Raw genomic sequence first — 60,011 nt, forward strand, 5'->3', positions numbered from 1 at the left:
AGAACTACTCAGGAGCAATGTTATCTCTAATTTTTCATGTGTCTGAGCGAACACACAAACTCCCTGAGCCGTCCCTTGGATCACTGTGAGCAACAGCAGACGTGTGCACTGTGGTCACGCCGGCATCGAATCCATCCAAGTTACATGGTTTATTAAAATAATCAAATTACAGCATTTACATTTATGTTAGACTACTTTTAATTAACTTCTTTAGCCCACTTACAATGAAAATTTAAAAAATCTTGTTCATGACCTGTGTAGGATGTTAACACTATTGGAAGTAAAAATAACTTGAACTCCAACCTTGAAAACAACTTTCTTTCTTTTTTAAATAAAGCTCTGACTTGTATTATGAGTATGAGTCTGTGGTCTTGGAGAGAGTCCTTTAACTCTCTCTCTGTAAAATACAGTAAATAATGACCAATGTTGGGTAATTAATTATATAGTTACTTCTTCAAAAAAGTAACTGAGTTATGCAAACAAAGTTTTTTGCAGCTGTTTACCTAAAAATGCAGCCAAGGCGTTTTTATTAAATAAACATTTCAAACTATTTACAGAACAATCAGCTGTTCTGCATCAAATCTGATGCCACACAAATTATTTGTCCACTCCAAAAAATAATTTCTGTCCACTATGAGATGAAGGAGAACAACAGCCTGATACCTGCAGGCCTGACGTATCACTGCTGTAACACCTGTAACACTCAGCAGTTGCGTCATTGTTCTGACACACACAACAACACTATTGACTACACTACACACTAACTACACACTAACTACACAAGATTTGCGCTAAACATCGCAAATCTCTCACATCTCAAAACACAGCTGTCACTCCTAAAACTTCCCCCCTTCCTAAACAACTAAAGGCAATGTTGCCATATCAGTTTTTGATTGGTCGACATGGTACATTTTTCCACCAATAGGAAAGGGTGGGGGTTTTTTGTTTTTGTTTTTGCTCACAGGCTTTCGAGCGTTTTCCTTATAAAACGCAGTTTTTACCGTTTTTCCTGCAGTAAATATAAACATAAATATATTCAGGAAGAAAACCAAACATTGCACATATTTTTATCACAACTCTGGTTTTATGTGGCCGATCAACACAATTAAAAAACTGGTATGAAGTCCACACAAGCGTTTAAGACTTGGGCGCATGCGCACGCAGCGACCGGCAGTGCGTGAGAGCTTGGCATCCTAAGTTTTTAAGTTTTTATTATTCCTTTTCGGTTTTATTTGTTGCCGTGTGTTTTGGTTGAAAGAAGTGACAGTTTCTTACAAAGTGACACACGCTCCACAACAGTGAGAACGTCATGGATTCTTTCTTCTTCATTTTGGTTGGATTTCTATTGTGCTGGCTTGTTTCCAATGAGGTGGGCGAGGCCGTGAGTCAGCTGAGGATTGTTTACTCCCGCGACGAACTGTTACAACTTAACTTACCGTATGATGGTAAGGACCTCACCTCATGTATACCGGATTTTATACATAAAGACTCTAACAGAACGAGTGAGAAGAGGAAGAGGAAAAGAGGGAGACGTGGAGGTGTTAAATTGCGTATGAGGAGACAACAGGTCAGTCGGTTTCCCCTGCCGTCTGTTATCCTTGGAAATGTTCAGTCTCTTAGGAACAAACTGGATGAACTCCAGGGAAACGTCAGGTTCCAGAAAGACTTCAGGGACAGCTGTGTAATGGCTTTTTCCGAGACATGGCTGACGGAGCTGGATCAGGACGCCGATTTTTCAATCGACGGTTTTGGAGCTCCCTTCCGCCGGGATCGAGATGCACGGGTAACAGGGAAATCTCAAGGAGGGGGAGTATGCTTGTATGTGAACAAACGTTACTGTAGCGCTGTGACTGTTAGAGAATGTATTTGTACACCAGATGTTGAACTTTTATCCGTGTCACTGCACCCTTTTTATCTCCCTCGTGAGTTTCCACAACTTTTTATAACCGTAGTTTACATTCACCTGAAGGCTCACCCCGCCTCCACTTGCAGCATCATTTCAGATGTAGTGCAGAAGCTGCAGGCGCTTTCTCCTGATGCACCAAACTCTATAATGGGGGACTTTAACCATGTCTCCCTTAAATCAACTTTGGGCAATCTGTATCAATATGTATCCTGTCCTACCAGACGGGATAAAATGTTGGACCTCTGTTACGGATCGGTGAAGAATGCTTATAAATCCCTCCCGCTTCCTCCTCTGGGATCTTCTGACCATAACTGTGTGTATCTTCTGCCCATCTATAAAACTGTCTTAAAACGAGAGAAGACAAAGACTAAGGATGTTGACATATGGTCAGAAGAATCTGTGCTTACCTTGCAGGAATGTTTTAAGTGTACAGATTGGGAAGTTTTTATTCAGTCTTGTGGAGATGATCTCGACGCTTTGGTGGATGTTACTAGCTCTTATGCAGTATTTTGTAAAGACATGATTATACCCCGTAAGCGCGTTAAAATTTACGCTAACAATAAGCCATGGGTCACTAAAAGTGTCAAATCCTGTTTAAGGAAAAAGAGACAGGCCTTTAAAGAGGGGGCTGTTACCGATTTTCAGACAGCCACCAAGGAAATGAAAATCGAGATCTTGAAAGCAAAACAGAGCTACAAAAACCTTCTTGAAAGCAAATTTGCTGCAAAAAATTTGGGGTCTGCCTGGACTTGTATGAAAACCATAGCAGGGTTTCAAAATCCCCAGAGCAGCAGTCAGGTCATTTTAGATGGTTTTAATTCAGACAGAGATTTTGCAAATGCTTTAAACATGTTTTCTGCTCGTTTTAGTTCTTCTGATTTTAGCGAGGATATTTTGGAACTGAAACAGAAACTGAGAGATACTCAGCACTTTATCATTGAACTCAGCGATGTTAAAAAGGCCTTTCATACAGTCAATGTGAACAAGAGCCAGGGTCCTGATAATATTAGTGGCCGCCTAATTAAATCTTGTGCTGATGAACTCAGTCCTATATTTCAGGTTATTTTTAACAAATCCTTGCAAACACAACATGTGCCCTCTCTTTGGAAAGAAGCAGTCGTGGTTCCTGTCCCTAAATCTAGTCGTCCAAAAATTCTAAACGACTTCAGGCCTGTTGCCTCACTTCAGTTGTCATGAAAGTCTTTGAAAAAATCATCAGAAATGTGATTATGAAAGAGACTGAAGGTCAGCTGGATCCAATGCAGTTTGCATACAGGCCCAACAGAGGAGTGGAGGACGCACTTTTGACTTTACTAAATCTAATTCTTAAACATGTAGAGAGTAAAGGGACTTTTGCAAGACTTCTTTTCATTGATTTTTCTTCGGCTTTTAATACAATACAGCCCCATATTTTAATTAAAAGACTTTTAGAACAGTTTGAAATCAGGAAAAACCTGGTGGGCTGGATTTTAGATTTTCTAACTGACAGGTCACAAAGAGTGAGAATAAATGGGGTTCTGTCTGACCCAGTGTTCTCCTCCACAGGTTCTCCTCAAGGGTGCGTCCTATCGCCCTTATTATTCACTCTCTATACAAACATGTGTCAGGGCAGACATGAAAACAGGGTCATTATTAAATATGCAGATGACTCTGTTATTGTCAGCTTACTGAAAGAGGGTGAAATTAACCACGGTCCAGTCATTGATGACTTTGTTCAGTGGTGGGAGGAGTCTTATCTCCAGCTGAACATATCTAAAACAAAAGACATGGTTGTTGATTTTAGGAAACAACAAAATGGGCAAGCAGTCACTTTAATTAAAGGTCAGAAAATAGAGCAAGTACAATCATATAAATATCTTGGGACCATAATCAATGAAAAACTGAACTTTGATCAAAATTGCAAATCAGTTTGTAAAAAGGGTCACCAGCACCTTTATTGCCTTAGGAAACTTGTTCATTTCCACATTGACCAAAAAATTTTAACTTTGTTTTATCGTTCTTTTATTGAGTCTGTTTTATCCTTTTGTTTGGTGGCATGGTTTGGTCAGACCTCTGTCACAGAGAAAAACTCTCTAAATCAGATAGTGAGATGGTCCAGTCGTCTGATAGGTGAGCCACAGTCTTGTTTAGCCTCCCTGTACTCTAAGCAGGTACAGAGGATGGCTTTATCAATCCTTAATAATGGTTCCCATCCTCTAAGGGGTGAATTTCAGCTTCTTCCCTCAGGACGGAGGTTTCTATTTCCGAGATGCAGGACAAAGCGTTATAAAAATAGCTTTGTCCCCGTTGCTGTCACTGAATTAAATAAGAACTGTTTTTGATTCGAAATATTAAAGTATGTGTCACAGTGAGTTTTATATATTTACTAGGTATGTGTGTTTTTAAAGGGATGTCAAATGCTGTCATTTTTCTGTAAAGCAAATTTACCTTGCCTTTAGGTATAAATAAAGTTACCTTACCTTACCTTACCTTACCTACCTTACACCAGTGGTGGAGCGGGGTGGCTTTCTGGGCTTAAGCCGGTGTTGTCTTTTCAGAAGCCCGGGGTTTTTTGGTGTGTAATTTTTTTCATAGTTAGATTCCTGGCTGACAACTGTATAAAACAAAAAACTACACACAATATTCGAAGCACATAGTGCACACTGTGGGAATTTACGACTGTGCGTAAATCCCCCCTAATATTGGTATGATCCGAACTCAGGCACTAAGCGGGGCGGGGCAGCTGCAGCCTGCGAGTGCGCTGTTGGGGAGCTAGGCAGACAGAAGAGAACTGAAGTTTGACCAGGTACCAAAGCAAATCATTCATACTGTACAAATAATGTAAATATGACGGTGTATCAAGAAAGACTGATGTCAAACGGATCACTTGACCCATATTACGTTACTTTCTCTTCAATGATATAACAAATGGTGAAATGAAAAGCCGAACAACAACAATGCTGTTTTTTTAGAGAGTCTTAGCTTACATGTGTGTTTATTTCATATTTTCAGTTGTTTCCCTCCACGGCTAAATAAATCGGCTTCAGTAATGCACTGATATACAAGAATGGACATAAGGAGCTTCTTTCAAAGAAAAAACTCTGGTAGTATTTCATATATTATGGTTTGTATGTTGTTCAGTATATTTCTATGCAAAACAAGAGGAATTTCAATACACAGCAGTATATTCACAGTTTAAACCAGATATTTACACTTTATGGAAAACACAAGAACATTTTTTACTGTACAACATCAATTTAAAGTAAACCTGTTTTGTTTTGGATAAATAAATATTGAAATATCTTTTGAATTAGTTAAATGTCAGAATAAAGAGAGACAGAGCTGTCTATTTTTTATCACTTTCATCAAATTTAGGAGCACATGTACACTAAGTTTATTGTTAATTAATAAGAAACTGCAGAAGATTCCATTCTGAGCTGAAGAAGCTTCTGATAGGTTAGTAGAGTCCATGTGAGTAAACTGGTGGCACAGCTGTGGATGCATATAAGGCAAAACACAGAGCCTGTTTCTGTGACATGGGAAAATCAAGAGATGTCAACCAAAACACCAGGAACAGAACTGTGGAGCTCCATAAGTGTGGCTCAATTTGAATACAATTTGGTGCCATTTACAATTAAGAAATACAGATAGTTTCTCTCTTTACTCTTAAAGTTAACAAATATGTTTTTTATATTTATCAATCTAAAAAGATAAACATTTAGTCTGATTTGATGTTACAATTAAAAAAGTGTTTGTGTTTTGATCTGAAGAGTACATAAATATGTGGTTTCAACTGTATATTTGATGATTGTCAGCACAAAGAGGGAGAGAGAGGAACAGAGGGGGAGAGAGAGGGAGATGGAGAATGAGGACAGAACAGAGATGAACAAGAGCAGGTGAGACACACATGTTAGTCAAATGGTTGTTTACCAAAAGTATCACCGTATCATAGGTCCTCATGTATCTCGTACCTAGTGTTTCTTTTTAGGTTTGTTATTTTTCAAGTTGTATATTTATCAAGTTATGCAGGCTTGTTTGCACAACAAGGATAAATAATTATATAAACTTTTCTCAATCTAAATATTGTACTTTGGTAGAATTAAAAGATAAGTGTAGTGCAGGTCTATGATGATTTTTAGTGCTACTATCATCTAGTTCTGATTCTGGTTCTGTCTTGGTTAAATCCTCAGTACTCCTGATTTTGAACTGTTGTAGTCCTGTTTTAATTCCGGATCAGTTCTGGGTCTGGTTGAATTGGGGTTTAGTCCTCGTGTCTTGATACAGCCCGACTTTGTTCTGCCTTGATGCATATGTGATATATATTTTTCCCTATATGAAGTCATTCTTTTTTGAACAAAACTCAAAACAGAGCCAATTAATCTTTCAGTCATTTGTAACCCCCCCCCTCCCCCCCCCCCCCCAAAAAAAAATAAATAAATAAAAATCCCACATGCATACTACCCTTTAGGGCTAAGCCCCGGGTGTTTCAAATGTCTGGCTCCGCCTCTGGTCCACACTTTTTCCATCAATTGTTCCGCCTGTCCTGCTCACATCTCCAGTGGTTGTACACGTTGTCATTAACGTGGCTTCACTCCACATCAGCCACGCCGCTTTGCTCGCTAAAACACCGGTGTCGGCACATAAGGACGCTGTCATAGCCTGTCAACGACGTGGATTAGCTGCGTATATACGAATGTGAATCGCATCATTGGCTGGACTATGGGATAAGGTGGCATCGTTCTAATCCCATACGGGAGCAGCCAGTCACTGACTAATACTGCAAAACAGAATTGTTAAAGTTTTAATTTCAATTCAGGTTAGATTTTTTTTGTGCGCAACGCAAATTTTCTGTGCGCAGAGACGTGCCAGCAGTGCGCAATTGCGCACGTGCGCAGCTTAGAGGGAACATTGCTCAGGAGGAACTGATGATCAATGATCTCAAGTCAGCTGGGACCATAGTCACCAAGAAAATGGTAACGCCGTGAAGGACTGAAATCGTGCAGTGCCTACAAGGTACCCCTGCTCAAGAAAGTACATTTACAGAAATGTTTGAAGTTTACCACTGTACATCCCAATGATTCACCATGTTTGGAGGAGGAAGAATGCTCCCTGTGACTCTAAGAACACCATCCCCACCGTCAAACATGGAGGTGGAAACATTATGCTTTGGGAATGTCAAGGGGACAGGACAACTGTACTGAATCAAAGGGAAGATGGATGGGGGCATGTATCTCCTTCCCTCAGCCAGGGCATTGAAAATGGGTCGTGGGTGGGTATTCCAGCATGACAATGATCCAAAACACATAGCCAAGGGAACAAAGGATTGGCTCAAGAAGAAACACATTAAGATCTCGGAGTGGCCTAGTCAGTTTCCACATTAATGACTTGGAGAGGATATGCAAGGAGGAGTTGGACAAAATTGGAGGATTTGCCACCAAGTACTAAAGCATGATTTGCAAATACTTATTTCATCCATGAAAATGAGAATTAATTTATCATTTTTATGAAATGCATTTTTCTGGATTTTTTGGTTATTGCTCTGACTCATCCTTTGATCCCTGGAGTCCCCGTTTCCCCATCATCTGTTGTATATATCACTTTGGTATTATCACTGTAAATGAGATGAGATGAGAGATGAGATAGCCTTTATTTGTCAGTTGCAGGTCTTTTGCCCACAACCGAGATGACAGACCTTGCCGACCGTACATACAATACAAACATCACATTGGGGAGACAGGTCAGGCCAGGTAGCGAGGAAAAAAAACATTGAAATGTGCAACACAAAAGGATAATCAAATCAAATCAAATCAAATCACTTTTATTGTCACATCACATGTGCAGGTACATTGGTACAGCACATGTGAGTGAAATTCTTGTGTGCGAGCTTCACAAGCAACAGAGTTGTGCAAAATACAATAATGTAAACAAGCAAAATACAAGAATGGCTACATCTGAAACTAATAAATATATGTACAATATATAATAGTATATGCATTTCTGGATGTGTATACTAAATATTTTTCTACGTGTGTGTGTGTGTGTGTACACATATTTTACAAATTAAATAGAGTAAACAATAAATAAAATATATAAAATAAAATATACAGAGTGAGACATGTGCAAAACAGTGGCATTACTGTACAGTATGGAGTGCATAATGTTAAAGTTCCAGTAGTGGAGGTGAGGTGTCTATGACGTGTTCAGCAGTCTGATGGCCTGGTGGAAGAAGCTGTCTCTCAGTCTGCTGGTACGGGACCGGATGCTGCAGAACCTCCTTCCTGATGGAAGCAGTCTGAACAGTTTATGGCTGGGGTGACTGGAGTCCTTGATGATCCTCCCCGCTTTCCTCAGGCACTGCTTCCTGTAGATGTCTTGGAGGGAGGGAAGCTCACCTCCAATTATCCGTTCAGAGCACCGCACTACTCGCTGGAGAGCTTTGCAGTTGTAGGCGGTGCTGTTGCCATACCAGGTGGTGATGCATCCAGTGAGGATGCTCTCAATGGCACAGTGATAGAAGGTCCTGAGGATGCGGGGGCTCATGCCGAATCTTTTCAGTCTCCTGAGAAAGAAGAGGCACTGCTGCGCCTTCTTCACTGTTTTGTTTGTGTGTACTGACCACGTAAGATCCTCAGCCAGATGTACTCCAAGGAACCGGAAGCTGCTCACTCTCTCCACAGCAGCGCCGTTGATGGTGATGGGGGTGTGTACTTCTCTGCACCTCCGGAAGTCCGCTATCAACTCCTTTGTCTTTGCGACGTTGAGGGTGAGATGGTTGTCTTGACACCAGTGGGTCAGGGCGCTGACCTCCTCCCTGTAAGCCGTCTCATCACCGTTGGTGATAAGACCCACCACTGTAGTGTCGTCCGCAAACTTCACAATGATGTTGGAGCTGTTAGTGGCTGTGCAGTCGTAGGTGTAGAGTGAGTACAGGAGAGGGCTCAGTACACACCCCTGTGGAGCACCAGTGTTCAGTGTGATGGGGGATGAGGTGATGCTGCCCAGTCTGACCACTTGGCGTCTGTCAGACAGGAAGCTAAGGATCCAGCTGCAGAGGGAGCTGCTCAGTCCTAGATCCTGCAGTTTCCTGTCCAGCTTCGAGGGAACGATGGTATTGAATGCTGAGCTGTAATCTACAAACAGCATTCTCACATACATGTCTCGCTTCTCCAGGTGTGACAGGGCAGTGTGTAGTGTCAGGGCTATGGCATCATCAGTGGACCTGTTGTGGCGGTATGCAAACTGTAGAGGGTCCAGTGAGTCGGGTAGTGCAGAGCAGATGAAGTCCCTGACCAGCTTCTCGAAGCATTTGCTTACGATGGGGGTCAGGGCTACAGGTCGCCAGTCGTTCAATGAGGAGATGGTGGAGGATTTGGGTACAGCAATGCACAGGTATCAACACACCATAACACAATAAACACAGACAAGCAACATGGGAAAGAGTTCCAGTGTGTACATCTGATCTGGGACCGCTACAATCTTTCGACTGCGCCTCCAGCTGACCCGATGTCCACATCATGGGGGAGGTAAGCGTTGGAGGTGGCGTTGGATCCGGGGTAGAGAGGGTGATGCGTCAGTGAGTGCTTATCAGTATCAGTATATGTATGTGTGTGTGTGTCCATAGTTCAGCTGAGACAGTGTCCTTCGCCCTGCCAGGCTAAGTAAACAGTCTTCCAGCCAACCCAGGTGGCCTTGTAGGGAATGGGAAGGAACAGACTCAACACAGTCGTTATCAGGGAGTTGTTGTTCAGCTCCAGCCTTGAGCTGGCGCCGAAGGGGTAGCCGGGTTATGATGGTAATTGAGAATTTCAAGCTGTTTTTTAACACTCCGACACTGGTCTCTCAGTCTCCCGTTAATAGCTGCGAGCTTCTCCGTGATGTTATTAGCCGTCGATTCTGTGGTCTTGTCACTCTTTTTTGCTCACATAGCAGATTCTGAGACCTCACGACCGCAGCCAACTGATCCGAGGTGTAATCCAGCTCCGCCCAGAGATGTTGTTCTGAGTTGATTCTTTCCTGATGTAATCCAACATACATACGCTCAAAGGTGTTATTCTGAGCATTCACTGCAGTCGTAAGCGCCTCCAAGCTCTTAACCATGCTGCACTCAGTGAGCCCTTTCTGAGAAGCCGCACCTGTCGTTCCAATCCCAGCGGGCAGCCTTGTGGGGGTTTGAACAGCCGGTTCCGCTCTCTTAATTCTCCGATAAGCCAGGGCCAAGCCAGCTCCGATCAGCAAGAACCCTGTTATCATGGTTCCGAATAGGTAGATATCTTCAGCGTCCTCGATCGACAGTCCCGCCAGGCACACGATCCTCTGCCACCCGTCCATCGTGTATCCAGCAGGGAAAGTCCCTCCAGGGCACTCGGGTTCTCCCGAGCCCAGACTTCTCGTTAAAGGGTGTCAATAGCATTCAGAGACCAGTTGATCAAATCCATAATTCTCTTTTAGGTTTTAGACACAGACTGTGAGAGAGTGTTCCAGGGAAAGTAATACAAAAAAGACACGAGACTAGACAAGGACATAAGAACTAGCAGGAAAGATAAGGGAGAGGAGAAAAGTGCGTCCACCTCCTCTGAGAGCTAAAGTAAAATAATAAAATAAACTCACTACACCTACCATTACCCTGAGGTTCAGCAAAGGACACATGAATCGTTGCGACCAGTTTTGTTTAGAATCCACCTCTCCACTTCACACCCCCTTCACTCTCTCCAGACTCACCTGACCTTATATCTGTTCCTCCTGTATGTCATGATCTGGGTCTGGATCTGGATCTCTTCCTTCACATAGACTGTATGACTGTGCGATAGATCTGCTCTGGGCGCTCCCATACCCTCTAGACACCTGCATAGTTTACCCAAACCTGAACGTGAATGCATGGAGAACTACATTAAGGATTCATTAGCTGCTAGCATAATTCAACTCTCTTTCTCTCCACTTAGTGCTGAGTTTTTGTGGGGGGGGGGGGGGGGTTGTTGTGGAGAAGGATAAAACTCTGCATCCATCTGTTGATTTCCAGGTCTCAGCACAATCACTGCAGAAAATAAATATCCACTGCCTTTGCTGATGTCTGCTTTTCAGCTTTTGCAGAGTCCCATCTTCAGAAAACTTGACCGCTATCTCAACCTGACCTCTACCATCAATTTATTATGGATATGTCTCCGACTCAGGCCTGGGGGGGTGTTCTTTCTCAACAACAGGACAGTACTGCGCATTCCTGTGCTTTCTATTCTTGTCACTTCTCCCCAGCTGAACACAACTATGATGTGGAGGATCATGAGTTACTGGCCATAGAGGAATGGAGGCATTGGTTGTAAGGAGCTGAGCATCCCTTTATTGTATGGACTGACCATAAGATCCTGACTTACCTCCAGTCGGACAAGTGGCTCAACGCTCGTCAAGCCAGGAAATTAAATTCTTCACACAATTTAATTTCACAATAACTTACAGGACTGTGTCCTGGGATGTCAAACCGGATGCTCTCTCCCAGCAATTCACCACCTCTGATAATCTCTCAGATGAGTCAACAGTCCAGCTTCAGTCGACTGTCCACTAAGTTCAACAAGCCGAACCCAATCCTGGAAATGGTCCATCTAGTTGGCTATCTATGTTCCGTCCTCCACTCATTCCAAGGTAATTCATCATGCACACATCGCCAAATTCTCTTGTCACTCTGGAATCAACCAAACCATAACATTCATCCAGCACCTGTTCTGGTGGCCTATACTAATCAAGGATGTCTGTGAAAATGTGTTAGCATGCTCTATATTCGATTTTGTCACTGGACTTATTGGTTCACCTAGGCTGCACATTTTGTTGCTCTGCCTAAACTCCCTTCATGCCTAGAGACCGCCAAACTCCTTACCAATCATTTATTCCAGCTTCATGGCATACTGTTGGACATCGTTGTTGACCGGGACCCCAGTTCACCTCACACGTGTAGGCTGTGTCCTGCTCGGCCGTGGGTGCTACGGCTAGTGTATCTTCCAGGTTTCATTCCCAGACCAATGGCCAGGCAGAGCAGCCCAACCAAGAACTGATGACTGCCCTTCACTGCATCGTCGCTACTAATCAAACACTTGGAGCTCTCAGCTGTCCTGAATTGAATATGCTCACAACATTATGACCTCTTCTGCTACTTGGCTATCTCCATTTGAATCATCTCTTGGCTATCAACCTCATCTCTTCCTATCCCTCGAAGGTGAGCTCTCTGTTCCATCTGTTAAACGTCATCTCCGCAGGTGCCACCGTGTCTGGAGGGCCATCCAGGCTGCTCTGCTCTGCACAAAGGAAGAGAATAAATGGTGGACTGCAACTAAGTCCCTGATCCTGTACAGTCCTGATCAGCAAGTTTGGCTTTCTACTCGTGTTATTGCCCAAAGATTTTCTCCTTTATTGGCCCTTTTGTTATTGACTCTATTATTAGGTCCCGCTCTGCCCATCTTAAATTACCCCAAAACATTACAAATCCATAATGTCTTCCATGTGTCTCAGCTGAAACCTGTCAGCTCCAGTCCTTTTTCTGTGTGTACAGACCTTCCTTGGATTTCCCTCCCTGGAGTGTTTGGTGAACCTCCCTGAGCTGAGTGAATGTGGAGTGTTCAAAGTGTCTTGGATATTTGGCGCTCCCTCCTCCCTGGATCCCTGGAGGCCCAATTTCCCATCACCATTTGTAAATATCACATTGGAGGGAGTGCCAAATATCCACAATACAAGACACTCCACATTCATTCAGCTCAGGCAGGTTCACCAAACACTCCAGGGAGGGAAATCCAAGGAAGGTGTGTACACACAGAAAAAGGACTGGAGATGACAGGTTTCAGCTGAGACACATGGAAGACATTATGGACTTTGATGTTTTGGGGTAATTTGAGACGGGGAGAGCCTGTCAGAGACACAGCCCTGTGTCCTCACATACTGTGGGGGCTCAGTGAGGTAGTCCAGTATCCACTGGGACAGGTGGTGGTCCACTCCTGACAGCTTCAGCTTGTCCCTCAGAAGTCCAGGCTGGATGGTGTTAAAAGCACTGGCAAAATCAGAGAACATGATTCTCGGAGTATGTCCAGGCTTCCCCAGGTGGGTCAGAGCTTGGTGCAGGAGGCACCTAGCTCACAAAGCCAGGCTGGTTGGTGAACTGCAGCGGATCCAACGAAGACCTCACCGTGGGGTGGAGATGTTTGAGGACCAGCCTCACGAGGGTCTTTATCAGATGCAAGGTCAGTGCTGACCTAAGCTATCAGTGTCATCCCCGTGAGGAACAGGGCTCTTCCAACACAGTGGAACTGAAACAGTCCCTCAGAAAGTCTTCAGTCTTCAGACCATCAAATGCTTGCCCTTGTCCAGCAGCCAGAGAGTGAACTTCAACAGGTAACCAAAGAAGTGATGAGCAGTCAGGCTTGTAACCTCCATTCCTACCTGTTCATGTTTCTAAAGTAGAATCACTGCAGTCATCACTTTAAAGATTCATTCTGCTGGTTTTCATCTTTGCTTTGTGTCGTTGGCTTTGTGTTCATATATAAACACTGAAAGAAAGACTGTATGTTTGTTCTCATTACATTAGGGCTTAGATGTTGTGCAGAGCTGCAGCCTAAGATTTATATTGTTAACTGAAAGCCATGAGACAATGAGTTTCAGGCCATTTTACGGAATGGTAAATGGTAAATGGCCTGTATTTGTATAGCACTTTACTAGTCCCTAAGGACCCCAAAGCGCTTTACACTACATTCAGTCATTCACCCATTCACACACACATTCACACACTGGTGATGGCAGCTACATTGCAGCCACAGCTGCCCTGGGGCGCACTGACAGAGGCGAGGCTGCCGGACACTGGCGCCACCGGGCCCTCTGAATAACTTTCTTGAGTGAGTAATTAAGTAATGTACTGTAATGTAATTGTAGTAACTCCATGGCAGACCGGTCCACAATTCAATGCTTTTCAGCATACTTTTATTGACTCGCTTCTATACACGGTTGTCGTTCCTGCACAGCTGCAGCTTTTCAGCCACCAGCCGAACTTACAAACACCAACAACAACCACATTTAACAGTCACAGACTTTTACGCCGGTGAGGCGTGATTGCGGATTGCAGGTGCATCCGCCTTCCCTGCAGTGAAGGCCACCCAAGTGGCGAGCAGCGGCGACGCAGCACTCACGACGTCCATCTTCGGCTGCGCACGCCTAGTCCTCCACCTCTGGCTGGGCCGGTGGTGGGCCTGGCTGTTGCTCAACGGCCCTCCTCTGGGGAGCAGGAACGGATGCCGACCCCTACCGGGCACCAGCCACTCCCACCCGAGGAGTGAGGATGGGTGCGCCACAATAATGTATTTCTGGGTTAAAAGGAAAACATGAATACCCCATCTAATCAAAAAAGTAAACATTTCCAAATGTGAGAGGGTTTCTGTTAAGTGTGTGCCATCAGTATTGTGCAAACACTATTTAGTTTGCACTAAAAACTTCTCATAGTCTCATTCTCACAGTTTTATTTGAGAACACAACATCTGTCCGTACCAATAGAATACATTCCTCAGAGCTATGTTCATTAAATCTTCAAAGCAATGCTCATACCATGTATTATTAAAAGATCAAAACATAATGAAAAACGCTGAAGAATAACCAACATGAATGAATTTACTCCATGACTGACTCCAGCATTTTCCCAGGTGTCTTAACTTGTTATTTGGCTTGAGACTGTCCTCTGCCAATATCAGGAACAACCACAAACCACAAGCTTTTTTTTAATTTAGTCACATAATTGTTCTATTTATCACTCGTACTCGAATGGTTCTGTCATTACAAGCCCGTGTGGGCAAAGAAGTGGGTACTTTAATTTATGTGGAACATTCTTGAATATGTCGTTTTGGCAACAATCCTGCAGTCACAAGTTACAGACAATACGAAAGAACTGGCTCTTATATGTTTAAGGTACATTCCTCTGCCATAATGAGGAAAATTGTCCAGATATAATTAATGTGGGGTCGGGGGGGGGGGGGGGCTGTAAGGCTAATGCCCTTGGGTAAGGTCCCATGTTGTTCAGATGGCATGCAAGTACCTTGAATTACCACCGTATACAAGTGCAGACCATTACTGGAACTGTGTAATGCAATCCCTGGATTTTAATTGCATCTCCAGTTAAAACACAAACTGCCTTATTTTGTTACTACATGTTGCTAAGAGTGGCATATTGGCAGAGATATAAAATTTGGTTGATTTTTAAAAACTTTTATTTCAGAAACCAGGCTGTAGGCGGTCAGTAATCACTGTCATTCCACGGTACGTCTAAGACTGTGTTTATGCCACGTAAACCATAATTAAGGCTGGGCAAAAAAACAACAAAGATTAGGAGATCTTTGTGGTCATGGTTAAAAACCAAGTCTGAAGTGTTTTTGACAAAACTCTTGTGTGCGAAAAAGTCACTGCACACCCATTTAATAGCACTTACTGATCCAAGCCATCATCCAACAGGACAACAAGTACACATTGTCTGCTGGAGTGTGACACGATGCAAATCCTTCTTTACTCTTTTGCAGGAAAATTGCAATACAGATCCATCTTTCACAAACATGTGCAGTGTTCCTAGTTTCACACAGTGTTGACTGCTTCTTACACTGGCATGGAGCAATGCCCCTTACCCAACTTCATGTTCTTCAGAATTAGTGAAATTCTTTACGACACAGTATGAACGGTGCTAAGTTCTATTGACGGGTAACACAAAGGTTTTTTGACTACTCTTGACTGATGCCTAAATACATATACGGCAAATACTGGCACTTCTTTGGGATAATTTTATATGCATACTATATAACATTAATGTTACCCTGTCTAGGAATCATCGGCATGTACAAACCATGCACAGTTTTAATATTTTATCTTTATTTATTACAGAGACATAAATACAGCAGATTTAATATGAATGCTAAAGCTCTCTGAAGTTATGCTGCATAGCCCTGTATGTCAGTTACTCAAATGCAGGATAATATTTATAATAGTGCTGACCTCGCTGTGCAATACAATAAACATGGTGTGCTGACTTTATCAGAACAGATACAACAGCTAGTTGCAACAGTTTATTATCCCTGTGTAACGGAGCCTCTGATCAGACATGTTAATTAGGTATCAAGTTTATTTTAAATATCTTTAAATAATCCTGATGTTCATCAGAATGTTTCAAACATGAAGCAAAGAAGTCTTCCATTTGTCCGAGTTCATCTGCGTTTTAGTTATTTTAACATCCGTCCTGCACAGGTGGTCAGCTGTTTACTCCGTGGTGCAGTCATTTACCTTTTAACATCCACCAGACTGCCAGTTAACCACGTAGTGGTAGAGTTAGTTAGTCGACATTTAGCCACGGGGTAAAAAAGCATAGTTTTAGAAAGTGAAACATCTTAACTTTGAAATCAACTCTCTTATATGCACTTTGGCTTTAGAGATCTTCTATTAGATTTCCATGTGCTATGCCAGAGAGGTAAATATAACAGAGTAGATGTGAATCTAACCTTGCCAGTACTCCCCAAAAGATTACTGCCAGTATGATGGATGTTAAGAGGTTAAGAAAAACAGACGAAAAAGAAGTGGCACCTTAAATTTACTTTGTGGTACAAACTTTTGTACTTTTCTAAATTTTTCAATACAGAGACTTGCTGGCTAGAATAATCAGATATATCTATATACAACATCTTATCACACACTTTTACTATCGTATTTGGTTTGTATGAAAAATAACTTATAGCCTTTATATATTGGAACACATTTCACACACACACGACCGTGGAATGGATTCAGCTTATAAAACAGACTGCTAACTTTTGTTTTCAGTTCTGTTACCTCCAAAAATCTCAGACGTGCTTTACAATAAAGAACATCCTTAATGTAATGATACAAAGAAAAAAAAAAGATATCCTGACTCTTTCAGTAACTGTGACAAACTGAATTTGTAAAAAAAGAAAGTAATGCTGACTTCCTGGCTTTGATGTTGTGCCAATGTTGCCATGGAGTTTCAGTGATGTCCCTGGAGCAGAGGCGTCCACATTGTGTGTGAGCAACCAAATGTCTTATAGTCCGCACAAATCAGCCACTAGCTTCAGTTGTGTCAGAGTAATGGAAACCATCATGCACACCTGCTGAACAGACACAGGCAGCAAGTTCTGAAAGATGAGCAGAGGTTGGCAGGAGAGAAGAGGGGCGGAGATTCTGTTAGTGGAACGTGGAATTGCTGGCTTTTAGATTTGTGCAAGCACCTTTGGTGTTACACATCCTTCAGTCTGATGACAAGACACTACAAGATATCCACCTACAGAAACGCAGACATACACGCTATGTCTTAGAATGTGTAACCACTTTTCAGTTCATAGGCCTGCCGCTTTTAATGCACTTATTTCACAGCAGGGCCACTCCGCTGAGTTGCTGTCCTCTCGTCTGTTTTTGGCAATGCTGTGTGTGGTCTCGTCTGACTGTGGAAAAACAACACACATCTTAAAGTCAAATTCAAAGAGGATCATTTCTGAAATACTGAAAATAATTACAATCATTATTATTGTTTATATGTCACCCTATTAGAGCACTTCGCTCTCGCACTGCAGGCTTACTTGTTGTTCCTAGAGTATTTAAAAGTAGAATGGGAGGCAGAGCCTTCAGTTTTCAGGCCCCTCTCTTGAATTATATATCTGTTAGTTGAATAAGTTTAATTAGGTAACCGTAAGGTTGAACTCCTTTGCACTGGAAAAGAACGATGTCATGATCCTGGATCTCTGACCCCGTGTTTCAGTTTGAGTCTTTGTTTGGTTGCAGTTTAATTTTTCACTTTGTGTATTTACTTTATATTTATGCCCAGTAAGAGGTTTTGGCTGTTTTGCACTCCCAGTCTAGTGTTCAGGTTTTTCAGCTCTCCACTTCCGTCATGTCCCCTGAGCTCCTTGTGCTGTAAAGTTAGAGGTGTAAATTTGATGCATCCCCAGGATGCTCACTAAATACAGGAGGCTAAATCATTCATCCGCTGATAGACTGGCCACCTATAACAACTGCAGTAGGCTTCAGACCCCTTGTGATGCTAAGTTGGACAAGAACAGAAAAGGATGGATGGAAATATCTGTCACCGAATGTGAACAAAGCTGATGATTCAATGCTGTCTTCCAAGTATATCATGTGTTACTTCCTCTTTATGCTGTCTCTGTTCCGGCATGCTAGAACCATCTGGATGCTGTGGTGAAGTTATTTATGGCACAGCAGAAGAGGATGAAAATTGTGCTGTTAGGTAGGTTATTGCACTACAGCAACATTTTGGGAAATGTAAGACATTTTAAGACCTTTTAATTTTTTTTTAAAGAAATAGAATAATACTGGCATACAACACATTCATTTGTTTTATTTCGTATCACACCTCTACCTGATCTTGCAGAAGCTGATGCAGTCCACGTCGCTGTATTGTGAGCACGCGCAGCGCTGAGCCTCCACCCCTATCCTCACCCGCTCGGTCCTAGTGGAGCGTCTTAAACGCAGGGAACCCTGGTAACTGGACATACCAAATGGTACTGTGTGCCTAAAAGAAGAAAAGCAGACACAATGCACTTACTGACCACAGAACTATGAGTTTTACAGCTGGAAGCATACATCAGTGTTACAGTTTCCACAAGTACACTTTACTGGGTGATATGAATTTTGTCATCACCTGCCCCCTGTTGTGACTGCAGAGACACTACACTACAAAGCACCAACATGCACCCTGAAGGATGGAACAAAAGAGAACAGCTACTCTGTGGCTTCCCCAGCTGCCTGTGTGCATGTCCACAAGCAAGCATAATCCTGGCCTTGGGATGTTTATTCTCTGACTCTGCATCAAAGGGGTGCAGCTTACACTCTGTTGTGGTTATATGAGGGTAAAGGTACTCTGTGGTGGTTCTAATTTTTGTCTTCCAACTCTGTGATAAAAAATGGGGGCAGAATATATAAAACACCTTTCGGAACAATTCAACCCAGCACATCACGACCACAACACGACACTGCTGCCTAAAAATATCCCTGTTATTCACTTCTTAACATCAAGCAGGTGAGCCATCTAAGTTGAGGATTCAGTTAATATCTGTTCCTTTTCATGAAATTTTCACCTGATTAGTTTAGACCAGGGGTCTGCAACCTTTAACACCCAAAGAGCCATTTGGACCCGGTTTCCACGCAAAGGAAAACACTGGGAGCCACAAATACTTTTTGAAATTGACATGAGGTTGTTGTCTGATTTGCTGAGCCAGAGGATGGATGTCAGAGAAATGAAAGAAGTAAAGTGTAGTGACCCTCTTTTTTTTTTTTAGGATGAAAGATAACACTATATTGTTTTTTTACCTTTATTCTTTGTTTGAACAACTACAGTTTGCTGCTTATGAAATCCATGAAGTGCTACAGAGAAAATTACATTTTATTTATGTAATTAACACATTTTGAACTCTTAAAGAAATATAACAAAAGGAAAGCTGAACTAAAACGATCCAGCAAACAAAAACTGTTATATCGCCTTTGGGCTTTTGGAGCCTTGACCTGACTTTACAAAAATAATTGGAAAAAAAAAAGCTGCACCCATGCGTGCAGCCACGTGTGAAAAGTGGTCAATAAAGAGATGCTAAAAAGCGTGTTCATGCAAACATCGTCAGGTCTGTTTACAATGGGACTTCTGCTCCTGAACCTCTGCGCACAGCGTCTGCAGGTCGGGGCTGTACGAAGCCAGTTTCATCTTTACGCAGGACTGTAAGCTGTCGTCTGTGAGGCGTGAGCGCTGTTTGTTTTTAACATAGTTCACGGTGGAGAACAGCTGCTGACATAATGTGGATCCATAATTGGCCTACCTGGGGTTGAAAGTCTCGATAAATGCGCGGCGTTTCGGCGGGTACACCAGCTTCCGCGAGTGTGACGCTTATTTTGATCGATGAAAAAATAATAGAATATAATTTTATTTTTATATTTCAAGATCACAATAATCTTCCAATTTAGAACTACAAGGTAAAAAAGAACTAAACACAAATAAAATACACTTCAGCTAAATACTTCTAATTTATTTTTCCAAACCACGCAGAGCCGCAAAATAAAGACTAAAGAGCCGCATGCTGCCGACCCCTGGTTTAGACCAAACAGACAGTAATGTGAAAACGTATAGGACTTCATTTGAATTGTAACATTTTCTAGTTTCTGGAAATGCTTTTTGAGCATATGTATAAAACAAAAGGCAACACCACGCTAGCTTTTTGGGGTTTTTTTTAATCATCCATGGCTATGACTCCAACCTCAGTCCCAAACGTAGCTCCAAACTCTGTCTGTTTTTGGAGAAAAGCAAAAAGGAGAGAAACATAACGACTTTTTCCTGGACTTGAAATGAAACAATAAAGATGCACTAACATCTCAGTTTCTACAAAAATGATATATCAGCAAGTACAGAAACTTTTGCACAGTTTCTCTGTTTTCATGGACAAATTAATGTAAATGGAAACAGAGATCTTCATGCAAGTTTTGGCTTCAGTCTGGAACAAATGGACACTGCCAGATGCTTAGTTTCTGTTTTCATGATGTTTTGTCAGGCTTTAACTGCAAATGCCCTCAACTGCTGCTTTTTCAGGCGTTTTTCTATATATATATATATATATATATTATATCAAAAATCTAATAGATGGCAGCAAAAGTAAAAGCTATAACTTTTAATGCATTTTTAAATGATTTGAACCCAAATTCCATGTTAGTTTTCTCTTTTGTGGGCATTTTTTATACATTTAGGATGACAGCCAGAGATACTTAGTTTTTAATTCCTTGAGCTTGAAGTTATATTTTATGTTTTTGAACTTTCACATAAAAAAACATTCAAAAGTCAAATAGTACGATGTCCTACGAGTCCAAAATAAAAAATTCATATTTTTACTAATCCCTAATAAAAACTGAAAAACAGATCATACCTTTGAAAAATGAGCGCACTAGTGATTAGCCATCAGTGCCAAAGAATGGAGGCAGTGCTAATCCAAAGATGGAAGGAGATTAATTCTTTCTGATATCAGGCAAATTTATTGCAGTTTTTTGTTAATATATGTTTTGTTTTTCTTTGTTAACCGTAGCCAGACAAAAATGGACTGGTCAAACGAACAGGCCCATATAAAATGCTGATATAATAGATGTGAGGCAGCTACACTGCTATGCTGCTGTGGTTTGGGTCCATGAAACACCTCAGAGGAAAGGCTCATTGCAAATCCAAAGTTTTTGTGACTGATCACCGTTATCCTACAACGACTCCATCTAAATGTCGTGAAGGCTCACTGAATCAAAAACAAGCTCAACTTTGTACACTTTCTAATCAGAGTCAGTTAATCTTAACTTTAATCACTTTCAGCTGCTTTGGTATTAATAAAATTAACAGGTGCACTAGAGGGGGAACAATGAGACGATTACAAACAGACTTCATTAGGGCAGCCTGAGGACCCGGCGTCCTCTAGTGGAGCCCGATCGGCATTTGCTTTAGAAGACCAGAGTTTGATGGTCCACTACTGGTGCCCTGTGCTTTTTATAGTAAAGTTCCAGAGATATAAAGTCATTGAGGAATAAGGGTATCTTGGCAGCACCCTAATAACATGGTTTTTTTTCATGTTTTAAATTTATCATCTATCAATCAATCGTTCACTTTCTTTTCTTTTCCAAATAAGTTGACTAACGTAACAAATTTTTTCACTGAGATTTTAACTTCGCAACAGGCAACCAGGTTTCTAGGTGTGGAGTCAGTGTTAGAATGCACATGATAAAAAAGCATTTCACATTTCACAAACTATGGTCTCCTACAGGCTTTTTCGCCCATCGCTTCCAGTGTTACAACCCTAAACTGATGTCCTCCATCTGGTGGATGGCCAAACTAGTCACCAAATCCCCTCTCTTTCTTCCCCTGATATGTCAAACACAGATCTCCATAATTAAGTTTGTCTATCAGTACTACAACAAAAAATGACAAAAACCAGACCAGTTAGAACCACGCTGTACATGTAAACTCATCATGTTGACCTTGCTGTCCAGTCTTGTTGGAGTCTCCCTAAATAGCTGTAAACTGCTATAAAGTGTGAGCTGGAAAAAACAGATCACTTCACAGTGAACATGTTGTTTCCTTTGAACTTCAGAAGCGGGTCTCTTGAACAATATAAGCTGTGGTGCTGCGGGAGGGGCGTCACGCTGACCACGAACCTCCTCTTCTCTACTCTTACAAACAGAAACAGCATGTGGGTGATCCTTTCTCTTACAAAATGTTTCATCTACTGACTTCCGAAAGGAGAGACGGTCTGTCCACACAGAACTCAGTCAGTATCTTCACATGCATCTGCATCAGGGTTTTAAATCAGAGTCAGTGTAGAAGACATTATCCATACCTCTGTATGAGTTTAATGATATGGCTTTGTCACATGTCTGGGTACAGATCTTTGTCATTGTAAGCTTTCTTTTATTAAACATATACAGTATTATTTATTGCGATGGCTGTGACTCGGGTGTTGCAGAAGGTCGATGCACCGATCCTCTGCTCCTCCAGTCGACCTGTCGAGGCGGAGAATGCTGAACCCAGAGTTGCCCTCAATGTAACCATCAGAGTGCGAGAGTCATATGACTGTGTGTGTAACTGGGTGAATGATATTTTTAATTGAAAATGCTTTGAGTGTTGAACTTGAGCAGGAATGCTACCTGTCAGTGAAATTTCTGAAATTCTCTGAGCTGCCTGTCTGGCACCAACTACACTGAAAGTTACTTAAATGACCATTCTTCCCCAGTGTGATAATTAGTTTCATAGGTCATCTTCACATGCAAGCGTGCGTCTCCATAGTTATCTAGAGGTCCAAAAATGAGCCCTGAGGGTAAAATCAGGTAAACTCTACCTGGAGAGAGAAGTGCAGTCTGACTGATTGTTACTCTAGTTCTGAGTATTTAACCTTTTTGCATCCACCAGATTACTGGTGACCCATCGTGAGTATAAGGTTGTGGTAAGGTAAAGCCAGGCCTGTCCTGCAGGTTTTATGTGTCCTTGATCCAACACAGCAGATTTAAATGGCTAAATTAGCTCCTCAACATGTCTTGAAGTTCTCCAGAGGCCCAGTTGTTACAGATTTGGTGGTATTGCAAAAAACAGCTTTTTCGGGTGACTGAGTTTTCATAAAGTCAGCCACATACATAAACAAGCTTGTATGTATGATTATGTAGAGTAATGAACTCAGCCTGAAAGTGCCCCCACATGATGAGACCTCATACATTTAGGAAAATAGCTGTTCCACATAGCTGATTTCTATCATTAACCCTCTGAGGTCAAAGTCATCTTCACCGATGACCCTAACCGCGTACGATCACAACATTTCTTGTTTGTTTAAATTGTTCCAAGTTCTGGAAATTGTGGGATGAAAGAAATAGCCGGCTAATTAATCTACTGACCTTCCAGTTGGTAGATGACCCACTTTATCTCCTGAGCCACAGCTGCCTTAAGGGAAAAAAAACACTATCCAAACCTGCCTGGCCCTTTGTTTGTTTTTCTAGCATGTTAGCAGTGTAGCATCCACAGTTTTATGATGTTATGTTCAAATTTTGTGTGATGGTAGATAACAATAACATTTCGAGTGGATTTAATTTTGGTGAAAATCAGGTCAAGGATAAAACCAAGTGTGAAAATCTGTCAAAACTTTACTTTACCTGCAATTTTTTATGGACAGTCTTCAAAATTTACAACAATATACTAGACCTTTGAGGCTATGCGTACCAAGGTTGGCTAAGCATTTGACCTTGATCTTTATTGTTAGCGCCCGAGGTCACTTTTCAAATGAAAGTGCCTGGAGATACCTGTACAACAAACTTTTTATTTTCTCAATATGATGGCGTCACGGTGACACCATAACAGGCTGAAGTCATCATATTTTGAGATACAAACAGGCTGACATCAGGATGTTGTAATAAAAACACAAGTATAGCCCTTACCCTGCTGAATTGTGCTCTCTTGTTAAATCATGAGTTAACTTTCCAAAAAACGTAATTAATTAAAGTTCAGTTTCACTAGTCACACTCAGGGTGGATTACTGACAGACCTGTTGAATCAAGAAATAACCTAAATAAAACCTGTCTGACAAAGTGAAGTAGGCTTAAAGATCTGAAAAAGCAACACATCGTACCATGAAACAACCTCAAGAACCAAAAACAAACTGTCATCACTGACATCTAATCAGTCTGGAAAGGGTGAAACACAGTGAGAAACACTATCCACTAATGGAGAAAACGTGGAACAGTGGTAAACCTTCCCAGGAGTGGCCAGCAGACCAAAATGACTCCAAGAGTGTACTGATGACTCATTCAGGAGGTCACAAAAGAACTGAGAAGTAATCTAAAGAACTGCAGGCCTCACTTGCCTCAGTTAAGGTCACAGTTAATGATTCAACAATGAGAAAGAAACTGGGCAAAAATGGCATCCAAGAGTTCCAAGGCAAAACCCACTGCTGTCCAAAAAGAAACAAAGGCTCATCTCACATTTGCCAACAAACATACCGATAGTCCCCAAGACTTAATATTCTGTGGACTGACAAGAGAAAAGTTGAACTTTTTGGAATGTGTGTGTCCAGTCACGCATTTCATAAAAACAACATCATACCAACAGTCAAACATCGCAGCGATAGTGTGATGATAGGACATAGACTACCTGCCACAAATGAAAACATCCTGAAAGAGAATGTCGAGCCATCAGTTTACGCCCTGCAGCACAAGTCGCACTTGGGTTGTGTAGCAGGACAGTGACCCTAAACACAACAGCAGGTCCACCTCTGATTGACTCAATAAAAACAAAATGAACGTTTTGGAGTGGTTAAAGTTAAAGCCTGGACTTAAATCAAACTGACATATTGTGACATGACCTTAAAACATGGCATTCGAGCTGAGGTGGCTGGGTTAAAATTCCTCTGTAGAAATGTAAAAGACCCACAGCCAGTTATTGCAGTTCTTTCAGTTCTACTTTAGGTAAACCCTCTACAAAGTGTATATCTTTATAAACTAGTTTTCTGATACAGTACAGGAAAAAATGTTGAAACATTTACATGAAAAAGGATGAGCATCCATGCTTAAGACTGATGTTAGTTTATATTCTGAACATCCATAAATCTGGAGTGCAATGTTAAAAACATAACTGTGATTTATTTAAGCGAGCCCCAACAACTTCACCCCCTATAAACACATTAATTACACCTAAACCTTTAAAGTCACCAGATAATCTTACACTTCTGACAGCATGCATACCTCACACTTGTTTGATCTTTGCCTTTCAACTTGGGATGGAGGTCGGTCTTACCATGCATCATACACATTTTCACATTAGTAGTAACAAAAATGATACATGACTGAGACAGACAGAGGCACGCACCAAAATCTAACTCTGTTATTACAGTTAACAAGATGGTGGCATAAAACCTTAGGAAACTAATTTTAGTCCAATCACTTATGTTCACCTTTTCAACATGTGAAATTTCACCCAAAACATAAAATACTGTTTGCAGACTACTGCCAAGTGATATGTTAAAAGTAAACCCCAATGCCTGATGTCTAAGGATGACCCTTGACCTCCTCAATGATATCCCCATTTACGGCTGAGTTCATTTTTATGTTTAGCGAGTAGGGCTGCCACGATTAGTCGACTAGTCACGATTACGTCGACTATCAAAATCGTCGACGACTAATTCAATAGTCGACGCGTCGTTTGAAGCTTTGTAACATCACAAAAGACGCAGGAATAAGTAGCAGGATTTAAGAGTGTAATAACGGACTGAAACAGAAGATGGCAGCACTGCATGTACAAGGATGCCAGCTGCCGTTAAACCCCGAAGAAGAAGTAGCTCTGTCCCAGAATTCATAGCACAGCCCTGCTCAGTTTCCAACAATGGCGGCTGCCAATATTAAAACTAACTAGCTGCTAGTTAGTTTTAATATTACTCTTATTATTCTTTCTGGGTCACAAAATAAACGTTTAACATATTTTCAGGTGAGACTGTAACTGTGTAAATCTCAAATATCTGCTCAGTTTATCAAGACACCACATATTTTCAAAAGCGCTCCGATGTTTTCAGAGACGTCTGTTACCCACTAGCTCGATAGCTAGCCGGGGGCTAGGCTCACTAGAGCCGTGAGAACACCGGACTCCCACCAGATCATTTTCAAACCCACCGCCGTCTTTCGCTACTCAGGTTAAACATATATAAGTCACTTAGATAACTTAAAAATTTTATTGTTTGGCTTTTTTCAGTATTTTATTTGTTCCTGAGTAAATCGTCTGAGTTTATTAAACTCCACCGAAACAATCTGCAAATTTCATTAAAATTTAATAAACTACCATCTTGTCTTTATTTTTAGTTAGCACAGACCTTAAACACTTAAAGCTGTAAGCTAATGATAGTTATATAAGAGCAGATGCTGCTGGTGCAATAAGCTGTACGTTTTACGTCCAATGGATGATCTGATTAGTCGACTAATCGCAAAAATAATCGGTGACTAGTTGACTATCAAAATAATCGTTTGTGGCAGCCCTAGTAGCGAGCAAGTTAACCGTTGATATTTTGCAAATTAAGTGTCACACATGCATGCATTTTGGCCTTGCAGTTCTTCTGTCATAAACATATTAATTTGGGTAGATCAGACAGTTGAAATTTCATAACATGAGTGAATGTTATCGTAACCCTACCCGTAATCTATGCATCTAGTCTAGCCTACTTTCCTCTGACCCAAGACAGGTTGCTTGTGACTGGAAGGAGACAATGGAAATGTTGATTTGAGACTATGTTGATTTATACTTAAATAGAAAACAAATTGAACAGTAACAGATGCTGTACATGTATGTAGAACCAAACCTACCCAATAATACAAAATGCAACAGTTTTGTAATCGAGAAACTTGGATACTTGGAGTATTATATTTTTTGTCAAATCCCTTCAGAACAAAAACCACAGTTTCAACAGTTTGGCCTGTTCGTCCACACCTGGTCACATTTCTGGCTGCACCACTGCTTAAAAATTGGGAGCTCTGAACCTGCTGTGCCAGTATTGATTAATATCTGCAATACATGTGAAGAGGAAAGACATCTTGATTCACTCCACATGGCACAATGCCCAGGTACCAAAGGAAGAAAGCCGACACACAGAGGCTTCATCTGTAAGGTGTTACTGCAGAGAAAAGGAGCTTCTTTGATCTCATCGCAGATGTTCGCTATTGATCACATGTACTTCTGCATGTGGTTACAGGACACAGTTGCTGCTCTGCACTGAAACCAGGCTGACAGCTTTTACTCTGCTGCTGATGGCCACACTTCAAGCAAAAATCTGAGAACTGATAGTAGATGGATGACCAGATACCATTCCCCTCCTGGCTCTAACCATCACCCCACTACACACATTCTCATAACACATTACGTCTGGGTACTGCTAAACTTGCCCTGAGGCCTGTTGTTTGAAATCAGTAAAGGCAGCTAAATCTACATACTACTCTGCAGATAGGCATTAGTTAATGTCTTCTGTTGCAGGTGAATTAGCTTTTGCTTTGTCTCTCACTTATCAGTGATGAAAAGGTTCAAAGCGAGTTCAGCTGTGGAAAGAAAAGCGCAATATTTAGAGATTTCAAATTGAAGACTGTTAAGCTAATATAAAGGAACAAGAATGCCGAATGAGTGAAAAACAGACGAAGGAAAACAATAGTCTCGGCTAGTCAAACCTATGTGATTGGTGTTGGACAACCCATTTCTTCTGTTTTAAGATTCAACTTTAGAGTAAATTTCCAAAGGGTTCTTTCTATCTCACATTCCAAGGCTACCTATAAACAATCCAAACATCCAAGATGGCCAAAAGGTGGGCACAGCCCTCCCCTGCTGCCTGCAAGAAATCCTCAGTGGAATTAAAATACCAGAGGGCTCAGGGTCTAGACCTTTACGGATTATATGGAATCGCTACACTTCACAAAGACACAGGAAATACTGACATATGAGAAAAAGCCCGTAGCAATGGGCCAGACACCCCATACTCCCGCATATATATATATATATATATTAAAATAAATATGTGGTCATTTTGAATTTTATGCTATCAACATGTTTCGAAATAGGTGGGGCAATAAATTACTGGAAAAACCGTCACCATTGGGGGGAAAAAGTACTCTATAGAACATCTCATAAAGCAAAGGCATAATAAAATCCCAGAGAGATTCCTTGTTTTCTAAGTAAATATGGGGAGGGGTCCATCGTACTGTTAAAGTCTGTTCTAAACAGAATTTAGGAATTTCATGATCTATGGCTACTCAAGAAAAATGTTCACAAAGAACAAAACAGAAAACTTAATGGGAATGAGACAGCAACCAGCCAGTCTGATTGGTCAGTGAATTGTCAGAGTTATACAAATGGAAGTTAAAACTCTTCCATCCAAAGAGAAAATATACTGTAACCAAGATCTGAGGACAATGCTGTTGTCTCTGGTATTAAGCTCTTTTAAATGCACTGAGGTGAAGTGCAAACTTTGCCTGGCAGCTGACCAATCAAAATTTTCAATTTCATCAAATCGAAAGAGGATAAGAACCATCAATCTTGTTAGCAGTGCACATTTCTTCGCCAGCATCCATGATATTATGACACCAAATCACAACAACAGTTGCATCAAGGCACTTTATATTGTTAGCTAGACCCTACAATAATGCATATAGAGAGAAAACGAACAATCACATGACCCCAATTGGCAACAATGTTTCAGTTTTTCACAAATACACAAACTATTCACCCAGCAGAACTTATCTATTGGACCTTCCTTGCATTCACTAAAGTCATTGCCAACGCTGCTCAGATCCAAAGTATTTACACTATCTTCATCCTGCTCTCTTCCTTCCACTTTTTTACTTTGCTTGATAAACACAATTTAAAACTGTTCTATAAGATACTTTCCAAAAAAATAATTCCTGCGTAGTTGACATCAAAAGGTTTGTGGGCATTTTGCACAAATTACAGGGAGGAAGGTCATGAAGTACAAGCGTTTCCCAGCATGCCTCTCTGCCTGCAAAGTTTTTCAGAAAATGTGCTTAATTTAATCAGTAAAATGTGAAATGGCTGAGTAAATATTTGCAGTTGAAATTTAATTCATAAGGAAAATGTATACTGCATTCAAGCAATGTTTGGCTTTGGTTCACAAGATAAAATCTTATGTGTCCAAATTGTGTGAAGCATCCAGTATAATGTAGACGGGGAGGGGCCCACTTTGAAAGACATTTTCACGGGGTGCCTGCTACCTTCTGGGCCCGGCTATCTCACCACATGTTTTCCAACAGCATTGCTAATATGAAAAAAAACAAGGCCAGCTAACCTGGCCTGCGAAAACATTCAGCCAATTAAGAAGCAAAACACGAGACAAAGGAGGCCTTGAACTGTTGAGCCGCTGAAACCCTATATCAAGAAGAAATGTTCGACTTTTAAAACTACAGCACCCGGCCTCCCCAGATCACAAAGACTCTGAAAATGTAGCTAAAGTAAGAAGTGATGCAGATCAAATGATCAAAGAAATCTAATTTCTACGTTTCAACATCTGATTTCTTGTCTCTGTATTATTTGTGTACAGTGCACACTAAGAAACATGATGCCCAACACATTAGTAACCTATAGTAACCTAATAAGACATTAGCTACACACATCACTTGCTTAAAAACTGGTGCAAACTGAGAATGCCTGGAGAAGGACACTTACTCCGGTGTGTTGATCCAGATGATATCCAAGTGGCAGTAATACACACACTCCTTGTCTTTGTAAGTGTAACATGTGCACCTCTTGGATCGCCTCCTGGCTAATGGTGGCTCGCAGTCAGAACACGGCTCAACGTGGGAAGCAACAGTGGCGAGATCCTCCACCCCGCCAGGCAGACGTGCGCTCTGCTCGAATGCTTTCACCTCCTTCCTCTGGCTCACATCTTTCTTAAATGAAGAACCTGCAAGATTACAGCATATGAGAGCTTCCTCTCATAGTCTTAACCTGAAACAGCGTTTGGTAAAGCATGGAAAAGCTCTTTATAGATGCATGTATATTACATTTCTGCTTGAAAAGGTTACAAAAGATCCAGATTCTAGAGTAGTTAAAAAAAAAATCAAGCATAAATAGTTACATATTTTAGTTTCATAACAGTAATTGGTCAATTCTGTTGAGAGTAGAGTTTGTCTCAGAGAGAAAATATATGTATATATATATTTAAAGTCCCAGTCGGAGTCTTTGATGGAACTTTAAATAGTGAATTTCTTGTTTTAGTGATTCAAAACAATAAAAATACCGAACGCGTTGGAGTCACAAAACACCGACGAGTTTTCAAAAGATCTAAGACATAACTTGTGCTCACTTTTAGTGGGATTTTTTTGGTGTTTTAAAAAGGTTAAAACTGTATAGATATCATGACGTCAATTGCAATGTTATAATAATCATCGGTATAATCTTATACCGATGATTTCAGTCTAATTGCATGTTTTGATCTATCTGTTGTGACCTGTCAGTCACTGCTGCACAATAACGCACACCAGCTGGTCTGTGTGATCATTGCTTCATTAAAACACAAACACAACAAGGACCGACCACTACTCACCGTTGGTCAAAGATGCTGTCACCACGATTAGAAACAAAACTCCCACATCAAGCGATGATGATGCGTTAGCCATCACACGTCAAACATTAGAAATGAATAATCAACTTAAAAAAAAACAAACGAAAAAGTCGAAATGTGAGAACAGGTGAATGAAAACGTCCGAAATTCTCGAGTATCTTATCTCAGTGAAGCGAGTCAAAGATGTCCTCATAGAGCATCATGTGTCTGATACAACTCTGCACCGCTGCGCTTCCACACTCCGTTTGCCTTTTACAGCCACTGGGGTTCGTTATGAGCTGACACCGCTGTGACAAGTGAGCATGGATATCCCGCCAGCTTCCTGAGACACTTTTCAAAATAAAAGACCGTGCTGAACGCTGCTGAAATCAAAGGCGCGTTACACCCATGTTTGTGCGCCAACAGCACAAACATGACACAGAGACCCAGTTTAGTGACTCCAAATAGTGGCCTAGCACACAGATATCAAGCAGAGCGACAAGGTTGAGCAGTTTAAGTGGCAAAGTTAGAGAGACAAGGTGGAGAATAGTGGGTGGAGAAGGGATGTTGAAGTTGGAGCTGTCAGGTAGGAGGACAAGAAGAAAACCTCAGAGGAGGTTCATGGATGCAGTGAAGGAGGATATGCAGAGGGTTGGTGTGCCAGAGGAGGACGCTGGGGATAGGGCTTATCCTCTTAGTGCAAGAGGCGGGATACACTCTGGACAGTGATGCAGTGATGCTAATCTGATGCAGGGCTTATATATCTGTGTAAATTTCTTAATTATAATTAAGAAATCATATGTGTATTTTGTATTGTTGTTTGTGTTGCTTTTATGCTTTTATGTTGAAAGTAAGTATTATTCTACCTGTAGTTCTGGTTTGCCAATTTGACAGGGCTGTGCCTGCAGAACACCAGCAGCTGGGTGTTTTATGTGATGCATGAGGGCAGAGGTCAGGATCTCTAAAAGGATGCACTCCCTCACAGGGTTCTCTCAGCCATGAGCTTCAGGCAGCTGCAGTGCATCAGTATATCATACCTTTGTATTCTACAAGTGAAGCAACTAAGAAAATATAAACAAACTAAGATGGTAAAAAAACGAACTATGATACAATACAGAGGGTTGGTATGATAGAAATGGATGCTAGGGTGAGATGGAGGCAAATGATCTGCTGTTTCAACCCCTAAAGGGAGCAACGGAAAGAAGATGTGGTTAGTAGGTTTGAATTGTTACAAGCATGATTACTGGCTTTTTTCATTACAACCTCACTCTCATGTCTCACCCACTAAGTAAAATCATTATCCTTCCTTGTACTACCCTACTACACGTCAGTCACGTATCCTCTGCTCACATTGGTAATCTCAGGTGCTGAATGTGATTGACCTTTTATGGTCTCTGGTTACCACATCACCTTGAATCACTTCCTCTGTGGATGTTTTGTAAGTGATGTCAGCAAAACTTAATTTTCAGTATGTGCCATTAAATACTCTCAGTGAGTCTTCCTACTCAGTCAGATCCTGCCTATAAGCACAGGATGATGAATGATATGGTTAATGAATAATTTGACAGTTATTCCCATTTGTTAAGGGTGTGAAGCAGTAGTCAGGACTTAGTCACTGTGAGGAATGATAGAATTGCAGTGAAGTCTGTTATTGTTGTGACATCTCACTACAATTCAGGAGGTCAATGTGGGTCTTACATAACTTTAATGTTTCTGGTGCTTTCATGAGACACGTTACCATCAATCTGTCAAGTTTTAATCTTTGATTTCTGTTGATCATGTCTTGATGCATTCTCAATCATCCAGGTAAGTAAACTTCCTGTTAAATCCAGAATTGAATTCAAAATCCTGCTCCTCATATACAAGGTCTTAAATAATCAGGCCCCATCTGATCTTAATGACCTTGTAGTACCATATCACCCTATTAGAGCACTTCGCTCTCGCTCTGCAGGCCTACTTGTTGTTCCTAGAGTATTTAAAAGTAGAATGGGAGGCAGAGCCTTCAGTTTTCAGGCCCCTCTTCTGTGGAACCAGCTTCCAGTTTGGATTCAGGAGACAGACACTATCTCTACTTTCAAGATTAGGCTTCAAACTTTCCTTTTTGCTAAAGCTTATAGTTAGGGCTGGACCAGGTGACCCTGAATCCTCCCTTAGTTATGCTGCAATAGACGTAGGCTGCCGGGGGATTCCCATGATGCATTGAGTTTTTCCTTTCCAGTCACCTTTCTCACTCACTATGTATTAACAGACCTCTCTGCATTGAATCATATCTGTTATTAACCTCTGTCTCTCTTCCACAGCATGTCTTCCTCCTGTCTTCCTTCTCTCACCCCAACCAATCACAGCAGATGGCCCCGCCCCTCCCTGAGCCTGGTTCTGCCGGAGGTTTCTTCCTGTTAAAAGGGAGTTTTTCCTTCCCACTGTCGCCAAAGTGCTGCTCATAGGGGGTCATATGATTGTTGGGTTTTTCTCTGTATGTATTATTGTAGGGTCTACCTTACAATATAAAGCGCCTTAAGGCAACTGTTGTCGTGATTTGTTACTGGAAGTAACAAGAAAAAACAAATTTTAAGTGAATACTGTATATCCAGAATATCACTCTGAAACATGTATTTCTCTAGACATTGTGCTTTATTTAGAAAAAAGACATTTTTTATTATCATCAAACACTTTTTTCAGGAACTTTTGATTAAAATGTGTCCTCTTTGCAGATTCACAGCAAACACTTGATTATACAGTGTTTGTGCTTCTCTCCCTTCCCCTTCTTCCACCAACAGCCCACATCCCCCTACACCCACAAAGCGAAAACAAACGCAAAAACTCCAGGAATGAAGGTAAAACAGTTTAGGAGGTTGGCCCAAGGGTAAAACAAAGCAGAAGGACAGTTTGGGTGGCCAATTACGAAGTGGTGCAAAGCCAAGCAATAGCTGAGGGGGCCGGCCCGAGGCCAGAGCAAAACTGAGGAACAGTTCAGGGCTACACTGGAGACTTTGGTAACACGGGACATGTTGGCTCAGGCTTCACAGACCGCACTGGACCTTGTGGATTGGACACTCTCTCATAACTCTAGCAAGACACAGGAACCAAATGTGTGACTCACAGATGGGCTTGAAGTTAAACGCAACAAACTAAACATTAACTAAGAAGTACACGAAGAGCATGAAACAATAAAAACAGAAACACACAAATCAGGTAAACAGGCACACCAACAAAAAGCAAAGGAGAGACAAAACTTTAAATACACTGAGGACTAATAAGGGGGTTGAGACACAGCTGGGAAAAACAAGGTACAGACGAATCAATGGAAATAAGATGAAGGAAGTCAAACTGAAAACAGATACAAGAGACAAAGGCCTCCTAAAACAAAACAGTAAGTCACATAACATGGAAATAACTTACATAGAGTAACAATTATGAGAAAGAAAAGGTTTTCACAATAAAATAAACACAAGGAATCAACATAACTACAGCACAAACAAAAAACCCATTTCTAAAATATCAACAAGTCGAATCCTTATGGAAATAAACAGAACATCGTAGATAGTGGCTTTGCCTCTTGGTGTCGTTCAGCCACATAACAAAGCTGGTTAGGTTTAGAAAGATCAGAGTCTGGGATCAGTTGGAAGACCTGTGATGAGATAGTTAGAAAAAAGAAAAAAACACTGATTCATTTGGGCCTTTCATCACCCTAAACTCCTCACTCGACTCTCTCCTGACTGTATAGACATAAAACTTACCTTATACTTTCCCCTTTGTGTAAAGGGGAAAGTATAAGGTCTTTTACAGCACCTCCACAGTGCTGTAAAAGACTGTAGAGGTGCACTGCAGGTTATTGCAAACACTTGAGTAGAGTTGTTGCTGCAAAGGCTCGCCAAACAGTTATTAGGTTTTAGGAGGCGATCGCTTTTTCACACAGGACCATGTAGGTTTGGATATTTTGCCTCTTAATAAGAAGCATGGCATGACACAGCTTGCACACTGGCATTATTTTCACCTTGCACAGCCCTCTGTGTTGGTATCTGTATAGGCTCTCTAATGGACAAATATGCTAATTTGAAATAAACTAAGCACAAATACTGTGTGGGGAAGTTTATCAGTTATGTCTGTGGACAGATTTTTATCAGCAACATAACAACACAAGGTCACCAAACTTTCAACATTCAGATGAGATCAAAAAGCAGCTTAAGTTTGAAGAAAGGTCTGTCTGTAGACAGATCGCAGAGAGAACCCATATGGAAAAGATAAATATAAATCTTATAAAGTTTGTATCTGTCTTGTGTGAAACTTGTATGAAAAGCATATAAGAGTGAAAACAGATATAAGATCCCCTGAAAAATTATATAATGAAACTTGTATGTTTTGGATACTTCCTAAAACAATATATGAAAGTAATGAGAAAGTGGCCACTTTCATGAGTAAATCATATAAGTTTTTACTATTTCTTTTCCATATGAGAAGACACTGAACAATCATCATTACGGTCAACGTGAAATAAATGTTGGATCAGTGTTAACAAACTGATGAAACCTGGGACTGGTTAATAACCAAGAGTGCAAAAGTGATTAACGTTAGAGTTCATGTTGATTGACAACATCTTTGTCCTAAAATAGTTTCAGCTATCGTTTGCTATCTGTCATGCTCCCTGTGCCTCCCCGGCCAGCCCAGTGTGGCCACAAGTGTTTGTTGTTTTACTCTCTGTCTGCTCCCCTCGCCTTGCTCTCTCTCTCCTACCTGTCTGCCTGGGCGGAGCTCTGATTGGGCTCCCGCCCTTGGCCCATGCACCTGCAGCTGATGTCCGGTGATTTGCAGCTCTTCTTAAGGCAGGGGCTCTGAGCTACTCGTCGCTGGAATATTGAGTAACTCTCGTTAGCGTTGCCTGGCTTCATTGCGATTCTGTTGTTCCCGTGCTTGCCTTTGACTTACCCTCGTCTGTGTAAATAGGTTTACCTGGATCAGCCCTTTTGTGACCCCTGGACCCCGTGAGTGTGAGTGGGCTGCTTGTGTGGAGATTGTTTGGACAAGGAGCGGAGCAAGTGCGAAGAAGTGTGTTTCCCCAGCCTATTGATCCCCGGGACCCTGGTGTTTCCCCCCCTTCACGTGTACATAGCGCACCAGTGTGATTAATAAAGTATTGTTGAACCGTGCTTTCTCAGTCTGCGCCTGAGTCCGTTCCACCACCGTGACACCATCTGGGTTTATTTTTTTATCAGCACAACAATGTAAACACAGTGTCAGCACAACTATGCCAAGTTCAAAGATGAGTTACAGATCAGTGTGGTGGTGACAATGAGTTCTTAGTCCACACCCTTGGAGTGTGACCCAAATACTTTTATGGAAGATAGCTTCAAGTAAAAATGATGTTATCACAATGTTCATTTACATTTTTAACAAATTAAAATTAAAACACAAGTACCTGCAGGTGGTGAGACTAACATGTTATTTTAACTGTATAAAAGCGCACAAAAAGGACAATTACACAGTTATCTACGGTGTTGTTTTGTTTACAAGTTCATTTTTAAGCATTACAGCTGTCATCAGTTTGCAGTTATTATGAAACCCATAAATCAATACAAAATTTAATGTTAATATCAGTAATCAACCTACGCAGATGATGATTTAGTTTAATTAGACTCAACCCTTCTGTTGTTCTGTTTTTTATTTACAGACCTGCTGACAGAAGCTGTCATAACCGTAATCTGTGCCAAACATCACATGATTAGCGTCCAAGTCTGGAAACATCTGTGTGTCAGTATAAGGTCACACTCACAGCGCCACGTAGTGACTTGGCGATACACATTTGATGTACATGACATTTCATTTGACATATAAGTACTGTGTCTTCTTTGACGCAGCCTAGAGGAAGTAATAAGGAACTATTATACTATATATACTATACAGGGAGTGCAGAATTATTAGGCAAGTTGTATTTTTGAGGAATAGTTTTATTATTGAACAACAACAATGTTCTCAATGAACCCAAAAACCTCATTAATATCAAAGCTGAATGTTTTTGGAAGTAGTTTTTAGTTTGTTTTTAGTTGTAGCTATTTTAGGGGGAAATCTGTGTGTGCAGGTGACTATTACTGTGCATAATTATTAGGCAACTTAACAAAAAACAAATATATACCCATTTCAATGATTTATTTTTTCCAGTGAAACCAATATAACATCTCCACATTCACAAATAAACATTTCTGACATTCAAAAACAAAACAAAAACAAATCAGCGACCAATATAGCCACCTTTCTTTGCAAGGACACTCAAAAGCCTGCCATCCATGGATTCTGTCAGTGTTTTGATCTGTTCACCATCAACATTGCGTGCAGCAGCAACCACAGCCTCCCAGACACTGTTCAGAGAGGTGTACTGTTTTCCCTCCTTGTAAATCTCACATTTGATGATGGACCACAGGTTCTCAATGGGGTTCAGATCAGGTGAACAAGGAGGCCATGTCATTAGTTTTTCTTCTTTTATACCCTTTCTTGCCAGCCACGCTGTGGAGTACTTGGACGCGTGTGATGGAGCATTGTCCTGCATGAAAATCATGTTTTTCTTGAAGGATGCAGACTTCTTCCTGTACCACTGCTTGAAGAAGGTGTCTTCCAGAAACTGGCAGTAGGACTGGGAGTTGAGCTTGACTCCATCCTCGACCCGAAAAGGCCCCACAAGCTCATCTTTGATGATACCAGCCCAAACCAGTACTCCACCTCCACCATGCTGGCGTCTGAGTGGGACTGGAGCTCTCTGCCCTTTACCAATCCAGCCACGGGCCCATCCATCTGGCCCATCAAGACTCACTCTCATTTCATCAGTCCATAAAACCTTAGAAAAACCAGTCTTGAGATATTTCTTGGCCCAGTCTTGACGTTTCAGCTTGTGTGTCTTGTTCAGTGGTGGTCGTCTTTCAGCCTTTCTTACCTTGGCCATGTCTCTGAGTATTGCACACCTTGTGCTTTTGGGCACTCCAGTGATGTTGCAGCTCTGAAATATGGCCAAACTGGTGGCAAGTGGCATCTTGGCAGCTGCACGCTTGACTTTTCTCAGTTCATGGGCAGTTATTTTGCGCCTTGGTTTTTCCACACGCTTCTTGCGACCCTGTTGACTATTTTGAATGAAACGCTTGATTGTTCGATGATCACGCTTCAGAAGCTTTGCAATTTTGAGACTGCTGCATCCCTCTGCAAGATATCTCACTATTTTTGACTTTTCTGAGCCTGTCAAGTCCTTCTTTTGACCCATTTTGCCAAAGGAAAGGACGTTGCCTAATAATTATGCACACCTGATATAGGGTGTTGATGTCATTAGACCACACCCCTTCTCATTACAGAGATGCACATCACCTAATATGCTTAATTGGTAGTAGGCTTTCGAGCCTATTCAGCTTGGAGTAAGACAACATGCATGAAGAGGATGATGTGGACAAAATACTCATTTGCCTAATAATTCTGCACTCCCTGTATATGTCCAACAGTCTGATTAGTCCCTCAGCTGCAGCATGCAGCACATCTCAACGGATTGAAAGGTGCAAGGCCCCTATAATTACTGCTCGTATTTTTAATTGCTATTATTATTATTGCTGCAGTATGAAATGTCACATTTCAAAAGCAGCAATGTTAATGCATGATTAGCACACCTTCCAGATGTGTAGCCAGTCTATTATTTTAGTTAAAGACACTCTGATGAACAAGCTAAACAATTTTTTAAAATTATTAATTGAAATGTATCATATTTATTTATTGTTTATTTGTACAGTTTAACTGTCAACAGCCATCTTAACAGTTAGCTAAATTGTTTTTCAATCTTCCACTGCAGAAGTTCCCATTTCTTATTGTACTCAAAGAAATTCAAAGTAGAGATCTGAGAATGCCCTTCTGGTTAAGGTGTTGAATGATGTCGTAGATAAGCAGGAACGTCCATGGTAGACTTCAGGACTCAACTGACAAGCAGCAGCTCTAACAAATGATTTATGGTGAGATTGTGATGGTGTGTGACAACTCACATTAGTGAGGAGCTGAAAACGACTGATTGTGGTTCAGTGTAATATTCACTGTGTCTTTGTTGACTGTAACTAAACAATAACTAAAAATTAAGAAATAATTCACGAGGTTAACTTTCTCACCTCATGCACCCTGAGATCATACTGCTTTAAGCAAGCTTCAGCTTCTGTTAATGTTTTGTTAGAATATGTTTCATGCTCGTTGCCCTGCTTCTTACACAGGTTTACTTGTGCAGCTCCATCGGTAAAGTGTCCTATGTGCTATCTGTGCCGTTACTGGATCAGCATTAGTGTTGAAATGGCTGGTGCCGATTGTGCATTAAAAAAGAAGCCTGACCAATCTTTCATAATGAACAAAATAGCTGCATGACTGAGGGACGGGGAAGATGCAAAAAGCACAACACAGCATCTTTAAATCAGTTCGTCTTTGGATGGTGGATCAGTTTTGAATCACAGTTTTTGTTTAATTTGCTACCATGCTGTTTCACATTTTCTGACTGCGATAGTTGCCAAGAACCGAAGTGTTTACAGCTGTCTGCAACACTTGAATTATAGGACAATCATGATTTATTGGGAAAAAATAAAAGTGAGTGACATTACATTATTACCTCTGGAACTAGAAGTTTCCAAGAAAGAAGACTGCTGATATGCTGGATGCATAAACTAGCAACTGTTAACATGAATTAACAAGCTAATACATGAAGATTTAATTTGATAATAATGTGCTAACACGTGTGTCTGAGTGTGACAGTTATATGCTCGATATAATTACAAAGAAAAAAATGACTGGCCTGATGCAGCTCAGGCTAGAGAGAGCACGCAGTGAAAACAGGAGAAGTATTTGGGGTAAAGTTTCATTTACTTTTTTCAAATAATTGAAATCATCAAACAATATGCAAATAATTGGAGATGAAACAAGAATATAAAATTAGAAAATGAAAACACATTGAGAAATCTGCTTGAAACACGAACAAGGATAGCTTTCCTTTGTGTCAAACCAAACAGGAAACACAACTGAACACAATGTTCCCTCCGTCAGGTGCAAAAGGGGGTTTTTATTATTAACGGGCTGACGAGTGACAAGCGAGTCAGCGTGCAGCCGAGTGCAGATTTATCTACAAAAATGTTACACACATGCACACTTCCTGTCCCAGGTGCCTTATTGTAGATGCTGATTCATTACAAAACCCAGACTAGGAAAAGGGTCACGGCCCTGCAGCCAGTGTCTGTTTTACCTGGGTGAGCTGATTGACAGCAGAGATCAACTTAATAGATACTTGGCAGCATGTGTACATGATTCACACAAGCAGGTGTTGTCTGGGAAAGTTACAAAGTGCAATTTATCAGAGAGAGTCATTGTGGGGAGGTAGACACTAATTATGGCAAAGTTTGTTTGTGTGTCTGTGTATATGTGCATGTGTGAGAGAGCAGAATGGAAGTCGCACAACATTTCTCAGAGGCAGAAGAAAACTCAGTGGCTGGGTTAAGCAAACTGAGTGATAGTTGAGAACTTTCAACTATCGAGTGGCATTAGCAATGACAGCGCTAGGTTCGACTGTACTGGTACAGTGTACCCCCGAGAGGCAGACAAAATGGTTTTGGTCATTTTAATTAGCTTTGGTGTTTTGGTGTACTTAAGCCTGGGTTTGAAGTCTTGCAACTTAATAAATGATTAATGTTGTTTGCAAAAGCATGTTTAGTTATTAATGTATCCACCTACAGCAACTTCTTGTATCAGAAAATGTCTTGTTATTGCTACTAATTTGTCTTTCTGTAAAAAACATCACGTGCACAACAATGATGTAACAATTGTCATAATTGTCACACAATGGTGCAGTGGTTAACAATGTTGCCTCACAACAAGAAGGTCCTGGATTAAATCCACTGGCCAGCTGGTGCCTTTCTATGTGGAGTTTGCTTTCATGGTTACTCTGGCTTCCTCTGACAGGCCAAAGACGTGCATCTTAGGTTAACTGGTAATTCTGAATTGGCTGTAGGTGTGGATGTGAATGCTGGTCTCTGTGTGTTATTCCTGTGATAGCCTGATGACCTTTCCACGGATTACCCTACCTCTTGGCCTATCACAACTCACACAGACTCCAGTTTCCCACCATCAGGAACCAGATAAGTGGTTAAGAAAATGCAAGGTTGTGTATTGGCAGTTCCAAATACTATGGAAATATTTTTGCACTTTAAACAGGTCAGACTTTCACTGAGCTTGAAAAAATGTTCCAGCAGCTATGACAGAGCTCAGGAGCTCAAACTGAGGGCAGATGCTACAAAAGAGCTGATTTAACTGTAAAAAGTGTTTCTAATAGCTCACCTGTCTGAGGTGAGGAAAATAATTGTCATACGAGTGAACATGAGTGCAATGGACACTTTGGGGATTCCTATGTGGAGGGTTTGAAGCTGAGGCAACAAAACACATTAAGGACCAATTCATGCAAGTCTAATGAATAACCTCTTATAGTATGACCTGCACCTCAGGTTTGTTTGAGTGCTGGAAAAGCCAGAAGCTCAGAGTTCACTCTCTGTGCAAAAAGAAAGCCTTACTGTGAAGAAGAGAGTTTGAAGCTTCGTCTTGTTTGTTGCGTTTGAACACTCCCCTACTTTTATATCAACTGTAAGATTTCCAAGCAAGCCTGGAGGCCTGTTAATGGCATTGCAGGCTTGCAAGCATGTCGCTACATGTGTTCTGCTGTTGGCAGAGTGGGAAAGAGGAGGAAGAACTCCAGTTATTCTAGACTGTCAGTGTTTTCACATGAATCAACGATGACTATCTCAGTTGTTACTCTGTATTAATAAAGTGACAACAAAGCTAAACACAAATCTGTGCTATTGCGCCATATGTTAGATACTGTGATTGAACTTCCTGTTCAGTCAAATTAAGAGAGTGGTACAAAATTACAGGACTGTAGCATTACTTTACCTTGATGTATGGCCCCATATTGAAATATCGTGACTTTTAATTAAACAAAGCTCTGCCACTGAGTTAACCCAGTCACTGACATTACTTCTGCCTCCTGAGCAACTTAACCTCTGAACAAATATCTACAGCAAATAAAATTAAAATAATAGACTCTATGTATGCTTTACTGTCTGTTAAAGTTCAATGATAAGCTTTCCTTCATCGTCACTGCTGCTCGTGTCTTCTGTATACTCCTGGCAGCTCTGCACAGGCCTCACTCCACTGTTCAGACACTCAGCAGACTGGTAGCCATGAAGTGGGCCAGCCAAGTAAAAAGAATGATATTTGCTGGTAATGTCAGCTCTTCCAGAGTCACTGGCTGTAGTGTCATGCTTCTCGTCAGCGTATAGAAATGGCTTGCATGGAGACCCAGTATCGTGATACATCTTTGATGGTTGGATGTCTCCTCTAGCTCCAGTAACAACTCTACAGGCTTGAGAAACTTGATCGGCATGTGTGGAGGGTAATGTCCCAACATTAGAGTTTTGGTGACCTGTTAAGTTGAACTTCTTACAGCTGCTTATTGTTGTGCTGCTGTTACCTGCAGTGCTATTTCCTTGTTGAATGGTCAGACTGACGCTGGTTTGCTTTTGGTCTGGGACTGAGAAAGTTTGTTGAATAGTGGGCTCAGTTCTTGAAAAAATATGTTGTGTTTGTGATAACTGAGCTCCTGCACTGATATGTCGACTTGAATTGAATTCAGGTAAGACCTGTGTTGGTTGGTTATGAGTGACACCGCTTTGCCAGTTGTGTTGCGAGTGATACGAGTGGTTAATTTCCAGAGGGAGTTTTGGAGAAGTGAAAAGGGTCGTCTGAATGCTGCACGCAGGTATGTTGAGATTACTCGATGTATTCAACGCTTGCTGACAGCTCAGTTGGGGGTATTCAGACATTCCTGAGTGCATCTGGGAAACATGCTGAAGTTGTTCCTCGGGTGGCCAAGGGTTTTTAAAAGAATCATTCTTGACCTTTTGATCTTCTTCCTTTTAATGAGAGAAAAATATGAGGAGTGTTATTACCACTATACCATCAAAACAATGGAATCATTTTATAGCCACTGAACCCTCTCATTATCTTTCTGGATTACCCAAATACCGCATAGACCTCATGCATACTCACCCCTCAAAGACAGCAGTTTGAGTCATCAGTCAGACTACAAAAGCACAATATAAGTGCTGGTTCAATTCCAAGAGTTCTTTTGTTCAGCACAGCCTACCCAAATGTATTTATTCATTTTAACCACTTCAGTCAACTGACCACAACTTATAACACATTCAGAAATTTAAAAACATGTCTATATACACATGATTTTTTTTTAATTATTTAATAAAATACAGGAATATAACTTCAATTAATTTTGATTCTGTAGCTCATAACATTTATTCAAACTTCAAAATTTATTCAAACTTGGACAGAGAAGCATGTACATAAACAACTACCATGGTCATGCACACACACAACTGTTGTAAAATGATCTTACAGGAAAATCCAGTTGTCGACATGGGCTAGTCTAGTATCCTGCCAGTGTATTAAGTATTTACAGCAATTTTTAATTTCAATTTTTATGACCCAGCAGTGTTTGGATATTGATCTTCTCTGGATATACCACCCCCATTACCATTATCACTCAAACCACTGAGCTTGTAGTGGTACTGCCGCAGTAATCCCAGGAACACTTGGGTATAAAAATAAAGAATGCATATAGAGAACGCTCCACCCAACTGAGGTGCAGTAGGGTGTTGTGAGTGAGAGGTCCTGGATGAATAAGTACAACATGATGGCCATAACTGGACAAACAAAGGCCAAGATGGCAATGCCAAGAACCAGTTAACATCACAAAGGCAGACATACAATGAAGAGGTGGACAGCGCTAGGATCTGACACGATCCATTCTGGCTGAACACGCTAACAGCACTCTATGATTACCTGGCAGCACAAATAAATGGGCTGATAACAGCAAGTACTCATCCAGACTGGCTAACATGGGCCAGAACAATTCTGATCACATAGGATCAACACAAGACACCATCAAACTACGGACAGATTAACTTCCTCTGCACAACATGGAAGCTCCTCTCAGGCATCATAACAACCAACCGGAGTGCGCACATGGGTGAGTGCATAAGCATAGCTCAGAAGGGCATTGGAAATAACACCAGAGAGTCAAAGCACCAACTACCGGTGGATAGAGCTGCACACCAGAACTTTAAGACCAGCAGACCAACCTGAGCACCACATGGACTGACTAGAAGAAAGTCTTTAACTCAATGCTCCGAACATGGATACTGGACGTGGCTAATAGTGCACTGAAAACATTCATTGGGAACTCAGTGGGATTGTGGAACACTAGAGAGGCCAGCTCCAAGACAGTCGCACAAGTCATCACCAAGTGCAGAATATACCCACGCGATGGAGAGTCTGTACTGCTGTTCAGGATATGGATCGACCCCCTGAACCAGTTCCTCACTACCAGTGGATACAGATATAGATTCAGGAGTGGACCGACCATCAGCCACATCCTGTCCCTGCTGGATATCAAGCTGTATGCCAGGCACAAGCAACACATCAACTGACTGATCCACCTCACCAAGATTTACAGCAAGGACATAGACATGTCATTGTGATTGGATAAGTGTGGCCAAATGGTTGCAAAAAGAGGAAAGATCTAGACTGAATGTCAGAAGGTAGAATAGCCAAGATACAGGAAAGCTACAAGTACCTGGGTATTCCACAGACCAATAAGAATCATGGCGAACGTGTCTGTGAAGGTTCTCAGTCATCCAGGTCATCATAGTCTAAGGAGCTTGGAAAGAGAAGTGCCTGGACTTCTTCAAGTTTCCTTGAAGACGTTTCACGTCTCATCCGAGAAGCTTCTTCAGTTCTAAGAGCAATTGGTGGAGAGTCCCAGATTTACACCAGCCGCCTTAGCACCCACTCACATCCTGGGCTATTTGACCTCAGTAAGTCACATGTTGGGCTAGGTTTCACAATGGGTTCACTTGGGGACACTCCCATAGGGAAGAAGCTTTTCGGATTCAAGGTGAAATGTCTTGAAGGAAGCTTAAAGAATTCCAGATGCTTTTCTTTCCAAGCTCCTTAGACCATGGCAAACATGCAAAAAGGGCAGCCACAGCCAAATTCCTCCAGAAGGCAAGGGAGATGCTGAGAAGCCATCAATACATACACCCTCCTGGTCATCAGATATCTAGCTGGAATAATAAGCTAGCCAAAAGACGACACTGATAATTCATAAATCCCCAACACCCTTTGCACCACATGCTGGACATGCAGCTGTAACACTTTCTGGAACATCTGTATCAACATTACTGCACTCAACATTCACTGATACCAACACACTTTGATTTGTAATTGTATTGCCTGGAGCCAACTTAATACAAATGAGGAGTGAACAACCTAATTGCTAAAGAATACCGTGCATTGCTTTTTACATAGACAAGGAATGTGAAGTGAGATGACTGTCGTTGTGATTCGACCCTGTACAAATACATTTGAACTGAAACTTAATTGAATGAAAATGGTGGATCTTGTTGACATTTTGCATAAAGGTTGATGTGACCCACTTCTAAATACTATTGAATTTGATAGAGACCTGCTGTGACAAAGACTCTTCTTTATAATAAGACTTGAAGTTCGAAATCCAGAAGAAGTATTACTGCCATAAAAATCTCTTGTAATTGCTGTCAGCTGCCTAATTCTAGTATTAACATACTGCGGAATTGAATTTATTGCTGTTGCTTCAAGTGCAAATGCCCCATAAATTCTCACAAAATATTTGCCCCTGTGTGTGGCTTGGTAGTATACACTTTTTTGTTCAGTATATTTATAAATCTTTTTTTTCTTGCACCACTCTCTTCTGTGTTGTGACACATCTTGGGAGGTTTTATATTTATGGTGCTGCAAATATTTCATAAGAATGAAAGAACACAAATTCTGGCTTGGCTGTTGTGCTTTGTTTGGTAAATGTGTTAAAAAATGAAAAACAATCATGTGATGTAACAACCCAGTGTGCCTCAAACCTGCTTTTATATGATCCCCAAATAAGGACGGCGTTATTGCACCAGGGATTTGTGGCAAACTTTAGTAGATAAAGAATAAATTAAAATGGTAAAAAGTATTGCAAAAGACTGCTGGATTGAAAAGGATTGTGCACAGTGTGAGTGTTTTTAGTGTGTAGATTTGGGTGGTGACTTTGTTTTGAGAGGGTTTATATTCAAACAGCAGAGGAAGAATCACCTACCTCACGCTCTTTGGTAAAATAAGAATACAGCAATAATAAGTAAATAAATAAGTATCCAAGTAAAGTAACGGGATTACTCCCCCAAAAAGTAATCCCGTTACTTTACTGATTACTTATTTTCAAGAGTAATTAATTACTTAGTTACTTAGTTACTTTTTAAAAACACGATTTACAACCTGAAGAGGTGATAAAGCGATAGATCTTTCAGCCCAATTCTACTTTTTCTGCATAATCCATCATACAAAATGTGATCAGATGGAAAAATCTCTTTTTTTAAACTTGTTTTATCAGTTTTAATCTTTTAACTTTATGCATCAAGCAAAATTTTAATTATATGCAACATTCACTGACTGGAAGAAATTAGTTTAACATTTAAACCTATTTTCTGCACATTCCAGCACATAAAATAAAATATTTTTTGTGTTTACACTCAGTCTTTCAAACAGATGCAAGTAAAACACAGCAGAACATAAATAAAGTCAAAGACTCAGCGGTCCTGTTGCTCTATTTTCACCTGTAAAGCAGGACTGCGGTAGGCGGAGGTTTACCCTGGTGCAGGTGTGCCGCGGTCAGTGGAAGAATCCGCGAGTTTCTCTGTGAGTTTCCCATCACGTCATTGCGCACTCGGTGCTTGCTCGGAAGTTTAGGGGTTTTTTTCGCTGTAAAAAGAAGTTTTCTTCCCACGCACGATGGACGCTAATGTTTTTGTCACTTTTTATGGAATCAAACTCAAAGTAAGGTCAGTACTTCCACGCTTTAAACGCTGCACGCTCATACTCTCTCCTGCACTCGATATATGATCCACTGTTGATCTGCACACAGCTGTTGTCACTAACGGCGCACTCGCTTACGTCACTGTCATGAGACATTCTTGCAAAAAAAAATCACGGTTTTAGTAACGCAGTAACGCAGCGTTCCTACGGGAAAGTAACGGTAATCTAATTACCTTTTTTGCAATAGTAATCCCTTACTTTACTCGTTACCTGAAAAAAGTAATCAGATTACAATAACGCGTTACAAGTAACGCATTACTGCCCATCTCTGTATATAACAATGGTGAACTGTCGTATTAAACATTAAATAATGAGGTCACACAAATAGGAGCACTGTTAGTGAAGTTACTCGAAAAAAGTAATTAGTTACTAAATACTGGTTACTTCTCCAAAAAGTAATTCCGTTACTTTACGGATTACTTATTTTCAAAAGCAAGTAATTACTTAGTTACTTTTTTAAAACTTGATACACAAACTGAATAAGTAATAAAGCAGCAGATCTTTCAGCCCAATTCAATTTTTTCTGCATAATCCATCATATAAAACTGAATCAAATGAAAAAGTCTGCTTTTAAAACTTGTTTTATTAGTTTTAATCTTTTAACTTCATGCACATTGCATCAACAAAAAATTTAATTATATGCAAGAAGAAATTCTTTAACATTTAAACCTATTTCCTGCAGATTCCAGCTTATAAAATAAAATAAAGTTCTGTGTTCACACTCTTTCAAATAGATGCAAGTAAAACACAGCAAAAAATAAATAAAAGATTCAGCAGCACTGAGTCCTGTCGCTCTTAAATCTATTTTCACCTGTTTAGCAAGAGTGGGGCGGGTGGAGGTTTGCCCGGTGCCACAGCGTTCATGTCAGTGGGAGGATCCGGGGGTTTCTCAGTGAATGTCACATTCCCGTGGCAGCGTGCTCGCTCAGACTTGAAGTTTAAGTTTTCACTGTAGAAAGAAGTTTTCTTCCCACGCAGAGTGAACAGCAGACACTAATGTTTTTGGCACTTTTTACAGACTCAAACTTAAAGTAATGTGAGTACTTCCAAGCTTTAAACGCTGCATGGTCGTACTCTCTCCTGCACACCATATTATCCATCGTTGATCTGCACACGTCTGTTGCTGCCACGGACGTCGCACGCTCGTACGTCATTGTCATGAGACACTCTTGCCAAAAAAATCACGGTTTAGTAACGTAGTGTGCTTATGGGAAAGTAACAGTAATCTAATTACTTTTTTTTGCAATAGTAACCCCTTACTTTACTTGTTACTTGAAAAACATTACAGTAACGCGTTACTGCACATGTGTGTATGTAAATCTTATAAACTAAAAACATCCCATTTCTATTATGTCAGTGACAACATTCCTTACATGGTCTTCTTCATCATTTATCCTCACAAAGAAAAGCAGTGATACAACAACAAATTTTAAAACAGCCCATCTTGAAATATTAGAGAAGCCAGCTCCATGAGCCTTTAACCACTGCCCCTGTCTGAGGAAGTAACAAGGCTACTGCAGAAGTGCAGCCTCAGCAGCTGATGGATTTAGAACCAGCTCTACAGTGGCTGAGGAGGCAATAGAACAGGTATGATAAACTGATTATATCATTATCAGTGCTATGATTTATCAATATTGTACCTACCCTATAAGAGTTTTGCATAGACTAATGTAATGAGACTAATAATCCAAGTCATGGTGTTTTCATTATTCTGTCTAAAGGGACTAAAACCAGTGTAGCTAAAGCCAGAGAGATGAGCTCCTGGGGATACGTTTAGTTAACCTCTTACCTCAACGGTTCTAGCATTAGGCTTTTGTTTTAGCCACGTGTTAAACAGGACATGTTTGAAGAATAAGACTCTGTATTTAAATAAAGTCTGATGATTTGTTTTGGAATTTCTGCAATTCCAGATTTTTCAGCCGGGTGTTCCAAACAGACTGAGGGTCTCTAAAACTAAATCCTAATCCTGACTCTACATTTGAAATGAGAGATGTTAAAAGCTTAATAACCTTGCAGCAAAGTGCAAATTAGAGAGAATACAGTGGGGTCAACTCCAGGACTGTTAAATTCTGATTTGATCCTTGTCATCTTATTTTCCTAACTCATTGTGCATGCTGGTGACGGCTGGAGAGAAAGGTTAGTGATAGTTGTGCTGTTTACCATCTCTAACTGTAACTTCCTGTTTCCTCTCTCTGTCTTGTGTTACGTGGTTTTATACTTTTATGTTTTTCATTTTTCTATTTTCCAGCTTGGCTTTTTTACTAAGAGCTTGAATTAATTAACTAATCCAATAAAACTGACTCAACTTTAGAAGTCTAAACATTCAAATTCTCCTGAGTTTGAGTTTGATAGTTTTTATTTCCTTTGCAGATACAAGTCTTTTATATGTAAACTCTTAAACATTCAGTTCCCAAAATGCAGGTCATCAGGTACGTTTTTTAGAAGCAAGAGTACGGTACATTTCAATAACCTCTCATGCATTTATTAGCGTGAGAGGTTATTATTTATTATTTATTAGCGTTTCATTTTCGGAAAACTGTAAATTTTATATAAAACTTGGATGTTGGGGGTTAAGCGGCTCTGAGGCTTTGCTTTTGTTGTGTTGTAATTGTTCTTGTAAATCAGCATGTGTGTTGTAAACACTAAGACCACATGAAAAAAAGAACTGTATAGTAAACACGGATCCTGATTAGATGCACTCTCTCTCACCTCTGCCTTTGATAAAACTGTGGATCTGCAGTCTGACTCGGCCCACAGTCCTGGAGCTTTGTCTGCTTTGATTCCTCTGTTCTCCTCCTCCTCTCCCGTCACCCCACTGTCACCTCGCTCTCCCAGGCATTGGTGGTTTTTCTCTTCAGCCCCTTGGCTCTGCTTCTGCTTCCAGTCTGTGCTGTCTGGCTGCCCGGGAGTCCTTACATGTTCCTGCATCTGCAGCTCCTTCTGGGCTGCACACCTCGCCAGGGAGGCTCCCTCCATAAGCCCTCCAGGAAGAAAAACAAATGAAAAAGCAGTTGTTTTCTTTAGGAACTGAATCCACAGTTTTACTGCTTATCAGTCATTCTGCATTTTTTTCAAGCAGTAGTCAGCCACACATGAACACTGAAGCGGATTGCGTTCACTGTAATTCTTCATATTATTCATGCTGGTTGTTGAAAGAAGCTTTTACTCTGATCTTCCTTCTGGTAGGTATTTAAGTTTATCTGGAGCACACATGAGGCTTCAGATGGGTCGGTTAGACAAAGTATGTATCTACAGTGGTGAGGCAGTAAACAACAGTGGGATTTTATACTAAAGAGGCAAGAATTTTGGAGGATAACAACATGAGTCTGCTACAGCCTGAGTTACATCAGGATAAACTTTGAATGGGATACTGCTTGGAACGATTTGTTCCCTTTTACTTATACTACACAAGAAATGCACAACAAAACATTCTCAAACATTCTTCTTCGACACGTCAGAAGGAACCTAATTTGCAGATACTGTTCTGGCTGCATGCGAATCAGCCACATTAACAGATTTTTTATTAAAAAACAACTTTTATATAAAACCAGGTGAACATAAAGAGGTCCCTGTTCAACATGAAGGGGGAGAGGAAGGGTTACAGGAAGTGAAAGCTGGTTCATAAGGGCACCTGAGATTTTACGATGTGAGAAGAAGCATAAATGTGGAAACCAAAGCTCTTTATTCCAGCTAAGTAAAAGCAATAAAACAAGAATTCACTGGGCGATAAAAAGATATTTTTCCAGTGGGCGTGCCCATTCTTGTGCCACACACAGATAAATGTGCACATCTGTTATATGCATTTGAGGATATGACTACAATTGAAATGAAAATGTTTTTAACCTGGCAAGCTCTGTGGTCCACAGCTACCTTTTTTATCAGTGCCACTAGCCTGGTAGAGATGATAACAAACTACAAGAAAATCCTATTAGCGGTAAACAGATGCAGACAGCTACCATGTGTCTGAACCTCTGTGTCAGCGATACAGGACAGGTACAAACCCCTTTACCCAGGAGGCAGTAGCTGGAGGTCAATGAGTGGCAGGCATTTTGTTTATCCTCTGCTCTCTGGGGTGACCTTTAACCCTGTAGCTGTCTGAAATCCCTCAGTCCTTTCATTTAAAAAGCGTGAAAGTATGTGATCAATGCTGCGATGGTGATCAAATGACACTTTCAAACACTGTGGGACACACACGAGTTCTGCATGAAAGCCTGAGAACAGCCCACACGTCACAGCGGAAAAGGACAAAGATGATCAAAAACTGAAGCCATATCGAGTTCTGCTACAGAAACATTTCCAGATGAAACTCCACTGGATTGTTTTCCCTACAATTCAAATCCCTGCTCGCCTAAACATTTGATTCCCAGTAAGTTGTAGGTTTGGGTAATTGTGCGAGCACAGACCAGAGCTCCATATTGCAAATCTGTGAATCTTTAGTGCCACCTAGTGTTGAAAGAGAAAAAATGCAAAAACTGCAATAAAGCATGCGTATGTTCTAGTATTTGTATTTCACCGTATCAGTTCACCTTGTTTTAAAACAATTTGTCAGTTTAAGACTATGTATGACGATACATAACAGAAGGAAGTGGAATATTTTAACAGAATCTTAATTAAATATGACTGTCAAATAAAAGATACTAGTTATACTGTATCCTAATGCCAGATGTTTATCATTTGCTGAGTGTATGTCTGTCAGCTAACCTATATTTTGAATTTAATATTGACTGACATGTCAGTGTCAGCACATTACTTTAAGTTGACTTTAAAGAGATAGGGACAGGTGCAGTTTGGGGACAGCAGGCACTCCTTTCTCATTCCATGTTGTATTTAAATCCACTGTACTGCAGTACGGAGCCAAAAATGATGTCATATTCTTAAACTGCACTGTAGGAAGCAATAATAACATATATGTTACGTAATACATTTAAATAGTGAATTGTACCTGCTGTCTGGCTCTGAATACTTGCACACACAGATGTGTTGTCTTTGCATCTGTCCACCTGGATGTTCGAGGACGCTGAAGCAAAGTGAGTCGGTCTTTTTTCTGAGTGGCGTGAGCTGATTACATCCTGTGATCCATGAGGGGTGATTTCCAATAAAGTTTTGGAATCACCTACAGATCCGACTCTGTCACATCCCATGTTTGTATCTTTGGATGGATTCAAAGTCTCAGATATTGTGGGCTCCACTTGATTACTGCAGTAGATGGATGCTTGTGGGTTTGGCTGTCCCACAGCTTTGCTTTTATTGACAGAAAGTGAAGAGACCGACCCAGAATGTTTATCAGAGCATGCAGGAGAGGGAGAATGGCTGCAGTGCTCTCCACTTTCTAACCTGCTTCCTTTGTACTCGGAGGCCTTGCCCTTAGTTTTCATTATGCTGACATTACATGAGTCGCCCTGATTATTAAGCTTATGTTGGCCTTTTTTGCACAGCAGTTCACTTTTCAAGTTATTGTGATTTTCTGTGCTGGAACAGGGAGAGCTCCTGCTGAGCTTGTGTTGGCCAGATAGAGCTTGCAAGACGGTTGCCCCTTGGCTGACCCTCCGGTCCAGCAAAACCTGCTCCTCAGCACAGCGGTTCAGAGAGAGAGTCTGTTCCTCCACTGAAGTTTGTCGTCTTCCTGACTTTACACCTCCAAGCAGAGCAGAAGTTGACATTACATCACCCGCAGTGCTCTGAGTCTCTGTGACCATGTTTACATGACTGTTTTTGTGTGGGTGTAGTGGCGGAGGGAGAGATTCAGCTGATGCTGCAGCCTGAGTGGAAGTGCTTTGCTGAGCCAGGTGGGAACTTGGCTCTGCTTTCCCAAATTGCAAAGGCACAGAAGTCATTATTCTCTCAGTGGTAAGTGCAGGGAAAGACTCATTTTTGTCCATTTGTTGTCTGGGTTGTGCACTCTCTTTTGCCTCACTGTTGCTTTCAGCAGCAAAAGAGCCCAGAGTTTTGCTTTGGACACCTTCTAAGGTCCCACCTTCAGCGTCCTGTCTCTGGGAGACACTGGTACCCGATAGACGCTCTATCTGGGGTTCGATGAGGGCTAACTGCTCATCAGATATGATCTGGAGGCAGATCTGGAGGTCTGCTGTGTGCACATGGAACACGTTCTGAGCAGCTGGCTGTACCTGGTCAAACGGTACAATGTGACAAGGCACCACGGGGGTGTTTGTGCTAACGTGTGGTACGCTAACAGGATTCAGCAGGTTTGATTGTGCTGAGAGTTGTATGTGAGAGAGTGGAGGGTTAGACTGATCATATGACGCAGCTTTAACGGCAGTGGCAGATGTCTGACTGCTCGCTGTGGTTACGGTAAGTGTAGAAACAGCAGGTGCAACAGGTCTGGGTTGCTGTGCAGACGTCGTACATTTCGAAGGCTGGATCAAAGTGCTGCATAATCCTGCCTGATAATCTTGCAGGCAGCTTGTGGTTATTGTGGTTGCTGCAAATTGTTTGTGCACTACAGCTACGCTGCCTGGCAAATTCTGACTGAGTCGTGATGTTGCAGCATGACAAACTGTTGAGACAAGCTGGTCCTGCGCGGAGCTGAAAGCATTCGTCTTCTTAAGATCACAAGTTAGCCCCAGCTGTGAAGCTGTGGGGTCTTTGCAGTTCTTTACACTCGTTGTGACCGAGGTCACGCTGCGCTCGATGTGAGGAGATGACAGAACTGAGGTGAAAGTGTGGGCTTCAGTTCCTGGTGGTTTATCCACAACTTGTGGTGAAAAAGTTAAATCAGGTTCAGCAACATTGGGTAACTTGAGTTGGTACTTGGGCAGGAAGCTGTTCTTTGCAGCAGGGGGACTAGAAGCAGTTGCTGAGGTGCTAACAGAGGTTGTGTTTGCATTGATTATGCCCGACTTGAATAGAGGCCCTTTGAGCGGAGTATGTTGTGGATTGTTTTTAAGATTGATGTAAGAGAGGTTCGCTTCCTGCTGAGTGACAGAGGGTGTGGGATGAGCAAGCATTGTGTTTGGGTCAGTCTCCATCTGCAGAGGGCAAATTATTTTGTCATCAGTTCTCAGCTTTTTCCTGTCTGAAGGAATATGGGCTCCGCACAGCTGCGATGTGGAAACACTATGTTTTTTGTCTTCGTTCATCAGTCTCCCAGTCTTCAGGTCTTCTGGTCTGTTCACACAGTCTGTTTTGTGACTAACCAGTGAGCCGATAGAAGGTAATGGCAGTACTGACAAAGACAGATTCCTCCTGAGTGGAGCTTTGAGAGCGAGGCATGATGAATTAAGCGAGTTAGTTTGTAGATTAAAATCCACAGCAGGGACAAAGGAGAGATTGGCAGGAGGGCCAACTGTGGTACCGTTGCTTGTCGAACCTGTTGTCGTTACTGCCAGCGGTGCCCTTTTCTGCAGACCCTGAACAGGCTCATGCTCAGGGTTTGCTGAACATTTCCTGCCTTTGATAACACTGTTATCGCTACTTTTCTCAGCATTGTATAGCTTTTTAAATGTTCCACCCCCGTACATGTACCACTTGTTGTAGGCGAACTTCTGCGCTTTCTTCCTCCGGAACTTTCTGTTGCTCGGTTCTCCACAAATGTCACCGCCATCCCCGTCACAACTGAGGCTGCTGCTCCACGCCTCCTCCACAGATGAATTCCTGATGAGACCGTCTGTTGCGTGGTTGCAGTCTACGGCTGTCTGCCGGACCAGTGGGCGGTGGGTGGATGATTGCTGGTTCGCAGGCTTGATCGTGAAACCTGTTGGGTTGATCTGGCCAGAGCTTCCCCTTCGGACTAGCGTTACATAATCCCTCTGATTGGAGGAGGTTGGGCTGCTTCTCTCGGGCTGCAGGAGGGTGACACTGAAGGGGAGGGAATTGCTGCGAGTCAAGGGGGCATGGTCCATGGTGGAGGAGCGCTGAGTGGGCACAGAGCTGTAAATCCCTGGCTTCTTGTTTCTTTGTGACAAAACATTCTGAGTCTGACCTAATTTCATGTCAAAGTGAAACGAATCCTTGTACGTGTATGGCATGGGAAGGTCGATGCTTCCCTGCTTTGATAAAACGGTCTTGCGTGGCCTCACGTTCTCCAGCTGTTTGTCCTCCACAACAGCTGTATTGTCTGATATCAGCTTAGATATGCGCTCCTCTAGGGCCTTCTGCTCCTGCTCCCTGGCAGAGTCTTTGGACTCCTGTCTGCCGTGATCTGATTCTGTAGGTGTGCGCCTGGTGGCGGGTTCTTCAAGATGCTCTTTGGTGGATTCTGCGACTGAATCCATACTGTGATCGAGCAAAACACTGCCAGGGCTTGGATAGTGGTCACTAGTCTCGCTGAAGCCAGAGTCTGTGCTCTCGTGACTCTGCGATTTCCCTCTTGACACTGAGCTTTCCCACTGTTTGGAAAACAGCGTGGCCTCTTGTCTCTGAAGGGGAAGGTGTCTACTAACACTCGGTGGAAGCTTTTCACTTTCCTTTATTACCGTTTCGCTTCCATTTGGTTTTGAGTTTTGAACTGTGAGGCTCAGCTCGTTGTCTTCCTGCACACAGCGCTGTGTCTTCACAGAGCAGACCTTTGGAGTACTGGCTGGACCGGTGCTTTCAGCAGCAGATAGTGAGGAGTCCTTCTCTGTGCTGCCTGGCTCTTCGACGCATTCCTCCAGAGACAAACTGGAAGTGCAAGTCTCTCTTGAGCCAGACATGCTGTCTAAGCTGCTCTGCTCTGACTCCAGTGAAAGGCGTGCATGTGCCTGGGTACGTCTGTGTTTGTAGAGGTTGCTCTGAGTCTTAAATGAAACTCCACAAGTGGTGCAGGGGTAGGGCCGCTCCCCCGTGTGGCAGCGCAGATGCTTCTCCAGCACGCTGGGCTTCATGCAGTCCCGTCCGCAGTGAGGACACACGTGCTTTCCTGCAGACTTGGGTTTGGCTGCGGGAGCAGCAGCTGCCAGGCTCAATCCCGGCTGAGACTGCAACCCACCAGCAATATGGAGCGTGAGGATGGGAAATGTCTCCTTGGTGTAGAGCGGCGGCATGCCCAGATGGAGTGTGGCTGCTTCTGGAGCAGCTGCAGGCGGCTGAGGGTAAGGCTGCGCGGGCAGCGCAGGTACTGTGTGGATGTAAACAGTCGTCAGGGGAGCCTGGACATCCATCCTTTTCTCTGCCTGCGCTGTGACGGAGCTGATGTGCACTGGAGCACTCGCCAATCCTGGCTTGCCAGTCTCCATGGTAACACTGCTGCTGTCGTGATGTACCAGTGGCAGGTCTCTAATTACCTGTAAGATAAGAACAGTTTGCATTAGACCTCAGTTTGCGTTAGATTAAAAGGGGGCAGGAATTTTGCTACAGCTCACTTAAAGAGGAAAATGTGATTACTCTTGGAGTATGTTTTGTTCTTTAACTGGTGACCAGCCCCAAGAAATGAGCACAGTACTGATGACAGATATGCAATATTCTCCAGGACAGATGGCTAATAAAGCAATTAATCCAGTCTGGATTTTGCCTGATAAAAATCCAGGGAGATGTGTTTTGCAATATAAAAGAAAAATGAAAACACACTTGGTTCTGAGTAATATCATTGTGATAATGAGCAATAATATCCACAGTGGGAGCAAAGGCATTTCAAGCTCTCCTTTTTCATTTCAGTGGCAGGTTAAGATGTGCACTGCGTGTGGAAATGTTAGTCGAAACCGTGGAGAGAAATGTGCACATACGCGCATGTAGTGTCACAGTGGTGTGTGTGTGTGTGTGTGTCTGTGTGTTGGGGCGGGCTTTTATCTCGCCAAATCAAGTATGTCTGCTGGCATTAGCTGTTACCTCTGTCACCAGTCTGCATCAATTATAAAGCAAACCTTTGATGTTCAGAGTATCATGTGGCAGTGTTCGGTCCTGACTGACTGTCATATTGGTGCAATAATCAGATCAAATCAAATCAAAGGGGAGCTGTGCATTAGAGTGAGAAAATTTCATTTCCTGTTGCTGTGATGGTGATTTTGCATAATTCACCCACAGAAGTACAGTTGGCACTCGACACGTTCTTTTGTTGGTTGTACAGCATGAGCACGCCCACGTCAGAGACTTTTTCTGGTGCTGTGAACTGAGGAAAGTTGGTCTCTGCTCACATTCGGCTGAGTGAGCGAAGAGCCCCTTGTGAGTGTGTCTTACTTCATTATTCATGGAGCTCGACCCTCCTGCTGTAATGTGCTTTCACTTCCTTACCGTTATGTAAATATGTCATATGGTGCACATGCTGCAACTTCATGTAGGAAGAGAAATGAAGGGAGCTTTCATCCTATAAGCACGCTTAGTCTAAGTGAGAGATAAAGGTTAGGGTTTAGTGAGCATCCACCTTTCTCATATCTGGAACACCAAGTGGAAAAGCTTGCAACAGCCGACTTAAAACTTGAAGAGTAACAACTTGTAATTTTTGGATATTTCCGTATTTATTATGATGTGTCAAAAAAAAATTAAATTCCAGCCCTAACCCTGGATGGGTTGTTACTGACCAAATGGTTGTTAAGAGGTTAAAGATGTGTGAGTTAGTTTTAAGAAGAAGTTGCGCTGTGCTGAAACACCAGCCTGTGCTTGCACTAAGAACAAAACATCACAAAAATCTCTCGACATGGGGACATAAAGAAGACGTATTAAATGTTTCTGTGGAAAGTGAAAATGTCATTTCCAGTTATGGATGTGACTTTATAAAATGAAAGTTTGAAAAGAGGAAATATCTGACAGTGCTGCCAGCCATCACAGTGTTTAGGTAAGAACAGCACTGCCAGAAACCAGAACTTAGTGTGTTTAACTAGGTCAAAACTCAGGCGCAACAATTGAGAGAAGAAAAAACAGCAGAAGACAATAAAGCAGAAGTCACTTACCGTCTCGCTTTGCACTCCAGTCACTGATAGTTATCCAGTCTAAACAGCCGTTCACAGTGAACCGGCCCATCCTCTGTGTACCTGCTCCTTTCGTGTTGCTCTGCCATCTAGCACCTCTCCAATCTGATCTTCTCTCACGGCTCTTTGACATGAACTGTTTCTTGTCACGAGGAAGCGGAAGAAATGCAAATGAGAGAGAAGATGCACTCTGAAAGTGGTGAGGCAGAGAGGAGGGGAGTGAGGGAAGGAGAAGGGCTGGCTGGGTGTGTGTGTGACTGTCAAACAAAGACTTCCGGAGGACAAGTTGAAAACATAGATTATACAGAAAGAGATCAGCGGGAGTGAATGAGCGGTGAGGCCCTAAGCACAGATGGAAGGATACGAGGCTAACACAGTTGGACAGAAAAAAAAAAGTGAAAGCAACGGGCTAGGACAGAGGAAGTGCAGTGACAAAGGCAAGCTTACCTTCAGCGGCTGACTTTACCGTCAACAGTTTGAGGCAGTACCTGACTCCTGGTTCACTTATATGATCGCTGCCCCCCACCTACTTCCTCCCACACATCGTATTTCATACACCCACATACACAAGGGTGCAGCAAAGCTAATGTTGATGTGGCTGCTTGGCTGCACATGTGCTGCTCTCACTCTCTCAAGCATAGAACAAATGGATGAGTTGTGAGAGGTTGGAGTGAATTTCCCTCCTCCAACAACAGCCCCCGTCAGACAGCATGTATTATTGTGCAGAAGTACATGAGTTCACATGCACGTGCTTGTAAAGCAATGTTCATTTATCCCATTTGGACTCACATAGGTTTGCTCCATATATTGTTACTGGTTTGCTGAGACTGACTGCATATTAAGAGACAGATTGTTGACTGTATTGATCTGTTTCAGACAGAAAATAGTGAGGACAAGGAGTTATTTTTGGCAGTAGCTCTCCTTAGCTTGAACCAGAGTACACTGGCAAAGATAGAATGTGGTGAGTTTGTTCTCAAACAATGCAGTGGAAAACAAGGAGAAATATCTAATGGTGAAATTTCTACCATCGTTAAAGACTCAGACAACAAGCAACACATTAGATCATAGCTCTTTTCCTGTGGCTACACACCTACCCTTCAAATTCCCTGCCAAAAGTATGACTCAACGCATGCATCCTTAATTTCTATTATTTTTCATTTGAGATGCATCACTTTTATACATTTATTTATTTATATTTATTTCTGCATTTTGAATAATTAATTTCAGGGTTGGTGACAAAATGCAAAATGCAGGTGGCTTCACACTACTGTACCTATGCTAACAGCAAGAAAATGTCGTTACCATAGCTACGGCACCAGATGATGGAGATGGACACGTACTGCATTTTAAAGGAGCAGTCCAACAAGATGTTAACACAGCCTTCAGTATGCCCACACTCCCTAACAAAGCTGATATGACAGTGGCAGACTACGGACCAGTCATCATTTGGATCCAATCAAACATTTGACCTAACAATAAATGATTTATACTTTTTAACATTAGTATTTATTTACATATATATATTGCCTTAAAATGTTAATGGCAAGCTTATGTGTTCACACTGTGCATGCAAGCATTTACTAGTTCTGCCAGTGCTCTGCAACTGGGCTAACCACAAAAAACATAGGTAAAAGAGAGATGCTAGGAAATTTGCAATTGTGGGTAAAAACAAACTAAATGTGGACAGGTGAGAACAAAAACAGAGTAATGTGTAGTATTTTTAACATCCAGATATCAACAACCTTTTTTTGTATTGTGAATGCTGACAGCACAAACATCTGAATTCACTTCCCACTAAATAATAAGATGCAGCTGATCAGACTAATACATGTGATTTGAATTCATGGTTTTATATTGTTTAAACACTATTGGATGCTGTGATCGGATAAGTCAAACCTGTCCTTTATTAAAGATTGTTCACTTGTCCTCTTTTGTTTCATTCTGTCTTCACTTTACAGTTCTGTATCTTTGGTTAGGTTTAGTTAAAACAATTCAGTATAAAAATGCAAACTAATGTTGTTTTATATGTTTAAGTTGTTCTCAGGCGTCAGATTTTTATGATTCTACTGGCCAGTTTCACAAAAAGTGACGATGCAGCCCATGTATTTAATTACAGGCCGTGTTGGGCCTTTCATGAATTTGTTACTATGACGATGAATACACACAAGCAAATCGATCCACTGTTAACACAAAACTATTAACTACACATATATTCAGTTTCTCTATTTGTATCTTAATATATATTTAAGCAACCAAAAACATCTCTAATGTTGCCAGTTTGGGCCCCGCCCACCAGCTACTCAAACATTCTGTTTGCAAGAAGCAGCCAAACAGAACAAAGTTGGCCTTAACAAAGTGGGAGGGAAACTAAAATGGCATGTTTCATAATATATAACATAATATAAACTACATTAAGGCCTGCTATAAGACAGACACTTTTTTTTAAAAATGGGAATCTTATAGACTCCAAGAATAGAAAGATGGAGTTGGAAATTAGCAGAATATGTCCCCTTTAATGAAAATCTTTCTTTAAATGCTTTAATTTTGCTGTCAAATCCTTACTGCTGTTATTCTGAACATGATGTCATCACGTGGGATCAGCCGTGTAATTATCAGATGACATCTGCTGTTAAAAAACAAAGTGTTTTTCTATCATTCCACCGCCACAGACTCTAGCCGGTCTCCAAGGCAACTAGAGGCCAG

The 60,011-nt window shown here is 41.5% G+C and overlaps 2 protein-coding genes across 3 annotated transcripts; both read right to left on the minus strand.

Annotated features, from left to right (window-relative positions):
- Positions 1-14,197: 14,197 nt before the first annotated feature.
- Positions 14,198-30,743, minus strand: LOC146573621 (endothelin-3). Its single transcript, XM_085272869.1, has 4 exons — positions 30,478-30,743; positions 29,598-29,835; positions 18,264-18,416; positions 14,198-17,331 (listed from the first exon to the last, which is right to left on the minus strand). Exons 1-4 carry the CDS (start codon positions 30,548-30,550, stop codon positions 17,253-17,255), a joined length of 543 nt encoding a protein of 180 aa, XP_085128995.1. The 5' UTR covers positions 30,551-30,743; the 3' UTR covers positions 14,198-17,252.
- An 8,568-nt stretch (positions 30,744-39,311) lies between these two features.
- On the minus strand, positions 39,312-57,771 carry znf831 (zinc finger protein 831). 2 transcript variants are annotated; one of them, XM_085272871.1, is made up of 5 exons: positions 57,756-57,771; positions 57,291-57,450; positions 51,413-55,691; positions 49,180-49,451; positions 39,312-42,422 (listed from the first exon to the last, which is right to left on the minus strand). In XM_085272871.1, the coding sequence occupies exons 3-5, from the start codon at positions 55,641-55,643 to the stop codon at positions 41,574-41,576; spliced, it is 5,352 nt and encodes a 1,783-aa protein (XP_085128997.1). In that variant the 5' UTR covers positions 55,644-55,691; positions 57,291-57,450; positions 57,756-57,771; the 3' UTR covers positions 39,312-41,573. The 2 variants fall into 2 exon arrangements, with proteins under 2 accessions (XP_085128997.1, XP_085128996.1); XM_085272870.1 differs by lacking the exons at positions 57,291-57,450; positions 57,756-57,771 and having other exon boundaries at positions 51,413-55,715.
- Positions 57,772-60,011: the final 2,240 nt, after the last annotated feature.

Source organism: Mchenga conophoros, linkage group LG5 (genome assembly GCF_057382185.1).
Source record: "Mchenga conophoros isolate Kocher_MC1m ecotype Shallow Benthic linkage group LG5, M_conophoros_male_GT1.1, whole genome shotgun sequence".
NCBI classification, from domain to species: domain Eukaryota; kingdom Metazoa; phylum Chordata; class Actinopteri; order Cichliformes; family Cichlidae; genus Mchenga; species Mchenga conophoros.

Excerpts from the sequence above, each read along its gene's own strand:
- znf831 (XM_085272870.1), bottom strand. The coding sequence starts at position 55,715 with ATGCAAACTGTTCTTATCTTACAGGTAATTAGAGACCTGCCACTGGTA. Across the intron at positions 49,452-51,412 it reads TATTCAGAGCCAGACAGCAG|GGCTTATGGAGGGAGCCTCC; the intron begins GTACAATTCACT and ends TTCTTCCTGGAG. Across the intron at positions 42,423-49,179 it reads CAGTTTTATCAAAGGCAGAG|GAAGAAGATCAAAAGGTCAA; the intron begins GTGAGAGAGAGT and ends TCTCATTAAAAG.
- LOC146573621 (XM_085272869.1), bottom strand. The coding sequence starts at position 30,550 with ATGGCTAACGCATCATCATCGCTTGATGTGGGAGTTTTGTTTCTAATC. Across the intron at positions 18,417-29,597 it reads ATCTGGATCAACACACCGGA|GCACACAGTACCATTTGGTA; the intron begins GTAAGTGTCCTT and ends TTCTTCTTTTAG. Across the intron at positions 17,332-18,263 it reads ATCAGCTTCTGCAAGATCAG|TCAGACGAGACCACACACAG; the intron begins GTAGAGGTGTGA and ends GTTTTTCCACAG.